The sequence below is a fragment of the Oryzias latipes genome, chromosome 20 (genome assembly GCF_053564925.1).
Source record: "Oryzias latipes strain Hd-rR chromosome 20, Olatipes_Hd-rR_3.1".
Taxonomy (NCBI): domain Eukaryota; kingdom Metazoa; phylum Chordata; class Actinopteri; order Beloniformes; family Adrianichthyidae; genus Oryzias; species Oryzias latipes.
Genome location: NC_136256.1, coordinates 5,601,951 through 5,665,345, shown reverse-complemented (window position 1 = coordinate 5,665,345; position 63,395 = coordinate 5,601,951). Strand labels below are relative to the sequence as shown.

General features: G+C 42.3%; 4 protein-coding genes across 5 annotated transcripts; 3 read left to right on the top strand and 1 right to left on the bottom strand.

The window, feature by feature from the left end:
* Positions 1–7,567: 7,567 nt before the first annotated feature.
* On the top strand, positions 7,568–21,387 carry LOC101160114 (tomoregulin-1). The gene is made up of 10 exons (XM_004080826.5): positions 7,568–8,176; positions 13,378–13,487; positions 13,781–13,910; positions 13,994–14,020; positions 14,104–14,194; positions 14,482–14,630; positions 17,028–17,075; positions 17,149–17,269; positions 17,528–17,689; positions 20,093–21,387. Exons 1-10 carry the CDS (start codon positions 8,053–8,055, stop codon positions 20,175–20,177), a joined length of 1,047 nt encoding a protein of 348 aa, XP_004080874.1. The 5' UTR covers positions 7,568–8,052; the 3' UTR covers positions 20,178–21,387.
* Positions 21,388–24,454: 3,067 nt separating this feature from the next.
* On the top strand, positions 24,455–34,689 carry cavin4b (caveolae associated protein 4b). The gene is made up of 2 exons (XM_004080825.5): positions 24,455–25,142; positions 31,931–34,689. The coding sequence occupies exons 1-2, from the start codon at positions 24,780–24,782 to the stop codon at positions 32,471–32,473; spliced, it is 906 nt and encodes a 301-aa protein (XP_004080873.1). The 5' UTR covers positions 24,455–24,779; the 3' UTR covers positions 32,474–34,689.
* A 1,484-nt stretch (positions 34,690–36,173) lies between these two features.
* Positions 36,174–42,767, bottom strand: hus1 (HUS1 checkpoint clamp component). The gene is made up of 8 exons (XM_004080824.5): positions 42,583–42,767; positions 40,548–40,675; positions 40,296–40,472; positions 38,769–38,876; positions 38,617–38,691; positions 37,482–37,581; positions 37,266–37,400; positions 36,174–37,183 (listed from the first exon to the last, which is right to left on the bottom strand). The coding sequence occupies exons 1-8, from the start codon at positions 42,632–42,634 to the stop codon at positions 37,101–37,103; spliced, it is 858 nt and encodes a 285-aa protein (XP_004080872.1). The 5' UTR covers positions 42,635–42,767; the 3' UTR covers positions 36,174–37,100.
* Positions 42,768–44,208: 1,441 nt separating this feature from the next.
* Positions 44,209–52,064, top strand: cidea (cell death inducing DFFA like effector a). Of its 2 annotated transcripts, none has more exons than XM_004080823.5 (5): positions 44,209–44,518; positions 49,234–49,372; positions 49,445–49,600; positions 50,026–50,198; positions 51,780–52,064. In XM_004080823.5, exons 1-5 carry the CDS (start codon positions 44,451–44,453, stop codon positions 51,886–51,888), a joined length of 645 nt encoding a protein of 214 aa, XP_004080871.1. In that variant the 5' UTR covers positions 44,209–44,450; the 3' UTR covers positions 51,889–52,064. The 2 variants fall into 2 exon arrangements, with proteins under 2 accessions (XP_004080871.1, XP_020568242.1); XM_020712583.3 differs by lacking the exon at positions 51,780–52,064 and adding an exon at positions 50,325–50,520.
* The last annotated feature ends 11,331 nt before the right edge of the window (positions 52,065–63,395 follow it).

Genomic DNA, 63,395 nt, shown 5'->3' with positions numbered 1-63,395 from the left:
TTCTGCAGTGCGGTAGTTGTTCATCAGAAATTCACCTCTGAGTTGTTGGTAAAAGGGTTGGCGTGGAGTAAGCCAGCCTTCCTATCCCAACATCCATCTGTTAACACTCTCTCCCGTTAGCTTACAGCCCCTCACGACCCCAACCTAACATTACTGGTGCAACAAATACGGTAAGAAATACTGGAGCTATCCAGCTGTACAGTTTAGATCCAGATTCCAGCTCAGACAAGGAAAACAAAGACATTCATGGATATATTTGTCTGCAGGTGCATCGGAATGGAGCGGAGCAGGAAGCTTGTGGCCCACTGACTGTAGCAGCTACGTCACTGCAACAGGCTTTTTCAGATTGCATTTTTTTCTGATTCACAAAGATTTGAAGAAAGGAATCATCAAAAATGCAGTTTAAGCTTGATTTTCTTTATGTATGCCGTTCATCATCAGAAAAATGCCATAATGTTAAAAACGCCAAAAACATGATTTCCATAAGAGTGGGTCTTTAAATTCATCATCACCAATGCAGAGCTCATGGCCTCCATGCCGCGGCACACTGACAGAGTAATTCGTGCTAACCGACGCCTAACCAAAAAAAAAGTAAAAAAGAAAGATAAATCCAAAAAGCCCCAAACTTGATCTGAAAACATCTTTTTTTTATTTTCAAGTGGGATGTTTCACTTATCTGAAACAACAAAGTTTAAGCTTCAAAATTACGTAAAAGTCTGGAAAGATTTTAAGTCTATGTGTCAGTTATTCCAATTGTAAAACAAGTTTCATTTTTAGAAAAGTTTGACAAAAATTACAACCATTTTTTGTGATATTCTAATATTTTCAGACGTGGAAGGCTCGGGATTCCTCTGTAATTAAAAACAGCCTCTTGTAATCACCAAAATGGCTCATCCAGAGGGAGTGAAATTGTCCTTGATGTACAGAGAGACGTTTGACCCTAGACAGGATCTTCAGAAACTCAGGGTGGAACTTCACAGTGCCCCAGGATCTTCCCCCTATGTGGGATTATTTGAAAAGTGATTTGCTTGCATATTTTGCTTTTAACTCTTCATCTAATGTTGCATTTCTGCCATTAAAATAATTTCAGTCTTAAACTGTGAAACTAAAATTATATTTATGACCCAAAACATGAAAATATTCTTCTGTTGATGTTTTTAACTGAATTCCTTTTCTCTCTATTCAGCAAGATGTCATGATCGTGGGCCTCTCCACCTTGGCAGCTCATCTCAGCAGTGCAATCAGCTCCTTTCCTCCACCTATGTGCCTGTCTTCATAGTAATAGCTGCATTACTTCAGTCAGTGTCAGGTCGTCTTTTCCTCTGTACTGTTGCCAAACTGAGCTGCCTTCCCCACCACCATACTGATTGTTGTTGACAGATTTTCCAAGATGGTGCCTTTTATTCCACTGTCTAAGGTGCCTTCTGCCAAGGAGATGGCTGATGTTCTCATCCAGCATGTTTTCGGGCTTCGAAAAGCCCTATTGGCTAAACACATCGGATCCAGGTAATCAGCAGCAGATAAGGCAGGATTTCTGGAAAATTAGCAGGAGGTTGGCCCTCGAGGCCTGGATTTGGGCACCCCTGGTCTAGAGAATAAAAAGGTGGCTCCTCGTTTTGTGGGACCTTTTCAAGTTGCCAAAGTGATCAATCCTGTGGCGGTGAGACTCCCCAAAGCTCAGAGTGCATCCCACCTCCCAAGTTTCTAAAGTCAAGGCTGTAAATGAGTATGATCTTGTTCCTCCTCCCAGAACCCCTCCACCTGTCCGGATCATTGACAGCGGCCCTGCTTATAATGTTAAATGGCTACTAAAGTTTTAAAGATGAGGGTGTGGCTATAGTATGTGGTAGACTGGGAGGGCTGTGCTCCAGAACGGTCCTGGGAGCACGCTTGCTTTATCCTGGGTCTGGACCTTATTGCCCAGTTCTTTTGGGACCATTGGTGTCTGGAGACGCCCGTTAAAGAGGAGGTACTGACAGGACCCTGGGCCTGCTGCTGGCCTATGACCGTTTGGCTCCCAGATGCTCCTTTTCCTGTCCTACCTGAGTCCCAAACTAAACAGTTTTTTTGTGCTTGGACCTGTTCATTTTCTTGGGATACATATCATAGAAGCAGGTAATCATATACTGGAGGACTTTAATCAGTTCTGGGCTCTTTTTCTCTTGTTAAAGTCTCTGTGTGTTTTACGATCACATTGCTGCTGCTCCTCATTTCTTCCCCATCTTCATCTGGTTTGTTTGTTAGGTAGTTATTGAACCGAACCCGGTGGTCCAGTTGTTTTTCTGTTTACTGTTACTCTATAATTTTGGGATGAATTTTCTTTCATTTTTCCCCCTCTTGTTTTGGTTCTTCTCCTTAAACAGATGTCCATCAACAAAGCTGCAAATTAAACACATTGTATATTCAGCTTTCAGACACATTTGAGCTTTTTGTCTTTGTGCGTTCATGGGTTCACTGACTTCTCACACAATGCAACATTTTCTGCATTCATAATTAATATGCACTCTCTGCATTTGTTTTTCTAGAATGGCGTGTTTTGGTCCAGCTAAGCAGGAAAAAGCTTTAATGGATTCTCTGGTTCTTTGTCTTTCATATCAGCTGACAGCGGGTTGCCGGGCAGAAAATCCTCCTCCTGCAATGCAAAGGCAGGTGTGGTCCTTCAGGTGTTTCAAAGGTTCAAGTGATCAAACAAAAAATAATCAGTTATTGATAGTGATTCTGTCAGTTTAACATCTGAGTTTGGATGTTTCACATCCACAGCCGCACTCCAGGAAAGACAAAACTTCAGGCTTGATCAGCATGAACCTCATGGAAACAGATGCAGGAATCACATTGATCCAGAGCTTTATGATCCAAAGATCCACAGCTTTGTATGTTCATGCTCGTTACAAAGAGTGTCTTCATTTCTGAGAACAAAAGCTCTTGGAGGGGGCGGAGCTTTTGACAGTGATTTTTCGGTTTCAGTTACATCCAGCTGCTTTAATTTTCCTGTCAGGACAGTTGTGCTGCTGCAGGCCTCACGCAGAAAGGTACTGATCCTTCACCTGCCGAGAGGTTGGGGAAGGCTGCATCCAAAACTGGTGCCATGCTTTGAACAGAAATCAGGATTGAAGGGGACGGCTTTCTCCTTTTTGCCTGTTTTTCTAGTCTGTTGTGTTTGCAGGTGGGATCAGGGGAATTGACTAAGAGCTTTCAGCTGGAAATGAGAGTGTAGAGGCTGAAATCTGAGGAAATTGCAGCGCTGTGATGTCAAATAAATAATTCTACCTGAAAAGAAATGACAAATATTTTCAGGCATGTGAGCAGAGTCAGCAACATTTGATGCAGCTCTCATACCAGCTCAGGCTTGAGCAGTAGCATGACTGTGTGATTGACTCACAACAAGCTTTTACCATTCAGCTGAACTTTGAAAAATGTGTGAATTCTCCATTGTTTGTGTGTTCGGAGGAGTGGTTTGCTCCAGAGCACAGCATCAGAGCGCCTTTTTAATATAGGAGAAACATTTATGCCTCTAATGGAGATTTAACCCTTTAACGCCCATTGGTGCAAATAAGCATTAAACTACTTTGGCTCCAAAATTACCTTAGCCTAGCATCTACATGAAAGCAAAAAACATTAGTGTTTTTTTTAATTGCAGGAAATACATTACAGTACCAAAAGTATTCACTCAAGCATTGGTGTGAAGCCCGCCCCCACTGGACTCTAGAGCAGTGGAGACGCCTTCACTGGAGTGATGAATCACGCTTTTCCATTTGACAATCTGATGGACAAGTTTGGGTTTGGAGGTTGAAATGGTACTTTTAGGACCGCATTGCGCTGAGTGTGAAATATGGTGGAGAAGGAATTATGGTGTGCGGTTTGTTTTTCAGGACTTGGGCTTGGCCTCTTAGTTCCAGTGAAAGGAACTCTGAATGCTTCAGGATACCAAAACATTTTGGACAATTCCATGCTCTGAACCTTGTGGGAACAGTTTGGAGCGGGCCCTTCCTCTTCCAGCATGACTTTTCACCAGTGCCCAAAGCAAAGTCCATGTAGACATGGATGACAGAGTCTGGTGTGGATGAACTTGACTGGCCTGCACAGAGTCTTGACCTGAACCCCATAGAACACCTTTGGGATGAGTTAGAGTGGAGACTGAGAGCCAGGCCTTCTCCACCAACATCAGTGTGTGACCTCACCAATAACCTTTTTGAAGAATGGTCAGAAATTCCTACAAACTCCTCAACCTTGTGGACAGCCGTCCCAGAAGAGTTAAAGCTGTAATAGCTGCAAAAGGTGGACCAACATCATATTGAACTCTTTGGGTTAGGATGGCACTTCGGTTCAAATGTGAGTCAAGGCAGGTGAGTCAACACTTTTGGTAATATTGTGTAAATTCAGGCATCAACAGATTAAAGGTTTTTGGAGCTTTCATCCGGATGATGGTCTCAAAGGATGTAATGCAATAAAAAAACTGAAACACAACTTAAAAAATACAAAACCTGACACCTGACCATGACTACCACAAAACAAAAACGCATCGGTACTTTAGGGGTACATAGTGGTGAAGTGGTCAGTGCTGTTGCCTCACAGTGAGAAGGTCCTGGCTTGATTCTTTTTGTGCAGCTTGCATTTTCTCCTTGTGCATGTGTGGGCACTCCAGTTTCCTCTTCATATGGTTAATTGATTATTCTGAATAGCCCCCAGGTGTGAATGTGAGTGTGTCCCTGCAACAGACTAGTAATCACTCCATGGCGTACCCCACCTTCAGCCAACAGTAGCTGGGATAAGCTCCAGCAACCCCGTGACCCTGAAAGGAATTCTGTGTGCTCAGAAGATGGACTCTTGACTGAAGAAAAGGGTGAAACAATCACTGTTTACAGATGTTGTCTGGCTCCAACATGGCGGCATCCATATCCCTAAAAAATGGCGACCGAATTGACTTCATTTGGTTTGAAATAGACCATTTATAGGGGACGTCACATTAACTCAGTCCAGTTCTCAAAACCAATAAATGGCTCTGCCACATCTTCACTTTTAACCACTCACTTTTCCATAGAGCTCACCTGCAGGAGTCTTGGAAGCTCCAACTCTGTGACAGACGTTTGAAATATTCATTTTTAGTAATTGTTCCCCAAGAATCAGCTGCTTTTTAATCCTTGCTGCAACATGAAACCAACCCCTCCGTGCTCAACAGATAAGTTGCAGCTTTGGGCTGATAGTTTTATTTTTTAACCAATGGTAATTTTCATTATGGACCACAAATAAACTGAAGGATCTGAAAATTTTTCTGTTCATTTTCACCAGAATGAAACTGCCAAACATAAAAAAACATAAAAATACAATTTAAAAAACAAAGTAAAGATGTTTTGACATCAGAATGGATGAAACGGCGTAAAGTAGAAACAAGAAAATCGGATCCCGATTTTTTATCAAAGCCACCATTTTGTACGAAGAAATCTTCAAAGGTAAACATGCTCTTCATTTAACCTGAGAGCGCTGAGATCAGGAGGAGGATGAGGAGCCTGGATTAGCGATGAAGAGAGGAGAGAGAACTAATGAGCCCAGGCGGCTTAAAGAACGGGGGAGGATTAGATCATCAGCGTGAGCTGGATCGATGATCGGCGCTGAGACCCAACGCCTCCTGAGGATTCAGATCACAAAACAAAGTGTCTGGGTTTAAGCTCTGCTTTAAGGATTTGTTCTTTAAGTGATGAAGATCTGCTCCTCTTCAGTTACGACCTTTGAAAATCCCTGCAGGGCAGGAGTGAAATACTTTACTCTAAATAAGGGAAATCAGATTCAGGATACTTGTCTTTATGCTACCTTAGCATAAAGACAAAATAAAACACAAATGCATCATTTGCTCTGAAAGAGGAGCCGTGAGTGGATGGCGCCCCCTTCTGGCTGGAATTTGTCAGTACTATTCCTTGCAATTAACAACTGCATAATAATTATTGATATCAACCTCTGTTCACATCTGATTCATGACTTTTCCGTGTTTTGTGTTTGCTCCTTTCATTTGCTGCATTGCTGTGGATCAAACCCTTCAAACCTCTGACAAGACTCTGGTTGAACTTAACAGGTGTCATGGCTCTGGTGTCTCCAAGAAGAACTCGTGCAGTTTCATCCAAAACTCTTGCTTATCTGCTCATTTCCAGAAACCCCTTTTATTTTGAAAGGTTTACCATCTCTCCAATGAACATTTAAAGGGCCTATACCAAGCTACGTTTACAGTAAACAATATCCATATATATGATAACATATGCACACAAAAGAACACATTTTTTATAAAATATGAGTTTTTCTCACATGCTACCTGGAAGTAAGATGACTCCATCTATGAAGCTCCGCCGTTCTCTCAGTGTGGGTGCCACCCATTTCATGACATCAACCTAGAGTCAGCTTCGCCAGCGTGTCTGCGTTTCACCCACGGAAACAAACAACATCCAAGCTTTTGCAAACATGGATGTGCATATTGTGCATATAAAAGGAAAATGTTTATGTTGTTCACTGAAAGTGGGTGTGTGTTTTAGCCGGGGCGGTCTGGCAGCACAGATTCATCCTGGAAGGGGCTGTTCTCACTTTGTGATGTCATAATGTGAGGACCAGCTCATTTTCGTGAACTGGGAGGGGCTGGTGCTCAGAGAGCAAGTTTTTAGAGGAATACTCAGAAAGGTGTGAACGGATCAAAATACCACTTTGGGGTTGTTTTTTGTGATTAATTAACATTATAATACACTTTAAAGCTCAGAAAATTGACTTAGTATGAAATGGGTATTTTAAATGCGAGAAATTGTATATTGGAAACAGTATTTGGGCTCAAAACATGTTCATTAATCAGGTTTGGAAAATATGTTTTTGCTTCAAAGTATTTCTGGTACAAAATAACAGGAAAATGTGTTTTAAAAGAGCAAAAGTATTCAGGTTTAATCAAAAACATAATGGAAACTCCATGACTGGAGTAAGAAAAGTAAAAGCTCTTTGTCAAAAGATCTAAATAGATTTTATTCAATAAAAATTATTATGGGCTGTCAAACATCAGCTGACAGACCGTCTATAGCTGTTACTAGTTGTTATTGTATAGACATCTTTGCCCCATCAATCCTCCCTAAGCTTCGTTCATTTAGTCTTTTAGTTTATGAGCTGACTGAATATCAGTGATTGATGAAGGAGACTAACATGCAGACCTGCACACTAACCCAAGTTGGGAGGTTTTTATCAAAACTCCAAGATATTTGCTGGGTTATTTTACATCAGGAACAAAACATATCAGGGAAAAACTATAAATTGGGGTAAAATGAAACCACTATGCTATGCTCCAAAAAGAAGATAGAGTTGCTCCAAAAAATCCAAACACATAACATGAATGACCCAATAATTGGTTTAAATAAATAACTCTTAGAAGTGTGGTGTGAGGACATTTTTATATTTTTTAATTAGAAATTGTTTTTCGTTTTGTTCTAATTATAATGAATTTGAGTTTTCTCCGCTGTCATGGATGCCCCCCTCCCCCGGCAGACATCCCGTAGGGAGTGCCAGGATGGGCCGCGTGGGTCTGAAGCAAAGCATGCAGGGAAATGTGCCTGTCTGTGGGAGTGGTCTCGTGCAGGTCACGTGCCACGGCCCTTTGTTGATGTGTTTCAGCAGAAAAAACTGAAAGAGTCCCGGTCAGAGGCAGCGGCCGTTCCGTCCAGTCTGCGCGGCGCTCACCGTCTCCTCTTCGGTCTGGATGCAGCAGGGAGCCGCTCCGGAGCTGCTGCGGTTCTGCTCGGGTTTCCCGGCCGGTTTGGGATCGAGGCGGCGGGGCTGGGGGATGGAGGCTGAGGCCGGGCTGTGAGCGGAGGGGTGGGGGTCGCTGCGTGGAGCCCCAGGCCGTGAGCTGCTTTGTTGTCCCGGGTCGCAGCCCTGCTCCCGGCTTTGTCCTCTTCGCTCCGGCATGGATCCGCGCCGCTGAGCGGGGGAGGGATCCGGGCCGCTCCGAAGGATTTGGTTCCATAGAAAGGGATTTTTCTGTCATTTCTTCCCGTTTGTTGTTCGTCTCCATTCATCCCCCCTCCCCATCAATCCATCATGGCTCCACCGCCCCGCTTCTCCGGGTTCTACTGTCTGCTGGTTCTGCTGCTCCTCCACGCCGCCCGGGGCTCCTTCCCCCGCGCCGGGGGATCGGACTGCGGCCCCGGGAAAGACTGCCCAGGTGAGCCCACGCGCGCGCGCGCCTGGTGAAGTTAGGTCAGAGATCCCGGCTCTGGTACCAGATTGGGTCCTGTTTCTGTTGTCATGGCGACTGTGCAGGGACTTTAAAAGGTCGTTATGACAACAGGGGTGCTAATAAGAGCATCTGTGAGGCCCAGCAGATGCTTTACCTGCCGTGGCCACCATGTTGCTCACAGACTTGTGAGCGCCAGCCTGCGCGCGGGCGCGTGTCAGTTCCTCCGTTCCTGGAGGTAATTACAGGCCGCGAGCTGCTTTGGCTTTGTGGGTCCGCGCGTGCAGCTGTGTGTGACCCCCTACACAAACCAACGAACAAGCGTTTGGAGCAGCCAGATGTTTCTCCTGATGTTGGTTGTGGTCCAGATCTGATGGCTGGTCGGCCTCCATCAGAGAACCCTTCCTGCTGAAGAGTCAGGAAAAACTCACACTGTTCTGTTCTTGTTTTGGTTCCTCTGAAAGTTCAAAATGATCCCGGAATCTATATAAAAATGTTTTCTAAAATAATACCAGTTCTTCGGTAAAGCACAAAAGTATCCACTACCTTCTCCAGAGAAGCTTTCTCTCTGCTGTGTCATCCTTTTTCTCTTCTCTGTACAGGTGTTTAGTTTGATGACAGATTTATCTGTCAACTTCACTCATCTCCGGCTGCCTTTGTTGTTACCGTGGGTGGACTCCTGCATCAAGGATGCAGTCAAAAATGGAAAGGGAAATAAATGGAGGCAGAAAAGTACATCAAAAAGATGAACTCTTAAGCTACGGACACACCAAACACTTGACGCACATTCAAGGATGCACTGAAACGCGGATTCTTGAATGCGGATTTAGCCCATGGTGTTCACACTGAAAAAGCAGAGATGGGCTTCTTCTTCTACTTTTTCTACCGTTTACTAGCCCATGTGCTCCACCTACAATTGGAAGAGGCTTGGTGTGAAATGTCAAAGCGGTACAATTTCGTGAATCTTGCTCCAGGCTTTTTCTTCTACAGCACCATTCTGATAAATGAAAGACTTGGTGTTAAAGAATTCCAGTCGGGCACCAACTGCAATTGCAAAATTTTTCCTTCATGATCAATTATCAAACGCTTGGCGCTTCCATAAATTCAAATGGACGCCATTCATATGTCACTACTAAGTCAGCGTCCCCGATTGGTCAAAGTTTAACCTGGTTTAACTTTCAACACATGTTTAGTGATCACATGTTTTCTACATAGACCTCGAAAACGGTCGTAGAAACCTGCGTAGCTATGCGTGAATGCAAACGTTTTGAACATGGAAGCCCATAATGCACTTATACATAGAGTTTTTATTGGAAGCGGTCGCTTGAACATGTGTCGCCGATGGCGGTGTGAACTTAACTTCAGGATTTTATGGCTGGATAAACAATAGCTTTTCAAGCCAAAATTATCTGACCCTTTAAACTAAAATAAATAAAATATAACAGAGTGTCATCAGCAAACAGACAAATGTTTCTATTTTTCATCACTTAAATTAGGCTTTTCTGAAGAATTCAAACACGTTACGATGCGTTGAACATTACTATATGAGTTTTAAAAGAATTAATGACAATATTAATAATCAATTTCATTTTTTTGGCACCTTTCTTGGAACCCAAGGTTGCAATACAGAAAATGGAGACAGAGTTAAAAAAAACACAGCAGCAAAAAACAAAACACAGCATTTTAAGAGGCTAGTGCATTTAGGTTTAACAATGTATGCATGTCAGAAAAGGTCAGTTTTAAGCCAGCTGGTGAAGAGAGGAACTGAACCAATGTAGTTCAGGCGGAAGGGAGTTCCAGAGCTGGGGGAATCCTCATGCAGGAGATGTTTGGAGTTGGAAGCAGCAGTCTAAATGGTTGTCTTCAAACCTTCCTCCTGAGATGGGTCCAAATTTGTTCCTCTTTTTCAGATCAGGTTTCATTTAGAGGTCTTCCCTCATCAGCATCAACCATCAAGGGCTGTCTGGACCAGAATCAGCTTTTTAATTGAGGCACAGATGTGAAATCTGGAATCTGGTCCTGTTTTTAAGTTCACAGATTGATCCCCACAGCTCATTTACATGCTTTTTTTCTTGATTGATTGTTTGATCTGACTGTTGTTCTGCAACTAGAGACCAACAAGCAAGAGAATCGATCTCCGGTTGTGCCAGCCTACGTTCCTCAAAACCCTTTGGTTTGGCAGGTGGCAGGTGCTTGAGCTTCCCTGAACTCTGGTTTGGATCAACCAAGAGAACTCTGGTCTTTTTGAGAACCATAGTCCACCAGTGTTCAGGTGCCGATGAATTTTGGTCCAGTTTGCTTCACTGCGAATGCTTTGTTTGTGTTGTTTGCCATTAGCACTAGTACTTTCCTGTGGTGTCATGTTTGCCACTTGGTGGTCAGGAGGTTTCCCCTTGGATTCCGTGACTTGTTCTTGTACGAGTGTTGTTCTTGCGCTCGGTGGGTTTGGCCCCTTGTTAAACACAGGTGTGGCTTGTGGAAATCAGTGAACAGACTCAACCTTTGCACCGTGTGATTGCGGTGAGACAAAGCTCATTGTACACGCTGCAAATGGCGTGTCGTTTAGGGCGCTTTGATACGGTCTTAGAAGGCCCAAAGTGCTTTACAGCCACATTCACCCATTCACACACACATTCACACACTGATGGCGGCGCCAAACTATAACCACTGGGAGCAATGGGAGGTTTAGTGTCTTGCCCAAGTACACTTCGACACATGGGCGGGCAGAGCGGGAACTGAACCTGCAATCTTATGATCCAATTCCGCTACCACTGCACTACAGCTGTCCATTGTGGAGTAGATGTTTCTCCTTCTGTGGTATTTTGACACAAATGTCTGATTAGGACTTGAGGAGATTCAGTAGTCTGTGTTTTCTGGACCATTGTGTGAGTTGGGTATGTGTTTGTGTCTCAGCCTGTTGTTTGCCTCCTGATAGTCTCTGCAGACTCATCTGACTCTGTAAACAAGCCGTAACTATAGCAACCGTAGCTTCAGGGACTCCTGAAACCCTCCAAAGGAAGACGAGGAGGAAGGAGCTGACAGGCTGACAGAAGAAAGATGTTTTCCTTCCCTTTGGAGGATGGGGCTGCTGTTTTCATGCTGACAGAAAGGGACCTTTTAGCGCTAGCGCTGCTTTACAGCCGAGTGCAAACCAAGCTGCTGGCAGACGCAACCCTGCAGCTGCGAGTGCGCCAGCAGGTGGATATGGTTGGTATTTACTAATTACAGGCAAGCTGAGGTCACGGCCCCTGTAATTACTGCCTCCAAATTGGCCGGCCGGCATGCTGACAACCAATCAGCTTCCATCAGCAAATTATAGGCCTGGACAATAGTGTGTGTGTGTGTGTGTGTGCGTGTGCTCCAGGATCTGATTTTAGACTTGGTTTCGTGAATAATCCGTAGAAACAAAAGCACAACTGTCTTAATTTCGGGGAATCTCAGTCACATGAACGATCGATGCTTGTTATATTAGCTATAAGAACCTAATTGAATAAATGTATTAACTTGTTTAAAGAAAACCGTACTGTGTGTATGAATTATTGACAAATTAATCTAAAATTGTCCTGAAAACCTTAATATTCAGAGCAGGTTTTAGGATCCTCAGTGTGATTCATTAATCGTGAAGCTGTTTTTTTGGGTCTGTATTTGCACCATTGACTGTATCTGAGAACTGGACTGAGTGAGAGTGATGTCACCCATAGAAAATTATTTACTTCTGCCTCCAACAAAATGAAGTAAGTTCAGTTGCTAATTTTCTTATTGTTGGAACAGGAAGTCATCAATAAGCAATGATTTTGTTTTGAGGTGGTCTTAGTCAATGTTTCTATGTCAGCCACTAGCACCAATCAGAAATGAGCTTGTTGGAAGTCCACACCACTACCACTTAGGGTAGGCTTAGGAGAATCTGTTGATCAAAAAATATCATTAAAAAATGAAAATTATCCAAAACATGTTATAAAAGGTAGCAGAGTAAGAACTGTTATTCTGACAAATAGAATGACTGAGTTATAGCGAGTTTTTTTTCTCTGTAGAAGTCTATAGCATTTTGGTTTCTTGGAGCCAGCGGGTGCTTCCTATTTGGAACACCAGAGGGGGAGGGGTAACTCAATCCAGTTCTTCTATATAGTCAATTGGCTGAACTCTGGGTCTTCAAACACTAAAACTAAATAACGAAACTAATACCGTCAGCAGGAAGAAAAAAGAAACTATGCTAACAGCCTTCCAAAAACTAACAAATAAAATCTCTTCCTTTGATTCGGTCGAAATGTCTGCATGTGTGCAGCTAAAGCCAAAAACTTTTAAGATTGTTTTAATATAAGTTGAACTGCTTTTTCCATATTTGATCTCCCAACCCTGAGGTTCAACAGCAACACGTTGTTACAAAGTTTAAATTGGATTCACCTAACATGTGTTTTTGAGAAACCCTTTTGTTTCTTACAAAAACAGCATTTTCTTTCGTTCTTTGAAGATGACATAGTTTTTTTTATCAACCTTTATTTCTTCGCTAACAATGAAAATCCATATTAGTCTAGGGCAGGGGTGTCAAACTCATTTCCACCGAGGGCCACATCAGTATAGCGGCTGTCCTCAAAGGGCCGGATATAACTTATACATGTAACTAAATGTAATGAAACATACATTTAACTACTCCTTAATGTTAAACAACTTATTTATTTATTTATTATAACTTTTGAAAGTGACAATTACAGTTGCATAGAAAACACATGTTTGCTTGTTATTCTAGCATAAATCCTTTTAAATTAGATTCTGTCAGGTTAGGTTATATTGACAGTGTTTCAGTCATAATTTATAGTTGCCCAATCCGATATTTCAAGGCAGATTCCCCCTAGATATGAATAAATACACACCAATTTTTATTTTTTATTTTAAGAAATCAAAAACTTTTATGCTCTCGGGGGCCACATAAAATGACATGGAGGGCCACATTTGGCCCCCGGGCCTTGAGTTTGACATATGTGGTCTAGGGTAACAAAACTGGCTTAATCATCAACGTAAATTGAGTGTTCAGCCTGAAAGCCTTCAATAATTCACTTTAATTGATTAAAAAGAAGCTATAAAGCTACATTTAAGGTCAACATAAAAAATAAAAATCAATTTTTTTACAATGCTTCAAAAGAATCTTGCTGTTGTTTACGGTTGATGGCAACATATTTGTCTGTCTGTTTCAGGCTTGTCAGAGAAGAAGAGCGACCTCCGGGTGTGCGACACCATAACATGTCGCTTTGGAGGAACCTGCCGGGAAAATGGAGCAGAGATCAAATGTGTCTGTCACTTCCAGGTGAGAACTTCACACATTCGCTTACAAACACTGAATGGATCTTCTCTGATGTCAACCATAGGTTTCTAAACACACAAATCAAAAGTCTGTATGTCTGTTTTAGGTGTCAAATTGGACTGTTCAAAAATGGAAATAAATGGGAAATTGTTCTCTACTGCTAGGAAGTATACAATACTTCCTTAAAACTGGCATATTTGTGACATCTGATGGTCAGGTTAACCCCCACCCACCCCCGTCCATAGAGGTAAACAATGGAAGTTTGGATGTGAGGAAAATGTGTGTTTGTGTTTTAGTGTCGAAAGGACTACAAGCCTGTGTGCGGCTCCAACAAAGACACGTACCAGAACGAGTGTTACCTGAGGAGAGCCGCGTGCAAGAAGCAGACAGCCATCAGCATCGTGTCCGAGGGACCCTGTTACCATGGTAACAAGACTCTTCCAACGCTTTCAGGAGGCTTTGTCAGAAACATTCCACCATCTCAACACGTGTCTTTGTGTGTTTGTCAGATGCTGGCTCGGGATCCGGAGATGGAGGTGAGCGGTTTGTTGTGTAGTTTGAGCCTTTAGGAAAATAAAAGCTGATGGAGAGCTGTGCTAACGCACTTTCTGTCTGTCAGACGATGAAGGGTCCGGCCGTGGAAAGAAAACCTCCAAATGCGGAAACTGCAAGTTTGGAGCCGAATGTGATGAAGACTCCGAGGACATGCTGTGAGCGCACAAACACCAACTACCATTCACCTCTTTAATGAAGCAAAAGCAGGAATATTTTCTTATCAGCATCATTCCTTTTGGTTTAAAACCTCAGTGCAACAGCAACCCTAGAATAATGACGCTGTTGTTGTTTCACTTTTCATCTGAACTCAAGGATTTTTCTTTTCAATTTTCATTTTCTCGTTTGAAAGTATTTGAATTGAACATAATATCCAGGTAACCTTCAGAATAAAAGCCTCTCCTTTAAGCGGTGCTGATTTTGTGTTCTCTGTGTGTGTGCGCAGCTGCATGTGCAACATTGTGTGCAATGGCCACACCAACAACCCTGTGTGCGGCAGCAATGGCGTCACGTACGACACGCCCTGCCACATGCGCGAGGCGTCCTGCCTCAAACAGCTGAAGATTGACATGAAGCACGTTGGACGCTGCCAAGGTGAGGAGCCAAACCACACTGGCATGTCTGCTCTCAACCATGAGGGGGTCGCCGGGGGGGGGGGGGGTTAGTTCATTTATACTGAATGATGACCTGACCTCAATCTGCAGATGCTCTGATTAATTCATCACCTGGAAGCAAAGACTCACGAACCACACTAAAAAGCTCCAACTAATCCCTCTGCTGCTCCACTTGAGTTTCCAAAAAACTACAGGAAAGACTTGATTGACCTGCTTTTACTGGAGGATCCCACATTTTCTCATGCTGGCCCTGAGTTTCTGCTGAATTCTGAGTCTGCCATTTCTTTGGCTTCGTGTTCCTCCGTCTGGTTGTTCCTAAAATGGCACAGAACCACATTTGATCAACAGCAAGAATGTTTTTTTCCATGGTTTTGAGGAGTAGGGACTCCTGAAATTCTTTATCTGACATCACTTCATGTGCACGGTCGTCCATGTGCACAAACTTTAGTAGATTTGATGAACTTTGAGGAAAACGTTTGAGGAGCTTTTGTCCACATTTGTTCACTAAACTGCATAAATGAGCCCTTTAGAAAGAAATCATAATTTTGTACCCCATTGACAGATAAGTAAAAATAAATCTTAGCAAGAATTCTTATTTAAAGAATGTTTTCACAAACTAAAATTATTTTGCTGTTAAAAATTTTTTTGGTAGACTGAAAAATTATGACAATTTTTCTTGAAAAGTCTTTTTACTTTCTTGAAATTCAGTTTTTACTTTTTTCTTTTCAGTTTTTACTTTTTTTTTCCACTGGTTTAAATCCTTGCTGGGACCTTTCTGTGTGGAGTTTGAATGCTAAATAAATGGTGTACACTTACGGTATACAGCACTTTTCTACCTTGATTTAGGGCCCAAAGTGCTTTACAAACACAGGACGCTTTGACACATTAGCAGGCAAGGCGGGAACCAAACCTGCGATGTTTCGGCCGACTGCTCTACCTCTGGACCACGGCCGCTCCCTGCATGTTCCAGTGCATGTGTGGGTTTCCTCTGGGCACTCCAGTTTCCTCCCCCATTCCAAAAACAAGCTTCATAGGTTGATGGGTATCTCTAATATCCCATCAGCTACAGACTGGTGAGCTCTTCAGGGTGAATCCCACCTTTACCCAACAGTAGTTGGGACATGTGACCCCCAAAGGAGAGACAGCTGGTTCTGAAGGTGGATGGATGGGTGGGTGAGTTGATTGGTGGATTGATCTGGAAAGACACCTAGAAACAACTAAGTCCTTAAATCTTTGGCAGTTAGGTTCTGGACCAATGCCGTTATGTTTTTAAGCTCAGACCATCAATGAATGAACCCCAGAGCCTAACTGCCGATGGTGGTTAAGTGCCAGACCCTGACATAGCATCACTCCACGTGGAGAAAGGGTAGAGGAGAGCTAGCAAACTGTTATCCATGAATTTAAAGGCAAATAGAATTCTGATTGGCTGAGAAGTAGGCGGGTAATTTAGCTATTTGAAGCATAATAGTGAGTGGCGTGTTAGGTGATGTAACAGCAGAAGTTCCTCTTTGAAATGACTCCAAAGCTTTCCCTAAGTTCAATAACAGATATAGTTGGAATATTTCATACTCATAAAACAAATAAACATGAAAATGTATTGTAAGACAAAAACATTTGTGAAAGAAACTAAGAGACCCCATCAGTGAGCCCTGTGGGACCTCACAATCAGAACTTTGATCCATTCACGGGGAGAACAAGCTCAGGATTTTAGAAGAACAATTTCATTGCGTCTGACAAGATTAAGCTGAGATTTGTAAAATATTTAAAATATTTCATTTCAAAGACGAAAAAACATGTAGCAATCACTTTTATTAGAAATTCTGTGTTTTTTTAGTCAGAAGTCTTCTGTTTGCGTGCGTCTCTTCCATCTCCTCACATTAGCTCGCATGAACACCCCTCACTGCTGGAGGAGGAGCGGTTTGCCCTGAGGAGGTGCAGCTTGGCCTCTGAGGAGCTGTGACCCAGAATCTGCACGAGAAGCTCATGAATGCTGCAGAGACTCTGGGACGCTCCTGTGTCTGTCAGAATGGCAGCGTCTCTGCTCGTGAACATGCGGGGACCCTCTGGCAGCGCCACAATGGAACCGTCTTTTAACCCCTATTTGTAGTCGGAGCAGATTTAATGAGCTTGGAGCGCCGTTTAAATATTTCAGAGAGGCGGTGCAGTGAAGCCGATCCAACTTTACGGCTCATTTCATCACAAACCTCAACTGCTCAAACAAACACAGCTGAAGCTACCTTTCAATGAGCTCTGCCTGATGCCTGGTTTGCCACGGCACTGTGGTCATGGCAAATTTAAGGAAAATGTGTCATGAGTTTTTGCAGTTTGTCTGTGAATTCTGAAACTCAAACCTGATCATCTTCTTCTGTGGTTTCAGATAAAAGCAGGAAGGACGACAGCATGAGGACCAAACCTGACATCTACGGTGAGCGTCCAACCTGAAAATCTGCACGCCGTGACAACGGCAACCAATCACAAGCCTGGATTCTTTTTTCTAGCTGTTATGAACCCTTCAGAGGGGGATGGGTTTCCAGATAACCCCGCCCCTTGTCCTGATGACTACGCCCAGTTCTGTGAACACGGCCAGTGTGAGATGAGACACAGCCTGCCCACCTGCAGGTAACATCTGTTCTGCTAAACCTGAGCTTTTAGGAAACCGAATTTCAGGGAAAAATGGGGGGGGGGGGGGGGGGGGGAGTTCAGTGTGAGGAAGATGCTTTTCTAAAATAACATATATTAAAATGCATTCATGGGCTCCTTCAATATGCCAGACCTGGGTTAAATGTAGATCTACATGCTTTAGAATAAAAGCCCAGCATTTTACTTTGGTAGGGTACAGGATGTGTTGTAAATCTGCCGTTGCTGTGTTTGTGTCAGGTGTGATGCGGCGTACGGCGGCCCCCAGTGCGACCAGCTGCTGGACTTCAACATTCTCTATGTGGTGCCCAGCGGTCAGAAGATGCACTACGTCCTCATCGCTGCCATCATCGGCGCTGTTCAGATCGCTGTGATCGTTGCCGTGGTGATGTGCTTCACCAGGTACTCGCATGGAAGCCGTACTGGCATCAGTGATGAGGGGAAACCTGATTGTACCAGGCAGAAGAGGATAAACTGATGAGTTGGAATGGACTGATGTGTCAGTGGCGTGTGTCAGCCAGCAGAGGGAGCTCTCGGTCTGACATAGGAGTGCTCTGGGGTCCTCAAACTCACACAATGTTTCCTTGAAGGAACAACAACTTTGCACAACAGAGAAATAACCCTTGTGCTATCCTAGGCACTCTAACATTGGGAGTTGGGTCATCTAGACCCCAAAAGACAGTGCGGTAAACTTTTTTTCTTCATTGATTTGTGATCTTCACTGGTGTCCATGGATTACATGAAATCTTTCCACCTTTATCCACCTTTGTCATGGTAGGGAGAACACGTCAATGTAAGGTTGGGGTCATAGGATAGCACAAGGGTTAAGACAAGGCAGATATCATAAACATGAAGGAGTGTGTGTCCTCACAGGTTCTGCCTCTGTCCCATACTTCTTTGACTTCTTCAGCTGAACAACTGTTTCTGTCCTCCTGTTATTTTCATATACAGAAATCATTAATTTATTTAGAGTTTCAGAAAACGATGACAGCAAATGCTTTATCAGACCATTTCTTTTCTGATTTCACAATGAAGATTCAGGCTATGTCTGAATTCACTCTACTCCATAACCTCTAGAGGACTGTCTATGGCCTGCCCTGGATTTTAACGCAATCCGTAGTAGTGTAATAGTGAATGAATTCGAACATAAGTCTTAATGCTCCATGTATAGCCACGCAACTCTGCCCCCATCTGTAAAATTACCAACAAAAAGGAGTTTTTCCTCTGACACAGAAAAGAGTTAGGGTCAGAGCTTAGCGGTCAGATGTTGGTCCTGAAGCAGAACCTGGAGTGAGACGAGCCGTGTGTGAAGAACTGCACCATCTGAAGAATCAAAAACCACAAACACATGCAGGGAGCACAGAACTGTTTTCTTTTTTAGATCACATTTGTTTTGTTGATCAGAGATCCTGAAGAAAAGGTTTTCTGACATTCTGCAAAAAGTAGTACACTTGAAATTTATTTTACAACGTAGACTTATACTTGAGTATAAGTATAGCAAGTAAACTATAGACCAGGGGCCGGCATCCTTTCAACACCAGTACGAGCCACAAAAAAAGACTGATTTGTATTTATGTTAGTGTTATAATAATTATAAATGAACTTGTGATTTTTTACATAGTTAAAACATAAAGAGGAAATCGTTTTTTTTTTCAAAATATGAAATAGTTTATAACTTTTTACAGAGGTTCACGTGACTTCCTGTCAAAAAGAAATATCCTGTGTCACAAAGGATCGTATCATTAAAATGTGATCGTATCGTAAGCATGTGATCGTATTATAAACATGTGATCGTATCATAAACGTGATCGTATCATAAGCATGTGATCGTATCATTAACATGTGATCGTATCATTGACATGTGATCGTATCATAAACATGTGATCGTATCATTAACATGTGATCGTATCATTAACATGTGATCGTATCATTGACATGTGATCGTATCATAAACATGTGATCGTATCATTAACATGTGATCGTATCATTAACATGTGATCGTATCATTGACATGTGATCGTATCATAAACATGTGATCGTATCATTAACATGTGATCGTATCATAAACATGTGATCGTATCATAAGCATGTGATCGTATCATAAACATGTGATCGTATCATAAGCATGTGATCGTATCATGAGCATGTGATCGTATCATGAGCATGTGATCGTATCATAAGCATGTGATCGTATCATAAACATGTGATCGTATCATAAGCATCTGTTCGTATAATTAACATGTGGTCGTATCATAAACATGTGATCGTATCATAAAGGTGAAAGTATTATAAGCATGTGATCGTATCATAAACATGTGATCGTATCATTAACATGTGATCGTATCATAAGGATGTGATCGTATCACAAACGTGATCGTATCATAAGCATGTGATCGTATCATAAACGTGATCGTATCATGAGCATGTAATCGTATCATGAGCATGTGATCGTATCATAAACATGTGATTGTATCATTAACGTGATCGTATCATAAACATGTGATCGTATCATAAGCATGTGATCGTATCATAAACATGTGATCGTATCATAAGCATGTGGCCGTATCACAAACGTGATTGTATCATTAACATGTGATTGTATTATTAACATGTGATCGTATCATAAAAAGGATCATGTCATAAACATAACACATTGTTAAAGTCAACTTTATTGTCAATTCTTCATATGTGCTCGACACAGAAGACGGCTACTGTGTCCTGTGATGTTCGGATTCTGGACCTGATTATCTGTGGAGTTTGCTGCTCCTTTCTCCCATCAGTGACGCTCTACTCTGTCTCCTGCAGGAGGTGCAACAAGGCGAAGCGCGGCCGCAGACAGAAGCAGCACCTGGGCCACTTTCCTTCAGGAACTTCCTCCAGGATGATGTAGTTTCTGCTCTTTTTATAAACTCCAGTTTTGGTACCGCACAGACTGACTGCAGTTTTTTATCGCCTCTCTGGTGCCTATTTACGTTTCCCTTCTTTAAAGCTGGATCTGACAGTTCTGAAGGGGCCTTATTTGGGTTCTGTTAGGTCTGGGTAGGCGACTCGATCCGGTCCATCCTCTCCGACAGGAACAGAACCTTCAACTGGCTTCCAGAGCTGTCTTTGATGTTCGCCCTGCGAAGGTCACCTTTTGAAGCTCAAACTCCACTTCTCTGGTCTGGATGATCCAAACCCATCAGCCAACCGATCAGCAACCCAAACAACCCAGGAAATTAGTGGTTCAGGTTTGAGGGCCAAAACAGATTTTATGTGGATTCCCAGGTGTTGCTGATATGATTATAGAAAGTTCTGGTTCGTCATCTACAGGACTGTGTCAGATTCTGGATCTGGATGTGTGTCATTGAAGAACATGTCTGGTTTCAGAGCTGGAACCAGCTGAGGCTGGAGGAAGCTGCTCCTCCTTTAGCCCAGATCCGGAGCATTGGCACACTTCTGCAGATATAGCCGAATGTGGCGTAAGGTTGATTCAGAACCCAGACGGGCCTCATCAGAACCTCACAGGAAAAAAAACATGAAACTCTCAAATCCTGATTGTTCATGATTCTCTACAAACTGAACCATAAACACGAAAATGAAACTTCCAGAGGATTCCAATGAAGCATTGCTGCTGGCTTTGCTTCGGCTCACCTCATTTGTCATTACGCCTTTGGCCCCCAGAGGGCGCTCTGGCAGGGCCGTGCTGGTTGCCTTTCACAGGGTGGAAGTCACGTCGTTTTTATTTGAGTGTTGGTTGTGGATGAAATGCACCTGAAAACCAAAATGCTGTTTTTTTACTGCTTCACAAACTGTACAGGTTAGAATGAGTTGTTGCTTTTTTCCCCCATGATGCCATAATGGAAATGCATTTCAGCAGGTTTTTGTTTTTTTTGGAGGAAGGGGGTGTGTTTTTTATTATGATGTGTATCGATGGTACGACTTGTTCCTGTTGGTTGTTGTTTCGTGGTAGAAGAAGTAGAAGGTCGGGGGTGGGGACGAGGGCGCCCATGCAGGAGTGCAGCCTGACCTCACCGTAGGTGTTGCGTACTGCATGATACCGTGATGTTGTTGTGTAGTCTGTGCTGTAGCCAAAGTAGAATTAAATTATGACATTTGAACCCCTGTGTCTTTGTCTCTGTTCATGAAATCCTAAACAAATGACATAAAGATTAGACTCATCTTCTCTTATTACTTTATGACACTTTGTATAATTTTTGGTACAGGCATTTCTGAGACCTCTCTCTCATTAGCATGATTCAAACTTTGCTTGTTTATAGCTTGGTTCATGTTTTCTGCCCTGTAGTTCATCATCGTTCCACTAGAGGCAGTAAAAGGGCTTTTCCTGCACATTTTCAAAATGGTTGCTTCCATTAAATCTCGAAAAAACACTTTTGGTGGAAAAATGTTTAGCTAATTTTTGAAATTTTATGGTAGGAATAACCCATGTATTATTTATTTTTAAATGAATACATGCTGTATTAAAAGAAAGCTAAATGTGTTAATTCTTTAACAATACAGTTACACCATGGTGAAAATGTGTGAAACAAACTTGAATCAGTGGGTAAAAAAATGTTTTTTTCCCCTAAACTTTCATGTCATTATTTTGGTAATTTAGCATTGCTGTGAGCAAACATCATCCAACGTATGTTAATTGATGTTATCTATAGTGATATTATGTCGTAAAAAAACGTTTTTTTTCTGCCTGACTTACAATGGTTTAAATACCATTTAAATAAAAATAATGATAATTTTCTGTCAATTCTTTGAGGTGGTCGGCTTTACGGTTAAACTGGATTTTTTTCTAAAAAAAAAAAAAAGAGAGAGGAAAAGGGTCACAATGGAGGAGTAAAAGAGCCAGATGTGGCTCTGAGCCTCAGGTTGCAGACCCCTGATACAGACCAGGTATGTGTAGTGCAGGACGTATACCATCTCAACAGTTCTTCAGACTACATTGGAATAAGTTAAAAATACATACATAGTGTACAAAAATTTGTTTCAAGTCAACTGCTTCACCATAAGCATAGACTAAATATACTTGTAATACAGTTAAATAGACTACTTTTGATGAAGATCATGATGAAGTGTGACTTCATCCTCTGCAGACATGAGGAGTCTTCTTCGCCGTTTTTTTTTCTTGTTTCTCTGAAGCAATTATTTTCAAACGACCTTTTTTGTCTACTCCTGATTCATATCATTAGAGAAATAATCAAATATTTAAGAAAAATACTCTTTTTCTTATATGTTCTCCATCATCAGAAAAGTATCACAAGAAAATGTTAAAAACACCATTTTCATCAGAGTCAGTCTTTAAGGAATTACTCATTATATGAATTACTGAATTACTTTTTGCTCCAACTAAATTTTTGGTTAACTTCCTCAGATCTATAATAATTAGGAAAGGATGTATAAAGTTTGATCATTTCTTTAACTTCTACATGAAACTGAATTTTCCAGTTTCTCTGAAAGTTTTTTTCTTTTGACAGAGAATTTCAACATTCACACCACTGTTACATCGTCTCTGAAAGTTTTCATGTTCCCTAGTGTAGACAATGAGATTTGTAAAGCCTGCAGTTTGACGATGAAGAAAAAATAAAAATGATTTAAGGTATTGTCTTGCTGAGCGATCATTCTGCCCTAAAATGTCCTATTGTAGATGATCATCTTACTGGCCTGATGTCAATCAACTTCATCAGTTATTAGTTCCTCTGACAGAACCAGACAATAATAGCTTATTTTGTTTGCTATTTGTCATTTTACCCCAAACCATTCACTCGTCATCTGCCTCTTTTTCATTGGCCGGTTTGATCTGAGTCGTTTCCACTCCTTCAGGTTTAAAACAATGGCTGAAGAAGTGTCTTCTCTCTTCTTCACATCTTCAGAGTCATTTCCTTCAATGTAAAACCTTCCAAACCTGACCTTGTGTCTGTCACAGAGGCGGGTGGTAAATATAGCAATGCTTGTAGGATAATAATAGGGAGCAGCTGGTGGGGGGCTTTTAACTGCTGGGAGTCCCCTTCATTCATTTGAATTCTAACCTCCTGTCTTTCTCTTGTGCCAGCACCTTCCTCTAAGGTTTCTTCCTCAGCTGGTCCAGGGCGCTAGACGTTTGCTCAGAGCAGTGATGCAAATGGCTCCCATTAGAAGATGTGGACAGGGACTCAAGAGTTGCACAATTATCAGCACTCAAAAACTTTTCTTTTAGAAAGAAACAATGGAGGGTAAAGAAACCCAAAGGTTTGGGGGTCATCTAGACCCACTAGACAGTGCACTGAAACTTTTTTCTTCAATGATTTGTGATCTTCACTGGTGTCCATGGATGAAATCTTTCCACCTTTATCCACCTTTGTCATGGTAGGGAGAACACGTCAATGTAAGGGTGGGGTCATAGGATAGCAGAAGGGTTATTGCATTGTTTGAATCCAGCCTCATAGAAGCACAGAAAGTTACCCCACAGTCACCACATATACAGCTTTTAGCAGTTTCTATAGAACTTAGATGGGTTTTTTGCTGTTTGCTATCACACAAACAGAACATGTTTAAAAAGGTATCAGAGCAAGAATGGTTATTCTGACCAATAGAATGACTTAGTAACAGCTGTTTATTTCTCTATAGAAGTCTATGGGATTCTTGGAGCCAGCGGGTTCTTCCTGTTTGGAACGACAGGGGGGAGGAGTCACTCAGTCCAGTTCTTATATACAGTCAAGGGCTGTACATCTCAACTGTATTAATCATGAAGATGAGCAGACTAGGTGGCTCTGGCATTGTGGGAAATGCAGTTTCCATACAGTCGCATTACCAGGGCTTCAACAGATTTTTTTGTTTGAGCTAGCTGAATCTACACAGACAGCTGTAGCAACAGCTGTGGGGGCAGGTGGGGACCCAAATGGACAAATCCCTATGACAGAAGTGAAAAAGTGACACCTGATGAGTAGATGATGGAGGGGTAGATGGGAGGGGGTTTCCAAACCCTGTAATAGACTCGTTCCCCAGAGAAGAGGAGAGAGTCACTTTACCAGGAAAGTATTTTTAGCATCAAAGATATGTTAGGATCTGCGTCACTCGTTGTTTCACATTCACCGATTAAAGATCCACATGTCCATTTGAAAATGCTTCAAAGGTGGGGGTCTACTGGACCTTGAGGAGGGCCGCATCTGAACAACATAAGCATGGAAGGAGATCCTCACTTGGGCATTTCTTCTTTAGCAGTCCAGTTACTTGACCCCATCCCTCCCTCTCCTCCCTTCTTCTCACCATCTCCGCCCCCCCTCACCCAGCAGGGTGGAGGCTATCAACCCATCCAGGCTCTTACAGGGTCAGTTTCCAGTTTTAGGGGGGCTGATACAGACCTCCACTCTGGTTTCGTTAGACCTCTTGAACTGTGGCACCTCTTTATGGCCAAACATCACCACTAACTATTGTGCTGGATTTGATTAACCTCATCTCGTCTCATTTGGATCACCGGACTTAAACCATCCACCCAACAGACTGCATAGTGACCAAAGAGACCAGCATGGCAGACAAGCCGGGTTTGCCAACAGGTGGAGGAGACGATGCGGGCGGCATCATGGCGCTGTTGGAGCGCGTGGCAGGCCTCATGGACAGCGTCCAGACCACACAGCAGCGCATGGAGGAGCGTCAGCTGGAGCTGGAGAACACGGTGAAGACCATCCAGACCGACATCATCAAGCTAACCAACGACCACGCCAATACCAGCTCCACCGTCGACAGGCTGCTGGAGAAGACCCGAAAGGTCAGCCGCCACATCAAGGATGTGAGGGTGCGAGTGGAGAACCAGAACGTCAGGGTGAAGAAGGTGGAAGCCACCCAGGGAGACCTGCTCGCCAAGAACAAGTTCAGGGTGGTCATTTACCAGGTGAGGCTGCAAACACACACTTGATCAACTGCTCTTGTGTGATCTCTGGTTCCCCTCTGACGTCTCAGTGTCAAACATGGGAAGTGTTCAGAATGGCCAACATGAAGGTTTTTCTCTTCAAACCAAGAGGGTTCTTGATTCAGATCTCAGGGTTTCTTCATATAGACTTTTCAAAATATCTCAGTACTTCCTCCCAGGACCTTGGTATCTGCTAAAGCGGTCATAAAGATCTAAAAATCAGGCAGTTATAATCTATGTGCAGTCTAGATTGCATTCATTTAAAACACAGGCAAATAATGATGTGGTTCCAGAGATTTGGCAGATTGGCAGACTAAGAAAATTTGCGGAAAAAACAAATACTTAATCTGAGTTTTTACCCTTCAGTGAGTGAAACAGTTAAAGTAAAACAACCAGGAAGTTAAAGATGAAAACATTAGTGTCAAAATAGCTTGCCCTTGCAGAAAAGGGAATGAAGATGTGAATTGAAGAGGCCATCTTCCTTATAACGAGGAGTAATAAGGTTGGATAATCGTTTTTGGTCAAGTTCATGTAAAATAATCAACAGGCTGAGTTAAAATACTTGAAGGAGGTTGAATTATCAGCTACATTTTTAGTTTACTCTAGTGATTGACGAACCAGCATTTGTGAAAGCTTCTAAAAATAAAGGACAGAACTGAGAACTTCTTCCTCTCCTGTTGTTTAAGTAACTAAAACCCAATTTTTTCTCCAAAATCCAGCATATCAGTCAGATTTATGATTTTTTTTGGCTATGAGTACTTTGAAAATTCATCGAAAAATCTCTGTTCAACTCACACACACACACTCATAGACACATACACTCATCAAGGTTCATTTTACTCCTTTGGCCTTCAGCGTTCTCAGCTGCCAAAGCGATGGTGATCTGGTTATTTTAGCTCTGCATAGCCGTCAGCAGGCTGAAAGGTTAGCCGTCGAATCCAAGCACTACATGAAAAGACCATTCTCCAAGAATCAGAGAAGCAAAGCAGGGTTTTTAATCTAAGAATTCAAGATCTTATTGTCTTTAAGTCTCCATTAATAAACAAGATCTAGGTGTGTGAATTTTTAACATTCAAGTACTTCAAAAAGAGGGGGCACTTACATTCATCTTAACTAGAAGGAGAAAATGCAAACATCTAGTGGTCAAAATCTGGAAGACACTCACATTTACAGTTAGTTATATGGTAACTAACTGCAACTTACAGGTTTCTTCTAATGGAAAAAGATCTGGGGTTGGAGTCTTGGGGAGACAGTGAGTGGAAAGTCAAGGATTTGAACCACTGACCAGCTTTTGACACTGTTCAACCCTCCATTGCTCTGTACTCAATTTAATGACCAGTCTTCACAATTCAAGACAATTTGAAATGGTTCGTTTAATTTCATAAAATATTTTAAAACACACACAGTATAAGGTTTGGATTGTAACAATTAAAAGGGTGAAATTGTTCTTTTCAGACTTTCAGGTGAAACATTTATTCATAAGATCATCAGATGATTGATCTGAGTGGAAGGATTCACACTGGGCATGTGTGGGAGCGTTCAAAAATGCATTATTTCTTGAACGCACTTTTAGCATATGGCGTTGTGTTCCTGACCAAAATAAGCATGCAGTTAAAAGAGGTTTGGTGTGAATTGGTGCAAATCTGGTGAATTTTGCTTCAGGCTTTTTCTTCCACATATTTCCGATATATAAAAGACTTGGTGTAATAAAATTCTGGATGGGTACAAACTGCAATTATTCATTTCTCCTCCATGAAAAATGGTCAAACAATTGGCACTTACGTGAATAAAAAAGGACCCCATCCATACATCACTACCAATCCGACCCCCTGATTGGTCAAAGTTCAACTGGTTTAACTTTTAACACGCGTTGAATTGCTGTGCATTTTGTAAGTAGAACCCAAAAACAGACTTAAAAACCTGCGTAGCCACGTTTGAATGTTAGAGTATTGAATTCTGAACCCCCGAAACACGCGTTTATATACAATCTTCATTGGAAGTGAACCCGTGAACGCACGTTGTTGAGCCTGATGTAAATGTGCTGTGCTCTTATCTTTTATTTATTGTCATTGTGACACAAGCTTCTGTATTATTTTTGTATTTTAAGACCGTAACTGTCCAATCAGGGTTTTTAAGATCACAGAACATTGATTAGTAGAGCAACAAAAACTGTTGAAGCTCCAGAAGCAGTGTATTCCTTAGTTGTTTTTTTGGCCACACACCTTAGGTTTTCCTTCTGCTGAGTTCCCATCTCTTTATAACACAACCATTGCCAGTATATCAGAAATGGACTGAGCGAGTGTGATGTCGCCCTCAGAAAATGAATACCTCCGACTATGAAGTCAATTCCGTCGACATTATTTTGTGACACGGATGTCATCTTGTTGGAACCAGAAATTAGTTAGCAGTGATTGGTCCAAGTCCCTGTGAGTCATTGTTTCTATGGCGACCAATCTCATCAATCAGGACTGAGCTTGTTGGACGGGCACACCCCTCCGACCCCCTCCTGAGTGGGCTCAGGAAAATGTGTCATATTTTTTATTGAGACATCTGATTGGTCAGTTTATGACTTAAAAATTCAAGAAAGACAAATCTTCTTTCACTTCTCCCATCAGGGGTTGCCACAGCAAAACAACCCTCCCTTGAGGATGAGTTGCATGGTTAACTTAGCAATGTTTTATGCCAGATGCCCTACCTGACACAACCCTCTCAATCCAACTGGGCTTGGGACTGGCAAAGCAGCAGAGAAGGGAATAGGGAGCAGCCTGGAATTGAACCCTGGTTTCACAGATGGAGGGCGCTGCAAACCAGCACGAGCTAAACCGGCCCCCACTCAAGAAAGGCAAATAAAACGAAAAAAGAGATTAGGATTAGCAAGAATATGTTGAAAAGTTGTCAGAGTAAGCATGGTTATTCTGACCCATAGAACGACTGAACAACAGCTGCTTCTTTCTCTATAGACGTCTATGGGATTTTGGACTTTTTAGAACCAGCAGGTACTTCCTGTTTGGAACTCCAGTGGGGATTGGTCACTCAGTCCAGTTCTCATATACAGTCAATGTACACAACCTGTAAAGGTAACAGGGTTCATATTCCTGGACAAACTTTAAAATTTGTGCTGATGTTTGAGCTTTTGGTTTGAGTTTCCTCTTTTTCATGTTATTGAAATTCAGATTTAAAAAAGTCAAAATAAGCAGTGTTGTTGCTGAAATACCCAATTCACATGACCTAGCATGAACATTATCAGATTTGTAACGGAGGTAGGAGTTTACACTGTAGCCATAACATTAATGTCAGGATGCAGTGATTTTCTAAAAATGTATCAAGAGTTAAAGAGTCCTTGTCAGAGCAGAGGTGAATCATTTGGAACCACAGTTTATCCCAACTTTGAACTTAAACTGGGTTTGAACATCTCCAAGACTCAGATGTAACTCTGGCACATAAAGATGACTGGAAATAAACCACAACTCCTTTGTTATTAAGCAATAAACCCCAACAGCTAATCACTTTCAGGTTCAAATCATTTGTTTCTGTTCATCTTCTCCATTTTTCTTGTTTAAAGAATGGTTGAGTCCAGTGGCCGGCGCCATGCCATACCTCTGTAAGAATACAGAACGATTTGTGCTTGAGAACAGCACCAGAGTCATCACAGCTACCAAAGCATACTTTGGGATCAGATGGGCTCTGTAACAGTCCAGTTGTGCTGTTAGTAGACTGTCTCTAAACTCGTGGTTATTTCTGCCGGGCTTGGCTTATGACATTTGATTTAAGCCAAAGATGGCATGGATCTTGGCACCTGGTAGATATCTGACTTGTACTACGCTTGCAGTATGTCAGGCATATTAGAATTTATATGTTATTTGTGGCACTTGCCAAGAATGACATTTTACCAAAAATAGAAAAAGTGACCAGTTTTTGCCCCAAACGTGCCTCATTGTCAACACAACAGAAATCATTGTCAAAGGTTTCATCCATTTTTTTCACTATTGCTCCCTTTCTTTGTTTAAAATTTAAAAAAATCAACCAAACAAGACAACAAACCTCATCCAAACATTTCTTGTCTTATTCTTTAGCCCGATTATCAGGCAGCATGTGCTGAGCTGTCAGACCTGAGGTAAGGCTGCTGTTCTGTAAGTGACTGGGCCAGCTGAGCACTGACACAAGGGTTATTCTGAGTACGAACCTTCACCATCTCCTAATATAGATGTGTGCCTGTCCACTAGCAACCCTGATCCAGTCACTTTGTTTGCTGCAACCTGCTCTGATGCTAGTTTTAGGTTTGACTCATGGAGGAATTGTCAGTTTGAGACAAAGCTCTTGTTGGTCACTTCATGGATTCATGCTGTACATCAACTGCTTCCATCTGTCCCTGTTTTCTGCATCTACATCTCTTACACTTTCATTACAGTCATAAATATCATTCTTTGGCAGCACTTCTCCAACATATCCACTTTCTCCTTTGCAAGTAAAAATAATCCATCATCTGTCGTCTAAGCCTAGAGGAGACCAATGCACTGCAAATCTACCACCTAGCATTACACCTCAGACCAGTTGTTGTCAATTGCAGTATTTGAAGGCCATGTCACACAGCCACTATGTACATTTTGCACATGCTCAACAAATGAAATTTTGGTCTTTTGTGATCCATGCGTGAAATTAGTAATTTATGAGTGTTTCGTGTATTCGACATTAGTCGATGTGCACAGACGTCCGTTGAGGGTTTCGGTCGACGGATCTTTACGTGAATACGGTTTTGGGCTGTTCAAAACTTTTGGTCGGTTGAGAGTTACACAGTTTAAGCGTATTTTTCCTAGTTTATACGCAATTATTAAATCAAGCTTACTCAATTTTACGGGATTTTTGCAAGATGCATAGGCAATTTTGTGGCTTTCCATGACCGTTCCCTATCTAACGGACTTTTCACGCAGGTACCCCCGAAATATAACTTTTATATCATGTATACTCTGCACATATTACACTAAAATTACGAAATGAATTACATATATGTAAAGAGCACCATAATCACGCACGGTTCATGTTCTACTTTGATTTACGTGTTTTTTGCGTGGTTTATTCGTACTTCTTTTGTGCTTTTAGCGTGGTTCATTTGTGATAGATCTGTGAAAATTTCAGACCGCAGCTTCTCTCACTTTTTCCACGCATATTTATGTATAACCTATTTGCATCCTAATATGCGCAAATTGTATGCAGTGGTTGTGTGACACAGTCTTTAAGCTGCAGTTACCCTCGATGCTCTGAAAGATAAAGACGAACTGAGGAGGATTTTCCAAGTGTAAAATTTTGTGTCACTGAAACCTTAAACATGTTCAAACCATTCTAGAGCATTTTTAAAAGGGAGAATGCATGGACACCAGTGAAGATCACAAATCATTGAAGAAAAAAGTTCAGCGCACTGTCTAGTGGGGTCTAGATGACCTCACTCCCAATGTCAAAGTGCCTAGGATAGAACAAGGGTCAAAACGTCTATTTAAGATTTGCAGCGGTTTACACCAAGCCTCTTTCAACTGTGTACATTTTACAGATTTGCATATCAATCCAACACCCAAAGAAAGTCAGATTAGCCTAGCTAAATCTAACATGAAGCTAGAGGCTTTTTCTCAGTTTGAAAACCCAGAAAATCTACTTGTTCTTAAATTCGACAGTAAAAGTGATTCTTGAGTTAGTGCTGACCAAAAGCAGCCAAACAGGAACAGATTTTAAACCTTTAAAACTGGAGATGTCGTCGACGACAGGCAATAACCCATGCTTTTTGGATTACCGTAACTCTTTGACCGTTTATGCAAGTAATGTAATTCCTAAGGATCCCGGAGCAGAAAAAAGGAGGAACTTTACAGCAGGGAAGTGTTGTATAGTGGCGCAAAGAATCCGCTTCAGAATCCATTCCATTAACTAAGCAAACAAGTCCTTGAGTTTCGGTAGTTCAGATAAGCATAAACACCAGAGCTAAAGATTCAGTATTAAAAAGGTTAACCCAATGCTTTTAAAGTATTTAATCTTTACATTTGTAAGAGAGATTTTGATGGTTAGTCACTTACTGCCTGTTTGCAGACTCTGCCTCATCTCCTGCTAAGGTGCTTTGGAAATATCATCATCTCAAGTGTCACATACTGTGGGGACTAATGCTTCAGTGGAGTTACTAGGAGAAAGTATTGGGACTTCCTTCAAGTGTTATAATGGGACAGCTTACAGACATTTGGACATGTTTTGTATTCATCATCATGTTTTTATCTTTTCTTGGTTATGGAGGCTTCATCTAGGAACACCGTGAGCTTGTTATTTTCTGTTTCAGGTTTATAAAGAGTTTGGGGAACAACTGAGACAGCAGGTCAAAGGTTTCTTCCTTTAACTTACTCCATTGTAAGGCTGTGGCTGAACAGCTCAAATCCACCAATATAGGAATGAGGGCATTAAGGGTTTGAACCTGGTTTAACCCTCTCTACAGCCTCAACATTTTTTTGAAAGCTGATATCGGGGTTACTGGCAGATGCACTCTTGATGCAGCCACGATATGTTTAGCCTCCTGCAGTCCAGCACTGAGCAGCAAAAACAGGTGCTGCTGTTTATTTGTGGAGCCAGGATCAAAACCTGCACACAAACCGGGTCTGCGTGACACACTTTACCCATGGACATATTTAAACCTTACATCAGCTTCTACTTTGTCCAGGAACTTCATAAAATGCTGCAGTTGTGGGATCTTCCTGCTTGTGGAGAACAGCAGTGTTCACCTTCTTTCATGTGGTTTCCCCCAGGGTGACCAGGAAGTGAAAGCTGTCACACCAGGAAGAGAGCCTGCTGAGTCCAGTGGGGCTGCAGCAGCCAGAGCTGAAATGGAACCGGACAAGTTCGAGCTCCCCCCAGAGTCTGATGAGGAGTACATGGTGGTGGAGGAGGCGGACTCCTCAGCAGCTGGCAGAGCCAAGAAGACGGGGCTGACCCGCATAGAGAGCTTCAAAGCCACCTTTTCTAAGGAGAACATGAGCAGTAAAGTCAACAAACTGGGAGAGCGTATCGTCACTGCAGAGAGGCGCGAGAAGATCCGTCAGTCTGGAGAGAGGCTGAAGCAGTCTGGAGAGAGGCTGAAGGAAAGCATCACCAAGACCGTTCCGGCAAAGCTCAATTTGAGAAAGGAGAGGACTGTGGCGGAGGGCCAGGAGGGAGCCTCCGAGGGAGCCATGCCAGTCCCCCCCCCAAAGGGCCGCAAGACCAGCCCACGCGCCGCCAGGCCAGCCGATGACGAGGGCAAGAGTGAAGAGTCAGAGGTGCCAATGTACGACATGAAGCAGCTGTCTTGAACCACCAGGTCTGAGAAATTTCCTTTGGACCTGAAAGACCACATAGAAAGATTCAAAGGGGTTCTGCAGGATCTGCTTCTGATCAGCTGCAGGAACCAAGTTTGTTTGAGTTTAACTAAAGGATGTGATTGAAGAACATGAAGGACACAGAACCAACAGAACACCCAGATGATCCAGAAGACTCCTCAAGCCCTGGAGTTTCTACCGTTTGTGGGTTTCAGACATGTATTACCTTCCAGCTCCACACAGACACAACTCATGTTCGATAAGGTCATGAAAGGACTGATTTCAGAGCTGTCCTTCAAGCCTCTGATACCATACCGCTGCTGTTCACGTGCTTAAAGAAAGTTAAGACAGGGTGAAGTTATGGTTTGACATGTTGGAAACAGGAGAAGATTTAATTAAAAAAACTGTTCAGAAATGTGTCGGGAGGGAATAGTTTCCCTTTAGGGTTTTTCAAAATGTGTAAAAGTTGAAGATGGAAGGAACCAAGACCTGCAGAAATCAGGTCAGATGGACATGAACCTCCAAAGACAGCCGAAAGATGCTTAAAGACAAGACGTGGACATCTGCATAGAGAAAACTGGACCCGTATAAAAGAAGTAAATGGATTCCCAGCAAGAAAGCATACTTCAACCATTGACTGTAAATGAAAACTGGACTGAGAGCCCGTTCACCATACTTAATCTGCTACCTTTTTTTTAACATTTTCATGTTAAAGCAAATGTTTTTATTATTTCTGTAGTGCAACTTACTAAATTTAAGGCCGTGTCAAACAGACACAACATACATTATGCACATATGAAAAGATAAACAATGGTCATATGTGAATATACTTGGAAAATGTGTGAAAAGTTGTGGTCTTCAGGTGAAATTTTTACTGATGTATCATGAATAAACCACGTAAAGACCATGGGAGAAGCACGAATAAACCACGCAAAAAACATGTAAATCATTGTAGAACATGAACTGTGAGTGACTATTGCGAAGTTTTTTTGCAATTTATTAGGAATTCATGCGTCAGTTACATAATTTTAAAGTGCCATGTGGGCATTATATGCAGTATAAAAAATATACATCAATGGTAAATGCGTGATGTGGAACAGTCATGTAAAGCCACAAATTTGCGTATGCAAAAATCACACACAATTGCGTAAGATTTACGTAATAACTGCGCATAAACTATAAACAAAAATACGCTTAGACTATGTTATTCTCAACCGACCAAAAGTTTTAAACAGTCTGTTAGACGTGTGGAACGGTTGTGGAAAGCCACAAATTTGCGTGTGCACATGTACGAATGACCTAATAATTGCATATAAAGTACGTAAAAAAACGTGTAAACTGTGTAATTATCAACCAACCCAAAACTTTGAACAGTTCAAAACCGAATTCAGGTAACAACCCGTCGGCCGAAACCCTCAACGGACATGCGCATTTTTGAGTGCATTGACGAATGACGTACGCAAGAAACACTTAGGGATGTCACTAGTGTATCTCAAAAGACGGAAATTTCATGAGTTGGAAATGTTCAAAATGTACATAGTGGCTGTGTGACACAACCTTTACAAACTGACCAATCAGATGCCTCAAGAAAAGTATGTGGTCTCCTGTCAAACATTCTAAATGTTTGATTGTCAAATCACAGGGGTGTGGCCTTCCAAAGAGCTCACTACTGATTGGCGAAAGTGGTTGCCATAGAAGCGTTGACTAAGACGGAGTCGGACCAATCACTGCGTAGTGAACGTCATCCGTCATCTATGGGCGTCGTCACACTCACTCGGTCCAGTTCTCAGATACAGTCGATGGTTTCAACACACAAACGAGTCATGGGGCATTTCCCACAGAGTTGTGCTGCAAACGATAGAAAAAGAGGCTGCTTCATCAAACAACTATTTTCCACAATACCTGCTCAACTTTTGCTCAATGTTTCAAAAAAGTTGACATCTTTTTAGAGCTTGAATTCATAAGAAATGTTTAAAAGAAAAACATTGAAACTACTAGAAATGTTCGGCGCTTCGAGCCCCACCTCAAAACTCCACCTTGGAAAGGGTGAAGTGAAGAACACTGAAGCTCAGTCTGAATGGCTCCTGCTGTAAACTTTGACTGTATTAGATTTAGCTAGAGAATGCCTGCATGGCTGTGGCTTATCAAAATAAAAATGTTAGAACTGTTCGTGTTTGCAAAGGTGAGAAAATAAAAGTTTCATTTATGTACACAGAGTTTAGTCTGTCTTTAGAAAATATCAAATATTTTTCGGATGTTCTGGTAACATTTTTATTCCTCCAAACCCCCACATTCCATTTTGTTTCTTTTTAAGACACCCCCCCCCCCCCCCCCACACACACACACACACGCATTTTTTAATGGATAAAGATCTGTTTTTGACCCCAACCCCTGACAGCAAATACATTTTGTTGCTAAGAATTTACATTTGTAACCTTCTAGTGGTCACTAAAGGAACTGCAGTAAGGACTTCCAGGATTACTTGGACTTTGTAATAGCAGAAGGTTAGGACTTGGATTAACCACAGAGTTTATTAACATTGTGGATTGATGCAAATGAGCGACACACTGTGAAGTGAAGACAACCTTTCGTCATTTTTCATTTTGAGAGCATCCGTGTTGAGATCCATGCTTAGGTCAGTGCTTCTTCACACACAACTTCAAGTGAGTAAGTAAAGTAACTAGTGAGTAACTAGTAAACCACATGTGGTCTGGTTTGAAAGACAACACTCCCAGCCTGCAAGGCCAAGTGGGCTCCATTTGGTCTAAAAGTGGGCAGAAAATGTGGACCTTGAATGGGTTTGTTCGCAGTTTCTGTGGCGACCCAACCTGTGTTTGCTGTGTGACGCGGCCTTAAGCTGCACTTTAAGTGGGCACTCGGTGGGCTGGGTCCGGCAGAGCTAGCTACGCCGTCCACCGGGCGGCAGGTTTGAAGCTAAACTGGAGGATGCTGGTTTTTTGTTAGCTAATACTGAGAACCCAGCCAGTTCGCAGAAAAACAACTAGAGAGAGGAGAATCGAGTTCTGCACCTTTACTCCAGTAAGCAGCAAAACACAGTTCCATGCAGCACCACACGGTTTCACTCCAGAGCAGCGTCTACCCCAGAGAAACACAGCGAACAGCAGGTACAGAGAGCCTGGAACGAAAACACATCAGTGGCTCCGGTGGTTGAGCAGGTTGGCCAATGATCAAACAGTTGGCTGGTTGGGCACCTTCCCTGCCTCCAGGCCCCGCTGGTACGTGAATGAATGCCCCGGTGATGGTCAGAGGGGCTGTAGGCACTTACTGGCAGCCACGCCTCTGCCAGTCTGCCCCAGGGCAGATGTGGCTACATCAGTAGTCTACCATCACCTAGTATGAATGAGAAGTTTTTAGTTGATGGAAGTCAAACAAAAAGCATTTGGAATGCTTTTTGAGCGGCGTGTACCACAGAAAATCTCTTGTAGTTGGTGAGCACAACCAGAATTCATAGCCTGTAAGAGGCTCCAACCAGTAAGACCAACTGGTGATTTCTGTGAGAATGACAGGATTTATGGTCTAGAAAAAGTCAGTACATAAAACGTCAAAAGAATCTTATCAGAATGTAGTATGTATATATTTTAAAAAACTGATTTTGTAGGTGCACTTCTGGTCTTCCACACAGTTATGAGCCATCAAAGAAGCTTAGAAAAGAGGACAGCAACCAGTCACACAATTTTACCATTATTATTTTTTTTAATAAAATTCTACATCAGAGTTTAAAGAAACAGCTGAAATGTCTGCAGGGTTCCTCTGGAGTGTTCTGTCTCAACACACTCTGTGACTGAACTGAAGGTGGACTGTGGAGGTTTTGTGTGCAGGTCAACCATCAGCCTGAGGATCTGTGGACTGAGCTCAGCAGAAGAGGCGAACCACTCCCCGGGATGAGGAGCAGACCCAGATGGACTCCTCAGCAGCAGCAGAGGAGGGAGGAGATCCACAGAGGGCAAACTTGTGACACCAGGTGGAGCCAGTGAGCCCTCTGGAGATGTAGAGGGTCCAGCATCAAACCAGGGTTGAAGGAGGGTGCCCACCTGATGACCTCTCATTTAGCTCCTCCCCCCTAAAACACGCATCCCATCACCTCAGGACTGTATAATCCAGTCCCACTTCTGAACTTCATTTGTTTTACTTTGCCTTTTGCGATTTTTTCAAGGACTTCAGCACTGTTCCAGTCCTGGACTGCTCTTCTGATGATTCAACTCTAACTTCAGCATCAACTCAAAAAGAACCAGAACATCTTAGAATGGTTTTTTAATGTTTCACCGTCAACCTCTGTGACTGTGTGAAACCGTAATCCAGAACTGTAAGATCTGGTTCCAGATGATGGAGAACATAAGAACAACCTTCATCTTCAGAAGACAGGATCTTGGACGTAAACATCTCCGGAACAAACTTCCCTCTCCGTTTCTCATCCGTCTCCCCTTCAGATGCTGGTCGGAAAGTCCTCAGTTTTCACTTTGTTCCCGTCATTCCAGACTCCAGAAGTCCTGTGTTTACTGCTGAACTCAAACATACGTCTCCTCGGTCCAGAGAGACTCCTCCAGCCCGGATGTCCTCGTCTTCCTCAGGATCTGGATCATTTCAGGCTAACCGCACGCCTCTACGCCACGGCGGGGATGAAATACTGCAGGGACACGTCTTCATGCAGCAGAATCAGGTGGAGGACACTCTGATGGACGATATCTGGGATGGAGGGACGGACAAGCACCCCCAGCTTTAGGAGAAACCTTTGTAACAGACGTTGAAGACGTGCAGATGAACTCACTGCACATGGACTTGCTGGGGTTGACCTGCTGTCCCACCAGGAACTGCTGTAGCTTCCTGACGTCCACCCGGGCCTCAGCCATGCTGTCCGGGTCCCTGCTCTGGGTTGGGCCGCCGTCCTGAGAGGCGCCATCGCCTGCAGGGTCGCATAAAGTCATCAGCGACTCCCCCCTCAGATGAGAAACATAAATGTGGTCAACGCTTAAACCGCTTTTACCCCAAGGAGGGTTTCCTAAATCTTTGAAGTAGGTGGTGACAGAAACCAGGTCGGTCTCGATCTTCAGGTTCATCTCTCCGTTCATGTTGGCCTCAATTACCTGAAACGCAAATGAGAGCTGAAACTATCTCCAGAAGATGAAGCTGGCAAGTTGACACAGTCATCAACAGGGATTGACTTCAGTCACATGATCCAGCTGGACGCCAGAGGAGGAGCCTAACAAACATCCGTTCCAGGTGTTTTCATTCAGAGGCCGTCAGAGGAAAAACATTTTCACTTCCTGCTTGGTCTGAAGAAAACAACACCTATCAACCATTATGGAACTGTGCAACAGCTCCAAATAAAAACACTTTGGCTCCACCCCATTTTGCTAAGAAGAGAACCAAGGCTGAAGCAGAACTGAAAATAACAACAAAACGTTCATTTTGAGAAAAAAGCTCTGACAAGGAGGAGCACGAATGAAAAGGCAGGTCCTGCTAGTCCTCGGCCTCATTTATGTCATTTCTGGGACAGTTTCTGCAAAGCGGCAGTGGGCAGAAGTTGTGCTGCTGAGTTGTGGGCAGGACTGTTTGTCTGATCCCTGGTCACCCTTCTGTTTACACTTTGTCCTGCTAGCTTACAGCCCCTCACACCTCAGAACTATTTGGAGCAGTCCAGTTCAGATCCAGATTCCAGCTGAGACGAGAACAAACAAAAACATTCATGGATCTATGCATCAGAATGGAGCAGCAGATTTTCTACGTCACAAATATGATCTTTTTCCAACTGCAGTTATTCCTCTGCTCCTGATTCACAACAATTTGAATAAAGAAATACTCAGAAATGCTATTCTGATCCTAATTGTCTTTGTACATGTCGTCTACCAAAAGAAAAACCCCATAAGAACATGTTAAAAACTCCAAAACCAGTGTTTACATGGCAGTGGGTCTTTACCTGCAGTGACAGAGTTCTCCTGTCTAATCCATGGAGAGCTTTCATACCAGCCAAATCTAATGATTTGTCAAAGGACACCAGTTATGGATCAAACCAGAACCGAGCCTGCTCATGTCTTTGTCTTAAGTCAGAGGAAGCATCACCATGGATAGATCCTAAATGAATATTTTAGATTCATCGTAATGAGAACGCTGAATCCTACCAGAAAGTTGGAGAGGTTCTTCATTCTGTCCACTACGTTCTTTATGGTCTTCAGAGGCGGCAGGTAGATGCTGACCTGTGGGAGGACTTTCTTTATTTACATCACGACTTTGAGCAGAAGGAAACTTTGAAGCAAACAAACGGGGTTCTCACATCATAGTCCGGCACACTTGGTTCCTTAAACTCGTGCCAGAGTCTTTTGGGGATCACGTCCACGGGAACATCATGAGTGACCACCCTGCTGATGCTAGACAGAGTGGGCTGCATGGGACAAAGCGAGGAGAAGAAACAGATAAAGTACAAAGATCTGAAGATGAACACCTATCTGTGAGATCTGAGCGAGCCCACCAAAAAAACTAATAGGAAGACTAATGCTGCGTTCACACCGAACGCAATTTGTGCGGCAAATACGCGTCCAGAGGGATCAGGTTGATTCATTTTAGAGAGCTCTACAAAAGCATCAGAAATCACGTCTCCATGAGATCATTCAGGGACTCTCCCAGCACGGTGAGCTTCACCATCCACTGCAGGAGCTGCAGACACGGCTCAAATCGCTCCGCAGGCCTCTCAATGCGTCTGCACTTAGACTTGACATTGAAAGTTGTTACTAGGCTGCTAGAAGTTTGAAGCTGGGGAAACTATGGTGCACTGGGGTTCTGTCCTCTTTTCTCATCTACTTCTCTTCTCCCGTATTCTTGATCATTTATTCATCATTTAGTTTTTCCATGCCAATGTTTGGTGCAGTGCCATTCATGTACTGTCCCTCGCTTCCAGATTCCAGTTGGCTCACCCATGCTCCTGTACCTGGCCGTGTACCTCGTCTCTGGCTTGCCTCTACTACTGCTCCTACACCAAGCTGTGGATCCTGCCTCCGCTCGTCTCGCGCTCCCAGCCATTCCCCAACTTTATCTGGATGAAGATCATTTACTGGACTATGTAAACTTGTAGTTGAAGAGTGAGATAAGCTAATTCTCTCTAAGAGTTCTGGTACATTGCCTGTCTGTCCTGGGGGAGGATCCCTCCTTCATGTGGGCACCCCTGAGGTTTATTTGTTTTTTCCGGAATCTGTTTATTTAAGGAGTTTTTCCTTACCGCCAAGGGGGGTCTAAGGACAGGGATGCCAGTTTAGCTTAGTCTGTTTGGTTAAAGTCTAGTATTATCCTATTGAATTCTATGCCCTTATGATCCTTTTCTATTGTATGTTTACCTTACAATTACCGGTACGAAGCCCACTGAGACGACTGTTGTTGTGAATTTGGGCTATACAAATAAAATTGAATTGAATTGAATTGAATTGATTTGAAACTGCTCCGTCGCTGCGTGAAAAGATGTTTGGTGTGAATGCAGCTCAAGGTAGCAGCTAGCTCACATCCCACTGATCCACGTCAGCCAGTCACGGTTCTGATGAGCGGCCCAAACGCCAAGATCCGGGCCAAAACAGAGAACAGAATGCTCACAAGTGTGGACAGCAGGTGTTGCTCAAAGCTTCAAATAAACCCAATGGGATATCATGATTATGAGAACCGAGATCATCTATACCGTAAAATTATCTAAACCCAGAAGAACCAACCTGAACCCTGAGACTGGGAGATTGTTAGTAAGCTTTTATGAAAATCACAGATCTTCCCTGAAGACAGTTTCTCCTAAGCTGAGGGGTCAAGTGCTCAGAGCAGGACTTACCAGCTCGGCGCAGACAGTCAGACAGGGGCAATGCTTCTTGGTAAGTTTGACTTTAACAGATTTGGCATTCTGGATCGTCTTCAGGGCTCTGGACAGGTTCTCTGGAGCCAACTCCAGACAAATCTCATTGTTCTCTGGAGAAACGCCCTCCATCTGGTACTCGTCGAAGAAGTTAGCCTGCAGTAGGTTTAAAATTGCTTAAAATATTCTTCCTGCAATGCCAAATCCAAACCAAAAGGTGGCGTTGCTCACCTGTGACAGCTCACACCACATGCTGACTCCTCCATTGGCCACTTTCCCTGACAGGACAAAGAAAAGGTTGTCCGGGTTGAGCCGCAGCACGCACGTCTTGGTCAGCTTGGAGATGGTGGTGACGACTCCTGGAGGAAGTTAGCAACCACTGTCAGTCCTGAGCACACACTGAACCCGTTTACTCCACATGTTCACCATTTCCTGTTACTCAGGGCTCCAGACTGCGACCATTTGGTTGCATTTTGCGACCAAAATTTGAGAGTGTGCGACTGAATTTTACATCTAGCATGTGCTAGATATCTACCAGTAAATTTGCCTCCCCCACCCTCCGTATTTTTTATACATTAAACGTGGAAGGGGCACGTCAATGATCAATGAAATGAGCAATGAAATAAACAATGAGACGATTTAGTCTTAGACGCACTTAAAACACGTGTGGAAAATGCAACAATAGTCGGGTTTACGATAAACCAGCGCCCTGGGGGGGGGGGGGGGGGGGGGGCATGAAGGCGAAGCTGCAGCGAGACTGAAGGAGAGCAGGAAGTTGTAGTCCTTAACATTCAATTTAGTTTTAACATGCCTCTCCCCTTAAGTATGATCTGTGATATTACATCTTTTATAATTATTTTAATGTTTTGGAATGTATGTAGCTTTTTTTAATCAGTTGGTATTTTAAATTATTTTAATTGATCAGTGAACTACAAAAAACCCATCAGGAAGCATGTCCCATAATGCATCGTTTTGTAGTCTGTAGGGCAGCTTTCAGTCAGTTCAGTGCTAAATTTCTAGCTGCGTTCGCTCAGGTTGAGGTCTTGCTTCCGCCCCTTTCTGGTGATATTTTTGTTTTGATTGACAGGTGATGTTGAGGAAAAACAAAAATATGTCTCACACCAGGTGATCTGTGCAGCGTTGCGTCCATCTGGGTGATCTCAAATTATTGTGCATCTTGGCTGCACCTATTTGGTGTCGCCAACATGAATTTCCATCCCCTAATGTTTACATACATTTAAGTATTGTTTGAAACTGTGAAATGACCGAAAGGTTACTACGGTATTCACTTGTTACTAAAAACTTTTTTTTAATGTATGGTATTTTGTTTACTATTTGTACTGTCATGACAGCGATGGTGCTGTCAGTTTACCTTGTTGCATCTTCAAAAGTGCAGAATAAAATATGACACTGAATTTGAAACAGCACGTTGTAATTTCGGCATCTATTATAAAAGTATTTATTAGTAATACAGTGGAAATTAATAGATTTGGTTAGCATGTTGATTTACAATATGCGCCCCTAAATTTTCTGGTTGTGGCCCTAAAATTTTCAGTTGGGGGCAACAGTGCTCCTAGTGAAAAAAGTTAATCTGGAGCCCTGTTACTGGATGTTTTCAGTCAACAGTTGGACAGCAAAATGAGATTTCCTTTACCAAATAACACCAATTATTCGATAATAATACGGCAGATTAACACATTTCTCCTCAAAACAGGCACATTTATTTATGTTTATTTAGTATTTTTTTATATCTGCACTCACTGGGTTTACCAGATAAGTGAAGTCAGGTTGTTTAAGCCAACTGCAGTTTTCTCTTTTAATACATTTTCGTTTGTTTCAAACTACTAGTTTCTAAAGTCAGTCTCTGGTTGCTATTATTGGTCACATTATCAATTAAATGTTAAAATATTTTAAAATGTTCGTCAAAAATAATTTAATTGAACATAATTGAAGGGCTTACTCATACATTTCAGGTACAGAAACAACAGAAATGCACACCTGAGGTTAAAAGCCCTTTAAAAATATATTTACAGAACTCCTATTCCCAACATGCAACGCGACACGACAAACGTTTTAAGTTTTTCAAAGTCGTCATTTAAGAGAATCATATTAGATTTATTTGCTGATCAGATTGAAGTGAATTTTTACACATACGAAATTTATAATGTGAATGAAAGTGGCTCGTAGATAACTGAATGTGACATCGTCGGCTCTCAGTTTTCGGTAGTTTTTTTTTTTTTTTTTTTTGCTGTTTGAAGTGACTCACGGGTGAAGTGGTTCAGACACGCCACGTCCACGATCTTCCCCCGAAACTTCATCTGGACTCTGAGACCAAATACTGAGGTTTTCTGCTAAACACAGCTTCTGCGCATCAAACGCAGGCGGGAAACCATTAAAGCGCTCTGTCTTGGTTAGGTCCGTCTGCGTAAAATGTTCCCCGGAAACAAAACAATAATAGTTCCTGTCTGAACAGATACATAACTTATAAATCCAGAATATTCGAAAGTTGTTGTAAAAACTGAAACGAATTAGACTTGGTATTAAAAGGATAAATCAATCTTTATTTATACAGCACTGTATGCAGCTCAAAGTGCATTAAAAGTGTGACTATATAGTCAATGGTTAAAAATAATGTTGCAAAATTTATACACACCTACGCCCACATCAACAAACAAAAAAATAAAGATAAAATCAAGTCTAAAAATGTTAAAAATCTTAAAAGAAATTAACAAAAAAAACTTCTCACACAGGAAGAAAAGGAATAGGTCAAAAGTTGAACTGATTGTCAAAAAATAAATAAACACAATGTCAAACTTTAATAGCCTGCAGCAGTAATGAAATCCCAAATCTAATTAACAGACTCAGTAAGTTATAAAACCCTCTCAGAACTAACAAGTTTAGTTGAACAGCAAATGATCTGCTCCTCATGTCTAATAGATGATTAAAAATGTCAGCTGTGGTCCTTCAGAGACACAGGTGCATTCCCGTGTGTTGTGGTTATGATAAAGGTTAGAAAGGTCAAACTCAGTACAGAACCGTTGAGAGTTTTGGACGACAGGTCTGTGTGGGAATTTGGTTTTGAGCTGTTCAAAATTTTTAGTTTGTTGAAAATTACACAGTTTACGTGTATTTTGCATAGTTTACACGCAATTATTCTTACGCAATTGTGTGTGATTTTTGTGAGATGTATATGCAATTTTGTGGCTTTGCACGACCATTCCACGTATGTCTAACAGACTTTTCACGCATGTATAACTTTTATATCACGTCTACGGCGCACATATCACGTTAAAATTACTTTATTGGCGCACAAATCACTAAAGAATTCCATGTAAACGGCACAATGATCACACAAGGTTCATGATCTACAAGTCCTGGCTCCTCTGGCTGTTTGTTTCACCTGAAACCTTCAAAACTTTGGTCCTTCAAGATAGATTTGTGTGATGCTTGAGTTCAGTGAACGGAAGGAACAGATGGACTGTAAGTCGTCAGTAACTAAAGTAAATTGAATAAGTAAAGCCACATTCTGCTCCATCCTGATGTCAGACAAATAGATCCAAAGGTTTCTGACTGCAGAAATATTTCACTGCAGATCTTCTTTCCCTTCTTTCTTTTAAATATTTGCTGCATTTGTTTAAAAAGAAAAAAATGGTCATAGGTGAAACAGCAGGTCTTTGTGGGTGATTAGAGAAAGGCTCAGTCCTCTTTACCCAGAACTCAAACTTCAGCACGTTGGACACCATGTTTGGTCTTATCATCTGAAGAAGGTCAAACATTTTCACTCTGAGGGCAGACTGGTAAAAAGAAAACCTCCATGAGAGAGCTCTTTGTTTCCTGTCTGATTAATCCTCTTAAGAAGCTGCAGTTTCTGTTTGAAACAGGCTGGAGTAAAGGGTTGGAAGCTGCTGGCTGAGGTACAACTGTGTGTTTCAGATTAGGAATCTTTTTCTTCTTCTTGGAGCTCAATTCATCTTTATCTTCAGGCATGAGTCATCTGCTGAAGGTTAACCTGACGCATGCGCATGAGGTTGATTGGTTCTCTGTCCAATGACAAGCCGCCGTTTTACATAAAGTGCTGGCGTGCCTTCGGACCTTCATCTCTCCTCCTCCTCCTCTTTGTTGACTGGCGCGAGCATGGCGCCGCTCTCCATCCAGTCCGGAGTCAGTTACGCTAAAACGCTGCTGCCGGATTCTCTGCTCAGGTGAGTCTGCTCCGAGTTTGCGCGCGCGGAGGGTTTGGACTCAGTGCGTCAGTCAGGTCACCTGTTCGCGGCACCTCGCGTGTCCGTGAGGACAGATTTAGAGAATCTCCAATATGTCATGTTAATATTCAAATTTCAGCAAAACATTTAGTAAAAAAAATGAATATGTGATATTATATTTTATTTCGAATGAAGCTCAACCTAAAACGGAAAATGAGGAAAACAAACTGAATCAAAGTCTATGAAAGGATTTGAAGAAAACTTTGACCATCTGAACCCAAATGCAAAGTCCGGATCAGTTCGGCTTCAGACTGAATTCGTCCTGAGCAGCAGCAGTAGCAGCAGGAGATGTTTCCAATCTGAGGGAAGAAGCTTGACATGATTTTAATGAAAGCTTTCAGATCAGGCAGCAAACCCCCACATGATGATGAAGCTCTGCTTCAGAAGAGCCTACCACTCTCTAAATCCATTTGTTTTACATCACGTGTGTGAGCATGGGATCAATCTGAACATGTGATTAACAAGATGGAAGCTTTGAAAGATCCAATGAATTGTGTTTTTAACTTGTTCTTGTGGCATTTTTCTCATTGAGGATATTTAATAAATAAATAAAAGTAAACTTAATTGAACATTTTTAAATATTCTTCATTCAGATCCTTGTGAATCAGGAGCAGTCAAGAATTGCCATTTGAAAAAGATGCATGTTTGTAATGTAGAAAAAATTCTGGATGGGCTACAAGCTCCCTGCTCTGCTCTGTTCACGTGCATCCACTTTCAGAATCAGAATTCATTTATTGTCATATGCACAGCATTTACACTGACACACGAAATTATTTTATAAAACAAATACACATACACAGTTCATAGTTGAATGAGGCTGCAGTAATAAATGCACTGCCTTACTTAAGATGGGTTACGAATGGGGAGGGTGGGGGGCATTGGTGACAAAAAGAAGTCGTATGTCAACACTGTCTGATGCAATGTGTAGATACAAGAAAAAAACTACTCCGTTAAACACAGAAGCACATGTTCACATAAGAAAGTACACTCCGACTAGATCTATTAATGTCTCTGTTTTCCTCGTTGTGAGGGTTGTGAGGAGCTGTAAACTGGGTGACACCACTTGGATCAAAAGATGATCAGTGGGACTTTAAAGGACCTCAAATAGTATTTGAAGTGATATTTTTTCATAAACTACACTTTCTGAGTTCTGAACGTTATGATTATTTTAATATTCTATTTTGGGAAGTTCAAGTTCAATTCTCAATTACTTCAGATTATCCTGGGATATTGGCTGAAGCACCTCATGATGAACTTCTAATCTAAAATAAACAGTTGATCCTCTTGCTTTTCAAACTTTGCTGCATAAATTAAACAACTAGTTGTTTCTGCGTAAACCAACACATTCAGAGCTGGGTGAGAGTTTGACCTAAGAAGCTTATGTCAGAATGTTGGTTTAATGTTAGCCTCTTAAAATCTAAAATAAGCCCCTAATAAAAAGGTCTTACAATCTCCTAGATTCAGAGGTTTCACAAGAAATATAACAATGTGTTTGTGCATCAGAGAGAAAACAGTTTAACAAAAAAGCTTTGGTAGAAAGCTACTTTTAAGGGTTTGGTAAAAAAAAAACATCTTTACAAACCAATAGTTTGTTTACCTGCAAAAGAAACCTACTTTTTTTAAGTTACTTTTTTATTTTATTTTTTTAAAACTTGTCCTGTCCAACAGCTGGGCAGACAGATGAGAGCTGAGGGCCTCTTGTGTTGGACATATTTTGCTTTAACAAGAGGGGTTATTAATCTTCAGACAAACCAAAGGTGTGACTGAACAAACCCCCTTTTGTAATTGAGGCCAAACTTTATTAATTTCAATCATGTTTGAAAATCTTTGGTGTTGGACCGGACGGAAAAGGAAAGAAGGGAAGAAGAGAGAGGGATGTTAGAGGGGGGGGGGGGGGGGGGGTAGGAGGGTGATAGTGGGAAGGGGGGACGGATAAGACCATGAAGCATCATAAAGCAACAAGTTTACTGGTTGTTTATCATTACGGTAAGGTTCAAATGTAGTACAAAAAGGGCGGGGCCTGTCCCCACACACACTCAAATGTTATCAACACACCTGGGGCCTGTTTCAGAAAGGAGGTTAAGTGTAAACTCTGAGAGCATTAACCCTGAAATCAGGGAAACCCTGGGTTTTCCGTTTCAGAATGGGAGGTTTGTTAAACCAGAGAAAGCAGAGTAAGTCAAACCCGTTTCTGAAAGAGAGGTAACTTCTACTCGGAGTCCGTATCCATGGTTACTTATGCTGTGAACCTAACCTGGTCGGGAGCAGGTTTTATTCTCCAAACTCGAAGTTTCTGCTGGTCCCCTCCCCTTTTTAAAGACGAACGACGTATTTTTCGCTTTAACCTTCATTGCCCACATTTCCGTCACACAGAGACGGTCTAAGTGACAAGAATGGCTTGTCCTTTTTTGGAGGACCCAATAGACGAAGAGGCTGCATTAATTCGTAGAGAATTACATTTACCTCGTACGAGGATTTTGAGAAGACTCGATTTCTTTTTCACTTTTAACTGCTGCCATGTTATTTTAATTCCTGCAGGATTGCATCTACGTGAAAATGAAATCAGGGACTTTGAATTAGATTAATGTAACAATTATTTTATGGAAACACAATTTGCTAGCACTGCTTACTTTCTTAATCCCGTATAAACCTATACCCCTTGATCAATACAAGGGTAGTGTTGCAGTGTGTGTGTGCTGAGCGGGGTGCGAGCCACGAGAGACAAAGGGAGGGGTGATTGCAGGTGCAGATGGGGGGGGGGGGGGTGAGCACGGAGCAGAGGTGTGTGCGGGGAATATATTGTGTGTTCGGAGGACGGAGCACTTAAATAAAGAGAAGGTGTCATTCCCAGAATAACTGTTTTGGAGTCATTCTTAATCCGCTCTGGAGGTTGAGGGTTTCGAACGGGAAGTGAACCCCGAAGGAGAATTCCCTGAAGGAAATCTCCCCTGCGCTTCTGACCACTGTCGGAAAGAAGAGAGAAAAGAAAGGAGAAGCCTTCGCGCAGCGAAAGGTTCAACAGTAGACAAAAGCTCACTTTTAAAAACACAATTGCATGTATTAATATTAAACTGACCAACGTTTGCAAGAGGGGAAGGTTAACAAAAAAGTTCTCTAAACATTACCGACGTTAAATGCATTTTTCCCCCAGATTGGTTCTGTACACTATGCAGCATTTCATGCATTTACACCAGGAATAACACTTCAAAAGTACACCTTAATATCGCCATTTTTTATTTCACTCCTTACGCCATTTAAAAAGTTATTACAGTCAATATTTCATAACAATGATTTAAATGCAAACTTAGGCATTAACTTGAGCAGCTATGTTTTCCCACGCTAACTGTCTCTGTTTTGCAGATGCAGCGGTGTTGCTTTTCTTCTGGAATAATATGTGCTCATATTCACTGTAACTCTGCAGCAGCACGTCAAGTTCAGCTGGCGAAAAATACGCAGACCTCTTTTTTTCACGGTTGCCATGGTGACTCGTGATATCTGCACTCCATTGATAATGGCTTCTTATAGTCGCGGTGCGCACGCTCACCTCCGAATCAGTCCACTCAGAGTTGATTGATCTAACTCGGATCAGCTTCTCTGAAACAGAAAACTCAGAGTTGTTAATCTCCCGATTGACCAACTCAGAGTTCAAGTTCAACCTCAGAGTTGGTTGAACCTCCTTTCTGAAACAGGCCCCTGCTAGCTGCAAAAATGTCCACATGTCAACATGTACACAAAACAGATAGTGTTCACACACGCATACCTATGCCTTTAAACCAACTAGTGTGAAATCTTTCATTCATTCAATCTTGCAAACTATTAGTGCAAAGGTGAGCTAACACCTGTGCTCAGGTGAATGTTTATGTTCTTCTAAAATGGATGGTGGAATGTGAAAAGAAGGAGGGGGAGCGCCCAGCCACCCCCACACCCGAACCCTGCTCTGCTCCGTTCTGATGCTTCCACTTGCTGATAAATAGATCCATGAACGTCTTTGTTTTCCTCATCTGAACTTTAATCTGGATCTAAACTGTACGGCTGGATGGCTTTGAAAGTGCTCGCCACTTTTGCTGCTATAGCAATGTTTTCCTGGGCTATGAACTAGCAAGAGAGAGTGTAAACAAAGGGATGATGGGAAGAGGGATCAGGATTACTTAGCAGTCCTGTCCACAACTCGGAGGTGAATTTCTAATTAACTAATGCCGCTCTACAGAAACTATGTCCTAGAAGAAAACATATTTTTTGATTTTGGCTAAAAACGGCCTAATCATGATTAAAAGACCACTGGGAGCACTTTGAAATTAGATCATATGATGATCGGAGTGAGACTTTAAACACCAGAATGGCTGTGAACAGTTCAGTTTATTAAAATGGGGGAAGACCATCAAGGGCTTTAAAAACAAAGTCTAATCTGAGCTCTGGCTTGCGTTTCAATGTTTCATTGTCCGATCTGCATGTCAATCAAGTGACATGATTCACGGCGAGAATGATGATTGGCTGACGGCAAAGTTTTTTCTTCTTCATGTTTTTAAAATGTTTTATGGCCCAGGATCTAACCACACTTGCTTTGTGACCTAACGTGTGGGGAACCGCTGCTTTGGATATTGAAGAAAATCTAAACGACTAAAAACCATCATGAGATCTCTGTTGTGACCCGACAGATCTGTGCTGACGGTCCAGACCAGCCTCTCCCGCTGCATCCTGCCCTCCCCTCAGCCTCGCTGCTATAAGGTCTGCAGCTACAGCCGGATGCGGCGACGAGGGCTGCTGGCGTCTTCGCTGGATGAGCTTCTGGAGCAGGTGGGACATGCCATCATTTTTTTTTCTCAATTTTTGTTGTTGTCTTGGTTCTGACCGCTGCTTATCTTCCAGGCAGCCAAAGTCTTCATGTTGTCCAACTACAACTTCCTGATTCTGGTTCTGGAGGAGGACGGAACTGTGGTGGACTCAGAGGAGTTCTTCCAGTCACTCCCTTGCAGAACCCCCCTGATGGTTCTGGACAAAGGCGAGCTGTGGACACCGAGCAAGGTGGGGTCGGCTTCCAACCTTTATATCTTCCTTCTGTTTCTCCTGTTTCCCTATTTAAAAAAAAAGTATTTTTTCTTCTTCTTACAGCTGGCCTCATCCTCCATCTTCTTCCTCTGGTTTGTTCTTCGGGCTTCTTTAGTACTCACCACAGCAGGTCACTTGTCTCAATCTGCTTCTGGACTTCTGTCACAACAAACACCTTCTTTTCTTCCTATTCCATTTCACATTTGCTCCTCCTTTTTTCCAGTCTTTTGTAAACAAATGCAAACACACTAAACCTATGAATCAATATTTGTTTAAAGTCAAAAACAAATCTCCCAAAACTAACAATTCAATTATTATTTTCAGCCAGTAGGTGGCAGCAAATTGTAATGTGAAAAGCTTCTACAAACGCACGACAGCTTCTTTTATTTTATTTTATTCAGATCCTACCGAGTTTCCGTGAGCACAGAAAGAAGGGGATCGCCAAACTGACCATTGACGTGTACAAGGTGCACCCCAAGGAACTGCTGTGCTGCCTGACCATCAGAGCCACGCTGTATGAGATCTACACGCTGTCCTACGACTTGAAATGCACCCGCATCAAACACATCTTCAAGTAGGTCAAAACTAATACCTGTACACCGAAATGGGCAAATTGTATGGTCCATGTGACCTGTCAGTGGAGGACAATGGTTGGTTTTTGGTTTTAATGTTTAATGCTTTGTCATTTTCTTTTCCTCAGGGAATCTCTAGAGCTCTTCTTGAATATCGGAACAGTGACCTAAAGCTTTCAGCGGCACTTTAAAGCAGTTTAAAGGCTGATTACACTGATCCGTCTGTGGTGCAGCTCTGTTGCGTTGACACAAAAAATAGAACGTTCATTAGTCAACCGGAATGTTTAAATCGCCTCCGTCGGGTCTGCGTCTGATGTCTTTCTCTGAAGCACAAGTTCTATGCAAGAGTTCTATTTCCAGTTCGCCGATGCGTCAGTTTCACTGCAAAAAGCCAGGGAGAAAAGGGAAATGAGTTTCAAAATAAAAACTTACGTTGTACTTTTAAAGTAAAATTTAATTCAATTTTAGTTTTATATTTAGGCTGATGTGCCCACGAAATAATGCACGGCAACACTGCGCATAACACCAGCATCTATATCTGCAATTGACGACAAAAGTTTAATTTTGGAAGTACAAGAAACATCATTTAAAACACAAAACATGCATTTCGTATGTTCTCTGTGAGGAAGAAGAGAACGTGATTAACAAATGGGGCCTGAGTGCCAAAGTTTTGGATGAACTACTTGACACAGGAGTGGCAGGAGAAATCCCATCTATGAAAGCCAGGGGGAGTGGGGGTGGGGGGGGGATGCAGCGCAGACAAACCAGCGTAAATCCAGTCTAAGTCTTGTGCTGAAGAAACGGAGGACAATTAGATTCTCTTATGAAAGAATTCTGGGAAAAGATCCTTTAAAACTTTTTAACAATGCTTATTTCAGTGTGTGCGTAGTGGGGGTGTTAAAGTTCTGACGGCCCCCTTGACCCCGGCCCTCTGTGCTTTTGCAGTAGCGAGTAAGCACAGAGGAAAATAAGTTTTAGGACCAGTCAAAGCATACAATTTTATTACATATAAGAATAGGGTCAGACTCCTCTTCATTACACATTCTCTTCATTTGTATTTTGATCAGGTGACCCAGTTATGCAAATAGGTAATGATGTCTGTTAGTAACTTTTAGTACTGCTGCTTCCTTTACTAAAGAGTTGACTGGGGGCCTTTTTTTAACCATGGCCCCAACATATTTCCTGCCTCCTCTGCTGTAATCTAGCAGCAGTATTTATGCGCTTCATCCCTTAGCAAAAGCAGACTTGACTTGTTGGAATGCAGTCAAGGCAGTAAGACTCCGCCCCAATCTTATTCCAGTTATGATCTTTTTTTAAAGCAGGAACAACTTCAAATTTGTGGTTATAATCAGTTAATTTCTGTTGTGTTGTTGGATCTTTTGAACTTGAAATGACTGATTGTTGTGTAATCATCCGTTGCTCAAAGTCTGCAAACTGGCCAATATTTGGTTTTGCTGTTTACCAGTTACTATCAACTTTCTGTTTTTTTACCTTTTGACATCTTGATTTTCTCTTGAAACTGAAGAATTCTCTTATTTGAAGAAAGGGTTGAGGCATTCAGAGAACCTGCTGTGTGTGATCAGGTCGGTGCTGCGCTGCGTCACCTGTCTGACCAGACTTACTGGACAGCTGCTGCTCTGCGTGTCTTCATCGCTGCTGCAGTTCACGACAGACGACAGCTGCATGGACTGACGGGACTCCCGCTTCAGCTGGTTCCTTCCTCCGCTGCTGGTGAAAGAGTGTCTGTTCTCACAGACAATTTACATTTGTTTAGAGCGGTTTCATTTACACTTAATGGTAAAGACTATAATCGCTGCTTTGTTTTAAATCAAATCTTTAAATAAAATGACATTTGATCTTAAATAAAACTGTGCCTCCTTAAGTGATTTGAGAAATTATTCAAAAAGATAATAAAACCAGTCAGCTAAAAGCATTTTTGAATAAAAGTGTCTTTAGTTGCTTTTTTCTCTCTCTCTTTTTATTTGGGTAGTGAAAACATACTCAAACATGAAAAATAGAACATCAAGATATTTACAAACCCATATTTTCATTTAAACATCACAACATAAACGGGCTACGACCGACTGGCGAACTGTCCAGGGTGTCCCGTGCCTTCGCCCACAAGTGGCCAGGATAGGCTCCGGCAGCCCCGTGACCCCTAAAAGGACAAAACGGCAGAAGATGAATGAACATAAACAGGCAGCAAGTTAAAATAAAAAAAAATAAAAATAAAAACCTTCATCACCAGCAGCAAAAGTCTAGTACAAGTTTTGCACATTTCAGAACAGAGTTCAATCCAAAGAGAGATTAATTAGTCTTATCCAGAACTGGTTGCCAGATTTTTTTGAACTCCTCAACGATGTCATGAAGGGTATGCGTTAGTCTTTCCAGAGGGAAAATCTTCAAAACCTCTGTGTAGCAGTCCTCTATGGTCGGAATGTCCTTGGAAATCCAGAATTTCAGAATGTTGTTTTTCTAGCTACAAACAGAAGAATTTCCATTAGCTTGTTGTTGTGTTTATACCTAGCACCTTTCACTTTTGTGCCAAGAACACACTGAAAGGGTGAGAGTTCCACACTATATCTTTTTATTTCAGTCCAGTATTTTTGTATCCCACTACATTTCCACAGCATGTGTGCATATGTACCTATTACACTGTTACACTTGCAGCAGTAGGGAGAGTCTAAGGCTATGTTCACACTGCAGGCTGAAACGGCCCAATTCCGATTTGTTATTTGGCCCGCGCCGCAGAGACAAAATCCAGCTTATCCTTATACCGTATTTCCCGCACTATAAGTCGCCCTTTTTTTCATAGTTTGGCAAGGGGTGCGACTTATACTCCGCAGCGACTTATATATTAGACATTGTTAACCCTCCTGTTATTTTCATTTGTGAGGAACAGAGATGATGTTCCTGGGTCAATTTGATGTATGTTAAGTGACTCAGAGAATCAGCAAACTTTGTTTTACAGTAAGATCTTGAAGGCTAACAACATAATATTTTATTTTCATTTTCCAATGATTTCATAGATTCAGAAATGACGATTTATCGTATTTCGGGCAGATACTCGCTGCAGTGTTTTACAGGTAAATACCCTAGGACGGTTCAGTCAATTAACTCACCTGCTCAGCGTCCTATTTAAGCCCAGGTGCGCAGTCGTTCATTATCATTCTTACCTTCAGCGCTCATTCTTCGCCCCACCCTCCTCCCCGGCTTCCACCTGTGGGCTCCATAAAGGGGGGGTTTTGTTACCTGAAAGTGTTATGGAAATTTCTCATGGAATTGAACGGAGCCTTATGCCAAACGAAAATATGTGAATGCCAACTTAAAGAATGTGGAAAATGTCAAATAAATATTTCTTACTGCAAGAGTTGTCTGACTGAAATGCAATAAAACTGACAACTGTTTCTACAAATACAGGATGAAAACAGAGTATTAATTGGCCAATGATGCTTCATGAAAGGAATAAATAAATAAGTATGAGAAAGAATTACTGTGAAATTATGAGATAAACAGTCTGCTATGATTGTGTCATATGAGGTTGTGCAAGTTATTAGTTCTTGGTATTAGATTTTGTCAAATAAATTGCCTGTCAAAATGCGACTTACAGTCCAGTGCGACTTATCTGTGTTTTTTTCTACTTTATAATGCATTTTTGGGATGGTGTGACTTATACTCCACAGCGACTTATAGTCCGGAAAATACGGTAGTTGAGGAATCTCATGATGAGAGTGCGAGATGGAGTGTTGCCGTCTCTCCGCGGTCCGGTTCGGTGCGCTCTTTCTATAATCAGCGGAGTCTGAAGCATTTTGTTCCCAAGCGCCTCTGTAAGCCACTTTTCCAAGTACAGGCACGGGTCCTGTCCTTCAGCTCCTTCTGGCAAGTTGGCGAATCTTAAATTGTTCCGCATGGATCTTGATTCCAAATTTAAGACTTTGTCCTCCAAACCTTTTCCTTTTGTTTCCAGTGCGCTCACCTTGGCCTGCAAAACGCTGATGTCATCTTCTGTGTTGGAAATGCGCACCTCCGTTTGTGTCACTCGTTCAGCGCAATAATTCACTTCCCTTTTTATGTCTTCGACTGCCATTAAAAGTTTGTCAGGCCTTGTAGAGAAGTCTGTCTTCATGGAGATTACAACAGACAATATTTTATCCACCTTGCTGCTTTCCTCCTCACACGTCTCGCCATTTGAGCGTTAGCCTTCTGCGCTTCCCCTCGAAGACGATGTTTTTATTTATTATTCATCCCAGAAATGGGGGTTTACATTTGCCCTTGACTAAATAAAAGCAAAATCTGCTTTAAGTTGTCAGACGTTTGGACTTATTGCTTTCCTTAAGTGGGGGGGGATTGGGAAAAATGAATTCAAAAAATCAAATTAAAAAAAATAAAATCTGAGATTTGATTTTTAGGCCATATCGACCAGCCTACTTTCAGGTATTTGCAAGACATCTATAATGCTAATAAATATCTTACTAGCATCTTAAACATTAATAAAGCCTATTAATTTGTTAAGTTAGTTAATAAAACTTAATAGGCTTATTAACACTTAGGCTTGCGTGAGACATCTATAATGCTAATAAATGTCTTAGTAGAACCCCAAACAATAATAATACTTCTTAATTTGTTAACAAAGGTTGTTTATAAATCTTAAGCTTATCAACACTGACAAATTTGTTAGGCACCCATAATGTCAATAAATGTATCACTAGCATCTTAAAAACATCCTAATAATGCTTGTAAATGTGTTAACTAAGTAATTTAATTAACCTTATTAGACTTATTTTACTAATAAATGTCTTACTAACACCCTGAAAATTCTATCATAATGCTTGTTAATGTGTTAACAAAGCTTAATATGAATTTAATATAATCTGTTGCAAGTTCATGACTGGCTATTTATCCTTCCTGCAAGTGCATGCTGGAGAAAATTTAGTTATTTTAATTTGAAGGTGTTTGCTAAGACCATTTGATTTGTTCCAAAGTCCTGTGACCTTGGACCAGGTTTGTCTGCTTTGATCGCTCTGTTCTCTGCTCTGACTTGGTGGATGAAACTTTCAAAGAAAGTCCAGAGCACTCTGGCGTCCATTGGCTCTGCAGAACGTACTGGGATTTTCTAAAGCTGCACTGAACGTAAAATCACAAAAGCTGAGCTGCAACCATTGAGCTCTATAAGGCAAACAGATCCATCCATTTTCTAAAACTGCTTAGTTCTGTTTTGGGGTCACAGGGTGGATGACACTTTCCCGGCTACTGCTTTGGGCAAAAGAGGGTTCCAGCTTGAGGCTCCATAGCCACACGCAACTCTTTGGCCCTCAATTGTGGCTCTTTGGCTTTAAGGAAAATGCAAATGCCATCCATCCATCTTTTTTCGCTTATCCTGGACCGGGTTGCGGGGCAGGACACTAAACAGAGATGCCCAGACTTCCCTCGCCCCAGCCACTTCCTCCAGCTCCTCTTGGGGGACCCCGAGACATTCCAGACCAGCCGAGAGACGCAGTCTCTCCATCTTGTCCCGGGTCTTTCCCGGGGACTCCGCCCAGTGGGACCTGCCCGGAACACCTCCCCAGGGAGGCATCCAAACCCAATGCCCAAGCCACCTCAACTGCCCCCTTTCAACGTGGAGAAGGGCTTCTACTCCTGGCTCTCTGCGGGTGACTGAGCTCCTCCCCCTATGTCTAAGGGAGCATCCACCCACCCAACGGAGGAAGTTCATTTCAGTTGCTTGGATCCGAGACCTCGTTCTTTAGGACATGACCCAGACCTCATGACCATAGGTGACTATTGGAACAAAGATCGAGCTTTACTTTCTGGCTCAGCTCTCTCTTCACCACAACGGATCGCTACAGCAACCTCATAACTACAGACGCTTCTCCGATCCATCTATCAATCTCAGGCTCAATCGTGAACAAGACACAAAGATTTTTAAGTAATATTAAATTTAGTTAGATAAATATGTAAATTTGAGTTGTATAAAAAATATCGATAGTTAGAGAGACGTAAAAAATTAGGTTGAATAAATGTTACTCAAATACTTGTTACCAATTGAATTAATTTAAGTTGGATAAGTTCTATCTATCTATCTATCTATCTATCTATCTATCTATCTATCTATCTATCTATCTATCTATCTATCTATCTATCTATCTATCTATCTATCTATCTATCTATCTATCTATCTATCTATCTATCTATCTATCTATCTATCTATCTATCTATCTATCTATCTATCTATCTATCTATCTATCTATCTATCTATCTATCTATCTATCTATCTATCTATCTATCTATCTATCTATCTATCTATAAAAATAAAAACGGCCCTCTCACCCTCCGCGGGTGGTTTCTCCTCCAAGCTCGGGTCCTCTACCAGAGGCCTGGGAGCTTGAGGGTCCTGCACTGTATCTTAGCTGTTCCTAGCACTGCGCTTTTCTGGACTGAGAGGTCTGAGGTCTTTCCCGGTATCTGTTGTAGCCACTCTTCCAGCTTGGGGATTACTGCCCCGAGTGCTCCAATTACCACAGGCACCACTGTCACCTTCACTTTTCAGGCTTTCCCAGTTCTTCTCTGAGTCCCTGGTATTTCTCCAGTTTCTCATGTTCCTTCTTCCTGATGTTCCCATCGCTTGGCACTGCCACATCCACCACAACGGCTTTCCTCTGTTCTTTGTCCATCACTACAATGTCTGGTTGGTCCGCCATTACCATCCTATCAGTCTGGATCTGGAAGTCCCACAGGATTTTTGCCCTCTCATTTTCTACTACCTTCGGAGGTGTTTCCCATTTTGACCTTGGGGTTTCCAGTCCATATTCTGCATACATGTTCCTGTATATTATTCCAGCCACTTCATTGTGGCGCACCATTATGCTTTCCCTGCCAGCATCTTACACCCTGCAGTTATGTGCTGGATTGTTTCAGGCGCCTCTTTGCACAGCCTACACCTTGGGTCTTGTCTGGTGTGGTAGATCTGAGCCTCTATCGCTCTGGTGCTCAGGGCTTGTTCCTGAGCTGCCAGGATGAGTGCTTCGGTGCTGTCCTGTAGGCCAGCCCTTTCTAGCCATTGGTAGGACTTCTTGATATCAGCCACTTCAGTTATGGTCCGGTGGTACATCCCATGCAGGGGTTTGTCCTCCCATGAGGATCTGTTCTCCAGCACTGTATCCTCTGCTCTCCATTGCTTGAGACATTCACTGAGCACACTGTCAGTTGGGGCCTTGAGCTTGATGTATTCATGCATCTTGGATGTTTCATCCTGGATAGTGGCTTTCACGCTCACTAGTCCTCGTCCTCCTTCCTTGCGGCTAGCATACAGTCTCAGGGTGTTGGATTTGGGATGGAACCCTCCATGCTTGGTGAGGAGCTTTCGTGTCTTAACGTCCGTGGTCTGCATCTTTTCATTTGGCCATCTTATTATTCCTGCAGGGTATCTGATAACTGGCAGTGCGTAGCTGTTTATTGTCCAGGTCTTATTTTTGCCATTGAGCTGGCTTCTCAGGACTTGCCTTACTCAGAGGTATTTAGCTGTTGCAGCTTTCCTTGTTGCCTGCTCCAGGTTGCCATTTGCCTGGGGTATTCCAAGGTACTTGGAACTGTCCTCAATGTCTGCTATTGTTCCTTCTGGGAGTGAGACCCCTCCTGTGTGGACTACCTTGCCTCTGTTTGTCACCATCCGGTTGTATTTCTCGAGCCGGAATGACATCCCAATGTCAGTACTGAAGATCCTGGTGGTGTGGATCAGGGAGTCAATGTCACGCTCGCTCTTAGCATATAGCTTGAAGTCATCCATGTAGAAGAGGTGACTGATGTTGGCCCCATTTCTGAGTCTGTATCCATAGTCAGTCTTTTTGATTATTTGGCTGAGGGGGTTCAGACCTATGCAGAACAGCAGTGGGGACAGAGCATCACCTTGGTATATCCCACATTTGATGGACACTTGTGCAAGTGGCTTCCCATTGGCTTCAAGGGTGGTTTTCCACAGCTTCATCGAGTTTCCTATGAAGGCTCTTAGAGTCCTGTTGATGTTGTACAGCTCCAAGCATTCAGTGATCCAAGTGTGTGGCATTGAGTCATAGGCTTTCTTGTTATCAATCCAGGCTGTGCACAGGTTGGTGTGTCGTAACCTGCAGTCTCGAGCGACTGTTCTGTCAACCAGGAGTTGGTGTTTGGCTCCTCTGGAGTCTCTACCAACGCCCTTCTGTGTATTACTCATGAATTGATCCATGTGCCTATTTATCTTGGTTGCAATGATGCCTGACATGAGCTTCCATGTTGTGGACAGACAGGTTATTGGCCGGTAGTTGGACGGGACTGCACCCTTTGAGGGATCCTTCTGGATTAGGATCGTTCCCCCTTCCGTTATTCCCCATTCGGGGTGAGTCCCATCTCTTAGCAGCTGGTTCATTTGTGCTGCCAGGCACTCGTGGAGTGCAGTAAGTTTCTTTAGCCAGTAGGCATGTATCATGTAAGGGCCCGGTGCTGTCCAGTTCTTCATACCTGAGACTCTTTCTTGGATGTCTGCCACTGTGATGGTTACTGGATTCTGTTCAGGGAGGTTGCTATGTTCTTTTCTCAGAGAGATCAGCCACTGGGCATTACTGTTATGTGCTGTCTCTTTCTCCCATATACTTTTCCAGTACTGTTCAGTTTCCAGCCTTGGTGGGTCTGCTCGGCTGTTTTGACCCTGCCACTGAGCGTACACTTTTGCAGGATGAGTTGCGAACAGCCTGTTTATTCGTCTGGCTTCATTGTCTCTTGTGTACCTCTTTAGGCGGCTGCTCAAGGCTAGGAGCCTTTGTTTGGCAGTTTCCAGTGCTTCAGGTATGGGCATCTGGCTGTATCTCTTAGGTACTTGCTTTTTCATTGTACCTCTTTGAGCCTCTGTCAGCTTACTCACATCCTTCCGAGTTGCCTTGATTTTGGCCTCTAACCGTTGCTTCCATGGTGGGTACTGTTTTCTTCCATGGTTGCTCTTATAACCCCACCTTGCCTCTGGTGGGAGGTTGTCGCCAGTGTTCGGCAGCGGAGCCGCCATCAGTGTGTGAATGTGTGTGCATGGGTGAATTGGACTGTGACTGTAAAGCGCTTTGGGCCTTCATAAGAAGGTAGAAAGCGCTATATAAGTATACGCCATTTACCATTTAGCCGTTGTAGCTGGTGTCGGGGTTGCCTACCTCCGAAGGTGGTAGAGAATGAGAGGGCAAAGATCCTGTCGGACTTCCAGATCCAGACTGATAGGATGGTAATGGCAAACCAAACAGACATTGAGAAAGCCGTTGTGGTGGATGTGGCACTGCCAAGCGATGGGAACATCAGGAAGAAGGAACATGAGAAACTGGAGAAATACCAGGGACTCAGAGAAGAACTGGAGAAAGCATGGAAAGTGAAGGTGACACTGGTGCCTGTGGTAATTGGAGCACTCGGGGCAGTAACCCCCAAGCTGGAGGAGTGGCTACAACAGATACCGGGAAAGACCTCAGACTTTTCAGTCCAGAAAAGCGCAGTGCTACGAACAGCTAAGATACAGCGCAGGACCCTCAAGCTCCCAGGCCTCTGGTAGAGGACCCGAGCTTGGAGGAGAAACCACCCGCGGAGGGCCGTTTGTTTATATACATACACATATATATATATATATATATATGTGTCACAATGAAAATAAGATCAGAAACTCATGCGTTTACTTTGTCTGTTCTTCTACAAGCAGAAACTCTTTCTTTTGATGGTGCAGCCTTATTACTTTTTTTATGGGCGTATAATCTTCATACGCCATCATTTAAATCTCCGACTCAGTCTTGCTGAAGTATAGCGCTCTCCACGCGTTTCTACGGTGACTCAAGAAATCGGCGATCCATTAAGAATGTCTTTATGTACCGTGTATTAACCCAGGGTTACCAAGTCATAGCATAATTGCGCTAATTCATATCCGGTCTTTTGGAACCGACATACCCAGAGTAAGCAAGTTCAGGCGGATTTCAGCCAGAGTTCTGGGTTAAAGTCAGGGTAGTTTAAACATGCTTCATGGAATACCCCCCTGGATCCAGCAACAGAGTTTAACTGTTTAGTGGGACTTCAGGTAAAATACACATCGAACAGGAATTTTTAATAACTCACTTAAACATGTAAAAGTGACATCAGGTTTGCCTATTGGTTATTCTTAACATAAACGACATACAAAGGCATATCCAAAGAAAAAATTACATTTTTTAAGAAGAATTTTTCTCTCCATGCTGCCAATGGAGAGATAGAAGTGAATTTGCTGTCAAAGGACCATCTTCAAAGTTCAGCCACCCAACTTTCTCATGATCAGTAATCAGCTTACTGTTCTATTACCTCACAGATTTTAGGAGAAATTTACCCCGTTTCATTACCCCTTGTGCTATTTTCAATTACCCCACCCTTACATGTAGGGACGTGTTCTCCCTACCATGAGAAAGGTGGATAAAGGTGGAAAGATTTCATGTAATCCATGGACACCAGTGAGGATCACAAATCATTGAAAAAAAAAGGTTCAGCGCACTGACTGGTGGGTCTAGATGACCCAACTCCCAATGTCAAAGTGCCTAGGATAGCACAAGGGTTACTAAAGCTAAAGTCACTAAACTTTCCCACATGGCTAATAATCACTTAGTTTCGCTAGTTTTGTTAGTTTTTTTTTTCAAGCTTCTTAACAGAAATGCTCTGTTTTGGTGTAAATAGTAAAATTAGGTGAATAAAATAAAAAATATGGGTCAACTCGGATCTGTTTATTTTGCATTTGATATTTTTTTTATGGATCATGACTCTGTATTGGCAGACACTAAAAATCAATTGTGATCAGATTAGAAAAATAAAAATGTCATGACTGTTTTTGACTGGAGATTACTTCCATTATTTAGACAAAAACAGAAGGAAGAGCTTGTTGATACCACATGATGTAGTTTCATTCGTCTTCGTACCATACTTGAGAATATGCACTTTCATAAAGATCAAGACTTTGTTTATGAGAGATTTAGATGGTCAAGTATTTGTCTCACATCACCACAATATCCAAGTTTTGGAGACAAAACTGATATTTTTTTTATGGTAATTATTCTAAGCTTTGGCATAAAACAAACAAATGGCCTAAAGAAGTGCCCGCATGACGACCTGAATTTCATAAATAGTCGCTGGGCGCAATTTCTGTGATGTCATACAATGACTAACTAGATTTGGAATTCTTTTAAAGAAATTACGTCTAATTACTGAAAGCACTCAAGATTTTAACCATTTTGAAGCTGTTGCTCTCAATGACCAAAAATACCCAGTGGATATCGATATGGATGCACCTTTATGTTTCAAGAAACTAGTGACATGGCTGTTTAAATGCCCTTTAAATCACCACTGGGAGGCCTACAAAGACTTAAAAACATTGTATCTGCAGGGCAGGTTGCTGTTGCAGCCAAAGGGTGACAACACTGTGAGGATTTTTTAACGTGTTTGTGATGAGTTGGCCTGACGAGACACTGTAGTTTGGTTGTGGTTTTGTCAAGAAAGCGCCATTGGCCTTCAGTTTCCCTTTTCCTGTTCTGAAGCTGCCTGACTGCAAAGTGGATGTCAATTAATCAATAAAAAGAATGAGTATGTGGTCTAGTCATCACCAACAGAAAACAACACAACACAGAAGGATTACATCGAGGATTTGGTAGCATACTTGTTGATGCTGTGGGTAACATATTTGGTGCAGTGACCTGGGTTGTGAAAGTCTCCGACCACAGACTCAGAGGCTGACAGGAACCTTAGAGTGGATTTCATCTCCCCAGTCGCCCTGGACCTTGCAGAGTGTGATCGTGGAAAGGGCATCCACCTACAATCCTTCATGCTAAAGAAGTGGGGTGTAAAGTGATTAATGAGTTTTCATGTTTTCATATATAGAGTGAAAAAAAGGGTGATGTGAAATAATATTGTTGACATAATTTTAATTCTAGACTAAGTCAAACCTGATGTATTTTTTTTAAATATGCTGCATTGGTTGTCAAGATGATGTCATGTGTTGCCAGTTGGTTTAACTAGGAGTAATTTCGAAAAAAACAGGTTTTGCCAGAATTGTGTTATATGGCGTTGATTTGAATTGTGAGTGAAATTCCTTTTTTGTGTAATTTTACTTTAGTTTTGCATCGCCTATTCATCCCTGGGCTATGAAGTATAACTTGTTTCATATACACTGCCACCTTACAGGACTGACATTTTTTGCATGTGTCCATGTTAGCAGCCAGCAGAATAAGATGTTGAGCGATTGGATAGACCCTCCACTGAGCCTGGGGACATCCCCAGTTGCATCTGCACACAGCTGTCCTCCTCAGAGTTCAGCACTAAGCCACTCTTTTGAACTTGATGAGATCAAAGTTATTCCATGCAGAAATGGGAAAACTGCTTTCTCTTGTACTTTTCACCTTCTTCTCCCATCGCTCTAATTTGAGAAGTGTACTGAAGGAAGAGTTGCTTGTTTTCGGACAACGGTGATGTATGTGCTGCCTCGTCGGAGATGCTAAGCATTAACCCTTGTGCTATCTTAGATGACCCCACCCTTACATTGACGTGTTCTCCCTACCATGACAAACGTGGATAAAGGTGGAAAGATTTCATGTAATCCATGGACACCAGTGAAGATCACAAATCATTGAAGAAAAAAGGTTCAGCGCACTCTCAATGGTAAAGTGCCTAGGATAGCACAAGGGTTAAATACACAGCATAGCCCAGAGAGTTTTCCAGGAGCCATTTAAATCGTTGGCCTTGGTATTTACCAAACTATAGTTTGCACTGAGCCAATACCAAAAACTGGGGTCACCACCGTTTGTGCTGACAAACATACGGACCCCTGTAAAGACCTCCTCCTTCGGTTTGGCCTGTCTGGTCTCCACATTTTCGAGAAGCTTTGCCTCTGCCGACGGCGCCAGGAGTTAATGTTGCCGTTTGGTGATGAAAAACAGGGTTTGCATGGATTTAATGTTTTGAAAAGTTAAGAAAAAAATGAACTATATTCATTAGCTATCACTAATTCCCTTTATCTAACAAATACAGACCGAATATGGACAAACAGTGTCTTATCGATAAAGAAGGAAACCATTACCTCTTCCAAAGACGAGAACAATGGCAGTCCATGAGCGATCAAACGTAAACACGAGCACAGAAACGGGATCGTGTTTAAGTTCGTGGTTTAAATCCCAGAAAAATGCCAGCTATAAAAAACA

Bases quoted from the DNA above. Each gene is read 5' to 3' on its own strand.
- cidea (XM_004080823.5), top strand. From the start codon at position 44,451: ATGGCGCCGCTCTCCATCCAGTCCGGAGTCAGTTACGCTAAAACGCTG. The intron at 44,519-49,233 runs GTGAGTCTGCTC...GTGACCCGACAG, and splicing joins CTGCCGGATTCTCTGCTCAG to ATCTGTGCTGACGGTCCAGA. The intron at 50,199-51,779 runs GTAGGTCAAAAC...GTGTGTGATCAG, and splicing joins CGCATCAAACACATCTTCAA to GTCGGTGCTGCGCTGCGTCA.
- cavin4b (XM_004080825.5), top strand. From the start codon at position 24,780: ATGGCAGACAAGCCGGGTTTGCCAACAGGTGGAGGAGACGATGCGGGC. The intron at 25,143-31,930 runs GTGAGGCTGCAA...GGTTTCCCCCAG, and splicing joins TCAGGGTGGTCATTTACCAG to GGTGACCAGGAAGTGAAAGC.
- hus1 (XM_004080824.5), bottom strand. From the start codon at position 42,634: ATGAAGTTTCGGGGGAAGATCGTGGACGTGGCGTGTCTGAACCACTTC. The intron at 37,582-38,616 runs GTAGGATTCAGC...TTTGCGTTTCAG, and splicing joins AGAACCTCTCCAACTTTCTG to GTAATTGAGGCCAACATGAA. The intron at 37,401-37,481 runs GTAAAAGCGGTT...GCGACCCTGCAG, and splicing joins TTTAGGAAACCCTCCTTGGG to GCGATGGCGCCTCTCAGGAC.
- LOC101160114 (XM_004080826.5), top strand. From the start codon at position 8,053: ATGGCTCCACCGCCCCGCTTCTCCGGGTTCTACTGTCTGCTGGTTCTG. The intron at 13,911-13,993 runs GTAACAAGACTC...TGTGTTTGTCAG, and splicing joins CGAGGGACCCTGTTACCATG to ATGCTGGCTCGGGATCCGGA. The intron at 17,690-20,092 runs GTACTCGCATGG...TGTCTCCTGCAG, and splicing joins GTGGTGATGTGCTTCACCAG to GAGGTGCAACAAGGCGAAGC.